We start from the raw sequence: 72089 nt of genomic DNA on the forward strand, positions 1-72089 counted from the left end.
AGGAGAGGGGATTTTTTTTTTCAAACCTGGAAAAAAAGCCTTTATACAGGGTGTTCTTTAAACCCTGTCACATCCGAAACCACGATGATCAGTATGGGTAAGAAGACATATTAGCATATCTAAAAAAATATTTAGAATAAAGAAAATTTTTAAAAATGAAAAATTTAAAAAAACAAATGGTTGCTTACTTCTGCAGGGGAGAAGTGAGGTGGGTACGGCCGCGCAGTCGATGGTGTATCAGACTCTCCCCCTCCTCATTTCTCCCCTGCAGAAGTAAGCAAACATTTATTTTTTAAATATTTAATTTTTGTAAATTTTATTATTTCTAAAAATTTATTTTAATGTGCCGTTGACAGTTACTCTTTTTACTACGCATTTTCCACAACAATGTTTACACGACAACGCTCATTTTTCGGAACATAATTTCAAAATATCGTTCTATGAAACATCATCTCTAATTAATTATACCTCAGTGGTTCTATAGATTGAACGCGACAATTTATTTTGATATGTTCCAAGAGATCAATGCAACTATTTGAGAACCTCTGCCTTCGGAGAAAAAATTACTATTAAAGGCGTTTCAAACATCTCTCACATGATTCGCCATGAATCTCCCGATGGAAAGTGTCGCCACAGTAGTGAACGTAATTCTCGATACTTATTTCAGGAATTTTTTGTGTTCGGTCGTTGTAACAGATTCAAATCTTCCAATCCACGTTGATGTTCCCATAATCACCTACAAAATTGATGAAAATGCCCCCGATTTCACATTTTTAACCAATGTAATGGAATCTGGTTGTCACGGCTATGTTATCAAACTAACCAATCCGAAGTTATTCTTTGAAACATTTGAAAATAACACAGTTTTGATAAACCATAGATTCGGAAAGAAACGGTTTATAATTTTACCTAACTCGTTTGAAAATCCCTTTGATGAATTTGATATGAAATGGATCAAGCACATACCTGATATCATATTCTTAAAAGCAGTACGTTTTCCAGCTAAAAATATCATCAAACATAATGATTATTTTATTATTGATGATTGTAATTTTGGTGTTGAAGTTTACTCGCCAACGTTTGTTGGAAAATTTAGCTCAGATATGATTGTATATGATGTTTGGTACGCCAAAAATAACACATTTAAAAATAACGTTGATCTCTTTCCCGATAAGATGTTTAATTTGGAAGGTAGGAATTTTCAAATATCATATTTTGTTTAAATTTGTTGCAACAGAGAGGGAAAACATTTTTGTGTAGGGAATATGGAAGTCTAGGCATTTACAGGGCTTACGACCTCTCGTTGGCAGGTTTAAGTGACCACTTTACACACTATGTAACATTCACTATTCTGCCCATGTTTAAACATCCACATTTCCTCAACTCTTCCATCTGTTAACTTTTGTGAAGTAAAAGAGCTGAAACCTTTATCACGTGGGTGAGATTCATCCGGCTGAATCGACTCACCTACTAGGCAGCGCCTGAGAACAATTTTCCAATTTTTTTTCCTCTTCTTTTACCAGGTAGTTAATTCAACAATGTTTTGATTATGTCCAAATGCTTGCAGACTGGCCGGATTTTGTCTCAAGGAAGTTATTCATATTTAAATTTGTTGCAACAAAGTGGGAAAACATTTTTGGACATACTCAAAATATTGTTGAATCATATTTTGTTACCGTAATGTGTGTCCAGGGCCATCTACGATGATGAAGAATACAGTTCTGTGTGAAATAGAACCAGAACCCTGGACGAATGTTTTCGACTCGATGGCTGCTCTCAGGTAAAAATTCTCTCAAAATCGAGTACCTAGAGATAAGCCCATCTCTTTGTTTAGAGGTCAGCGCGCTTGCCTGCTAATCTCGAGATCCTGGACATAAAATTTTGATTTTGAGCGTTCTTTAAACTGCAGTATTTCATTGTTCCTAAACAGGCACTTGAAACATAGAACTGATCATCTTAACTTCATTAGCGGCCTCCGTGGTGTAGTGGTCAAGACGCTTGACTCATTTTACATTTTTTTTGCACCACAACAGGCCAGGAGGCCTAATTACAGTGGTGAATTACATCACAGAGCACCCAGGCTTGAGAAAAATCACATTTTAATTTTTGTGTTCTCACCGGGAATCGAACCCGGAACCTTCCGTGCGTGAGTCAAGCGTCTTGACCACTACACCACGGAGGCCGTAGTTCAGCTCAGTAGTTCAGGCGTATCAAAGAGTGAGTTGAGAATTTTCAATCGGACTAGAAGGTCGGATTTATTTCGACGCTATATGAGGACATATGCATAAGGGCGGGCAATTAAATTTACACTAATTTGCAGGGCGAACTCTCAGAGTGTCAACATTTTACTATAAGCCTTCCAGTATCTGGTGGGAAGATGAGAAAGGTTTGCATCTTGATGGTACAGAGACCAGAATAGCATTAGAATATTGCAGGTAGGTATTTTCTTTTTTTTTTATTGCTTTCAAAACATTGACTTTTTTATAACTTGTTTAATATAAAACAACTTCAAGTAAAAGCTTTGTTACTATATGCATGTGAACATTATTCTCTACCTTCCATTACAAATACAAGAGTTACTAGATACTCCACCCTGATGCTGCGAAAAAATAAATACAAACTTCGGTCAAAGAGGATTGGCCTACTATTCGGTTAAAGTGTGCAATCTACTCCCATTATCCATAAGTACAATTAGTAAGTTCTCACAGCATAAAATTGCTATTAAGAAATGGATAGTGGAGGGTGGTTTCACACGGATCGATGAGTGGATCAAGCCAATTAGGTAAAATAACTCCTTTCTCTTCCTTAATCTCTCCTCCTTTCCTTTTTCCTCTTTCCTCTTTTTTTCCCTTTTCCCATTAAGTAATAGTTTTGATTTAAGGTAATTTATAAACAAATACGTTTATTTCTATTTTTGAATAGTTTTAGCTTTTTAATTTTTTTTTTTCTATTAAATATGTTCTGTAACTTGAATTATAAAAATAAAACTTTTGTTTTATTGGTTGGTTGGAAGAAATTGCCATTTGGCAATAAGCCCGCCAATGTACAAATAACATTATGTACAAAAGTTAAATTTAAATATGTGTACTGTTTATGAAATTAGTTCTATTGGTCTTTATAAATTGGTTATGTTTTTTATGATTATTTTAGTTTATATTGTTTATTACGTTAGTGATAATTAGGTTATTTGGATTAATATTTTATTTTTTATTGTTATTATGTTAACTTTGTTAAATCGCTAATTTAAGGCATGTTTCATATTTTGTAAAATGTTTCCCTCGGCACGGGACACCCCCAGTGAGGGAATATTATTCTGTATAAAAATTAAAAGTATAAATAAATAAATAAATAAATAATTCATTTTCCATCATTTATGAAAATAAACTATCTAAATCTGAAAGGAAAAATGAATATAAATCCAACTACCAAAATATAAATAAACTGTTGTCACAAGGATCTATCCAGCTTCATGACACTTACATTGATGAAAACTGGAAATTGTTCAAAAACTACATTCACTTAGTCCTTGACGCCAACACTCTCATTTCAAGAAGAGGTAGTAGAAGCAATAAACTTTGGATAAGTGCCGATATTTTCAAATTGATACGCGACAAAAGAAAATTTTGTGATAAATATAAAAAAGCGGAACATATTACATTACAGATTGCCTATCTTACCGGCACACAAGTAATGTAACAACAGCACAAATAAGAGAGTCCCGAATATGTTTTGAAAAAAACCTATAACTATAAACCTTTCTACAGTTATATAAACAAACAATTATCCCCAAAAACAACCATACCGCCATATTTAAAAAACTCAGCTGGCACAACCATATCAAATCAGAAAGATAAGGACAGTGCTTTCTCTGTGGAATTTAATAAAATGTATCTCAAGGACCCGATGGACCACTTCCAGGGATAGATTCAATGGAATGGGTGCCAAACCCCATTTGCGATATATATTTTACCGACTAAAGATTGAATCTGTTTTACACAACACCCGCCACAGAACAGCGTCTCTGTCTTCATTGTTATGAGTTATATCGTCGTGGTCTCTTATACAGATGTGTCGCTGAATTAGCGGACATTAATTCTTCGCGTAGCGAGGATGAACATTTTTTGTATTAACATCCAGCATAGTTATATGAATTTTACTTTCCAAATCCGGTGTGAAAATGTCCATTTAAAGATTATAAAAAATACGAGTTAATCGTTTAAAAAAATAAGATAGATATATCAAGTCTTGTATCGTACTTCAACTAGTGTGACATCACAGCCACACAAGAGTTAATGAAATATCTGATTTGTAATTGACTAATATCGTTTCAATACTGCTTTGTTTTTTTAACAGGTGGGTGAACTGTTCAATAGAACTAGTACACTTCGAAGAAGATTTGGAATGGGGAGAATTGTTTGAGAATAAAACAGGAGTCGGCATGTTGGGAAACGCCTACCACGACCGGGCCGATGTGTCTTACGGTATTTATTTACTTTTATTATTCTCAATAATACCTTCATGTCATGCCTTTCTCTGTGTTCCTTATTGTCTGCATCCATCGATATTCGCATCAGCCGTTCTATTCAATCGTGGGAAATGATCTACTCGTACTGTGTACAGAGGATCACAAATAAACGAACAGTGGCTTATCCTAGTACACAGTAAATAAATATGTATTATATATATAATAAATATGTGGGTAGCATAAGAAATACTTCTAATAGCTTAGGATTAGATTTACTGTGTACTACGGTATTTGATCCACTGTGCTCTATGCGGCCATTTTGATTTTCTAGTCAAATAAACACAAATTACCATCAAACATGACAATTTTGCCCAGCCATGACGATTTTGCCCACTGCCGAAATCCTTAACAAAATCAAGTTTTAAAGTAAGAAAAGTTACTGGTATCATGAAAATTGCATTTGGTAAGTATATTTTGATAGTTCCATAAAATAAACCGTAGACTACAATAATAAAAATAAAGCAGAATCAGAATAAACAAAATAACTCTAGAAATATTACATTAACAAATAATAAAAAATAAAAAATCGTAAAAGTTGGACACAAAAAACAAAAGGAGCTCGATACCACCATTGAATAACTTAGTCTGCTTGATCGTTCCTGTAATGAATCGAACAGTCTCTCTTCGTGTATCATTACAGTTCAGGAGCTCAGCTAGGTTATTAGTCGCAGCAATCCGAGTGTTTACTTTGCATTCAAGCTCCCACCTCGGCCTATCAAACATCGGACAGTATATAAGAAGATGTTCCACAGTCTGCTCAGTGATGCCATCACATGGACAGCAACTATCGTCTCGCAGCCCGAAGCGATGCAGATATTCCCTCATGCATCCATGTCCCGAGAGAGCCTGAGTTAATTCATATGTTGGCATCTCAAGCTTCCAAAATGTTTTGGCTTCGTCTGCTTCTCAAAAGTTGCTTGATCCACTTATTGGCAGTTTTTTCTTTATAAATTTTCCTCCACTCGTTTAATTTATCTTTTGAAAAGGACCACCTTACATGGCTTATTGGGACTTCATCAAAGTTCGGCCTCACTTTTTTTACTGTAGCAGAGTAATGGCCTTTGTTGTATACAAGGAACACAAAGAGATAGACCAGCAAAAACTAAAACTTTGAAATGAGTGTTCAGTCTTCCAGGCAGAGCTGATTGGGATTGAAAGTGCAATATTATGGATACAAAGAAAAATAACTAGTCCCGCAATTATCACAATTCACAGCGATAGTGTGTCTGGACTGCTCGTGCTCAAATCTGTTTACTCCACGAATGCCATTATAAGCAACATTCAAAAACTTCACTATGCTCTCAGCACACGAGGCATATATGTTCGATTCTGCTGGGTTAGAGCTCATGTTGGAGAAATCAGATGAGCTAGCACTTTTACTGATTGGGAATATTTAGTACAAATAAAATATGTAATATGTAATTGGCTTAAGCGGTATTTATCAAAATAAATCAAATTTAATTTAGGACTCGTTGAAAATGCCCCCCAAAATCAAAATACTTGGGTAAATCATAAGAACCTAAGTGCACATAACATAACCTCACATTTTGTCAACAGGGTCTTCATGTATGTGGTTTCACGAATTCACCTTTCTGGACCTTTCGGCTCCGTACATAAGGACTGGTATCACCGTACTGGCACCCCGCCCTATGTAAGAAAATATCTTTCGAATTGAGTACACTTTTGAAAATCCATATTACAAACACAGGTCTTGGCAATTATTATTGAGGGCATTTAAGAAAATATGAATCACATTGAAAAAATATATAATTTTACAACAGAATCTGTTGCATATCTGTGATGTGTTTGGTAAAATTACAGATGTTTAAAAACTTTTATATATTATTTAACAATGGGGAAGTTTGTTTTTTTTATATTTGTTTATAAACTGTTAAATTAAGCAAAAAAAAATATTTAAACAAATTTATGTATCGTATCAGCGCTTTGATTTTTGTATTTTTGAAATTATGTACTTCGCGGGTGACATCTCAAGTTATCTTTCATTTCTTCTCGTTGAGTTCTGCAGATTGGTCTGTTGATTTACCGTAAACTGGAAATCTATCATAACTCTCTTGTCATTGATTGATTTGGAAGAACTAGTGATGTCACGCAAAGTAGTTAGTTTATACTTAAATGTTTTTTTATGATTTTTTTCATTCGTTTTCAAGGAACTTCGCTTTAAATTTTAATTTTTACCGCGCATTGTATTTTTTGCATCCAATTTTTTTTATTTCTAAATTTGTTGCAACAGAGAGGGAAAACATTTTTGAGAAGGGAAAATGGAAGTCTAGGCATTTAGAGGACTTGTGTAGTGTCATTGGCCACTTTACACACTGTGTAACATTCACCATTCTCCCCATGTTTAAACATTCACATTTCCTCAACTCTACCATCTGTTGACTTTTGTGAAGTAAAGGAGCTGAAATCTTTATCATGCGGGTGAAATTCTTCTCTCATTCAGCCTCGTGGCTTACAATTAAACATGCTTACCATCAGGTAAGCGTGTTACATAGTTGTTTTACCAACAAAAATGATGAAAAATGATTCTATGTATAGATAGTATATTTATAAATATGTCCTTAAAATACCCATTGGTCGTATATATAAAAATAAATAAATGTATTTTTCAGATTAATAAAAGATTTTCTCTTTCCATACTTGCCATTCAAGCTGGATGTTTGGGTGGCCTTTATTGTCTCGACTTTTCTATGTACTACAATGCTTTACCTGTACACAGTATTAAATATAAATAACAGCAATGCTTTGCGAACAAACGCTGCAAACATTGGTAACGCAGATGTTTTGATAACTGAAGATAAAAGAGAAGAGGACACAGCTGGTGAAAGAGAAACTGTTTACATAGTCAAAGGAAAGAAACGCTTCAAAAGCGACGATTCTAACGCAGCCGAAGAATCACATTTGAGCTATTTCGCCAACTCGTTACTAAGCGTCATGGATATCCTATTATTGCAGGTAGGTATGTAATAATTTTGGTCTGTAATTTTACTGTATCCGCCTCGTGGTATAGTGGTCTGCTCGTTTGCCTACAATACAAGAGGTCTCGGATTCGATTCCCGGCATGGTTGACACGAAATCGGGTTGACATGCGAATCGGTTTGTGGTCCCGTGGCTAGTGTTGCGCCCTCACAGATTAGAGATCCGAGGTTCGAACCCCACTCTATCCTTTACCTTTAAAACTTTTTGAAAAAAATACACTTTTGTGAGTTCCCAGACATTTTTCGATCAGATCGAAACAGTTTGCAGTAGTTCGTTGAAGATGTTAGGACTCGTCTTGCGTACTGCCAGGGTTTTTGGTAATGATTCATATCATTAATTGTAGTGCTTTCACACTTATAGATTACGCAGACAGGGTATAGTCTAAGCTTATAACTGAGTTACACAGTTTAAACCCGCGCTGTGCCAGTGGGTACCCTGCAAGACATCGGACCTTCCCGCTCACTGTCCATTCACTCATGTCCAAACCAATATATGAGTTATGGTTTGGACATGAGTGAATGGACGGTGATTTTTTAAAATCTTGAATTCATTCTCTGTGCATGTTGGTACCAGTATCATCATCCCCATCTAACCACATCTTGAACCTCCCAGACCTCTCGGATTGTGGTGATCCTTATACAATCACGCAAAGTCTTCCTGGCAATTGCACGTAGAGTGCTCATTTCTATTGTCCTTAGCATGCTACGGTCTTCGTAGTGTTCGACTTTGCTCCAATGCCATATGTGAAGATAGGTTTTATAAATGCGTATCTTGCTATTTGTTCTCAGACATCTTTAGAAGCCCACCACAACTGAAGCTTGAGCTTGAACTTGACTTTGCAAAACCAGTAATTTTCAGATTAGTTTTGTTTTTTCAGGGCGGTGGCTATGGAGGTGGTAACAAAGGACTATACTTGAGGACTGGCCTGCTTTTCTATGCTCTGTTTATCACCAATGCATACACTAGTGGTTTGACATCTACTATGACTCTACCCAGGTATGAACGATGCTTCATACTCTCTTAAACGTTCAAAGAAACCTAATACCGGCATCTCAGTGGACAAATGACCCAAGCTGTTACTGTTAATTTTATAGATACTCTGACCCAATAGACTCTGTGGAACATTTGGCAAAAAGAAGCATAAAGTGGGGAGCAACTCACGATGCTTGGATTTTCTCTATTCGAGGTGCTAAAGAAGTAAGCTGAGTGTATTTTTAATTCATACTACTGCATTTTTTCTTCTTTTCCACATCCGCCCATAAGTAAAGCATGTGGATATCATCAGAAGTCTCCAGGAGACCATATCGCCAGTCAGCACTCTCGCCTCCTCCCACGTCAATTCCGCGTCTCTTAGCTCCACCGAAAAATCGTCATTGATAACCTTCCAGGATGGCAAGAGCCCGCAGGTGTAAAGAAAAGGCAACTTGGGTTTAGGTTATCCTGAGGCTCGCGCAGCACATGTCCAAGCCAGGTTCACCGCCACATCCTCAAGACTGCTGCGTCCGTTCTTGGACTTTCCACCACTTTATGCTTAATATTCTCTTCAAGAACTTACTCTCAAAACTCAGAAGATTAATTAATTAGAATGGACGACGACCACGTCATAAAACGCCAAACTCTCTCTGTGCCACAAGGACTATGAAGACCAGGAAAGCCCAAAATGCAATGGATGGACTGCAACAGTGCGGATACGACAACATTGGAAGTTAGGAACTGGAGAGAAAGGGAAGCAGACCGGCAAGAGTGGAAGAGACTCCTGGGTACAGTCAAGGCCCATCCAGGGCTGTCGAGCTTATGAGACGATGATGATTATTTTGATGCCACTTTTATAAAAAGTATGTTATTATGTCACCGTGTGCCACCATTTCTGTGTAATTGTTTGGGAAAAATCTGGATTTTCCCGCTTAGGATTTTTATATTTGCCACGACTGCCCGACCATTCACATCGAGTCCTTTAGGACCCCGCATCCCCAGATCTATTTAGAATATGTCCAAAATATTATTTTACTTGAAATAAAATTTCATGAACTATAGTCCTTAAAATATAGCTTGATTAGAATGACAGCTGTGAAACTAATGTCATTAGTGATGGAAATTACTGATCACTGATCAAATCGATTTTATCAGTTTTTAAAAATAATTATTAAACATTAAGACGAAAAAAAAAAAAATAATAGATTTCAAATAAAAAGAAAGGACTTAAATTAAATAATATAGAGATTTTACACATTAAAAAAGCCTTAAAAAATTATATTCCCTTAATAAACAATCAAATAAGTTTTCAGTACAGCCCTCTTTTTTAAATAAAAATTAACCAATCGGGTAACCCCACCTCTACCCCCCCCTCCCTCTCAACTCCTTACCAATTCTTCAATATAAGATTGAATATTTTTTGATTAAGCTTAGTGCATGTTTAAACATGGTGGAATTCGCATCTCTATAAATCTTTTTTGGAAACACTATAAAAAATGTTTGTCTTAAAACTAGTTGTATCTAGTTAGCCAGACTATCCAGACAAATATATTACCACAAAAATGAAATAGGTTACTGTACCATTATCTTTATTATTATTTTAGAAAAACCTCGTTACTGTGCGAAATAATTTTGTCCACCTGCCGGCTGAAAAGTTGTTGCAAAAAATAAATGATGATAAATTTGCCTACGCTGTCGAGCGTCTTCAATTTGGTATGTAGTTTTTTCAAATTTACATTTAATCAAAACATTTACAAAAAATAACATTAGTAAATATGTAGGATTTGATGCTTTCGGATGAAGCACGGGAGCTCCTACCCAGCTGGAGGTTGACAGAAGAGAGCGATGTTGAGGGTTGAAGTGTATTTATTTCATGATGAATAAATAGAGCAACAGAAAAGGTTACATTAAAAAAAAATGTTGAATCACTGATCTGGACTACATGTTGTAACTTACTGACTGTGTAACTAAAGGTGTGACTACTTATTTATTGTCCAGTGTTCACTTTACTTCCTAGTGGGAACTTGATTTCGTGAACTACATCCTTGGCTGTCAGCGATTTTATCGACATGGCTGATATCTGAGGGGCCCATACTAATGAAGCGAATTCGAGTTGACTACGCACATAAGCATAGTAAAGAAGTTTGAGTATATCTGGTGATGAGAATAGCTTGGAGATTTGTAAGATAAACCCTAGAAATCTATGCGCCTTGTCCGCTATTGTATTTATGTGATCTCTAAATAAAAGCTTATCATCCATCAGTACACCCAAATCTGCTGGCGGTTGGGCACACCGATGTGAGTTGCAATATTTCAGGCGAATTATTTTAAGCGGACAAAGGCAACCTCTTCTGGCTCTTTCTAGAGCATATAGGACATGCTCAACGGATGCACTCCCGGTTCTAACGGGCTTGTTTCCTTTAGATCTGGAGGTTCAGCGACGATCTGCAAATTTCCACCTAAAAAGAAGGCGTTCCTCTGTTATTGGTGGCGTCCGTCTATTCCCAACTGAACGAATGTCTCAATCAAATATTTAAAAAATGACTTTAAATGCTCTTCTTAATGCTTGGCAATCGCGATGGGAATCTTCTTCTTCAGGGAGGGTTACCTTTCTTTTTTTTCCTTCAATCCGTCAGCGCTTAGAATCTTCTTGGGTTATCCCCGATCACCGGACTACGCAGTTTTTATCAGGTCATGGTAAATTTAATCAAAAATGATTTGTTTTTAATATTGTTGACTCCCCTTTGTGCTGCTGCGGATATCCTAACCAATCTTCTGAACACATTCTGTGGTCTTGTCTCTTTCCCCTTCTCTATGATTACCGAACGGAGCTTCTCGCTACTATCCGTGGCCCTGTTATAGGTCCTGTCGGATATACAGATCTGGTGGCTTCTAAAAAGAATTTCAAGACTTTTCAAAAGTTTTGTAATCATTTCGGCGAATTGATCATGTCCAATCAATTTAATCCCAGTCAGTGAAGAATCCACTTCCTTCTCTTCTCAATCCAATGAAGTACATATTATGTACGTCTGGATTATTTTCTTTCAGTACAAAGATGCTAAGGCTACCAGATTTCAGAGAGCTCCTTCGGGCAACTTTTCTCGTTTGACGACGAGCAAATTTTCCGTGTATGTGGGCACCGCCAAGGAGACTTATGTCCTCAGATGCGGTGTGCGGTATGTGGTGGGTAAGTACACCCAAATCTCTCGCTTTCATTGAACGATTGACAATTTTTCCAGATAGTTTGTAGTCAAATAGTATAATTTTTTTCTTTCTAGTAAATGACATGACAAGTCATTTATTAGAATTCAATAATAACTGATTGTCCTTGCAATAGCGACAGATTCTATCTAAGTCAGCTTGAAGAACTTATTATAATTATTGTTGCATGTCTGCTATTTATGTTCTATGTTTATATAAATACAGTGTTATTTATTGTATTACATTATATTTATCATGTTCTAGAACATAAAATAAAGATAATGTAAATGAATGCCTCGACACGGGTAATGCCCAGTGAGGTGTTAATATAAAAAAGAAAAATACATAATGTTTTATGTAAGATAAATAATATTAGAATTATACATTCATGTTATTTATGTTAAGGTCACTTTGCCACGGCGGATTATATAACGATGGAGGCGGTAAATCAGCGCAGGCTGATGGAGAAAGACATATACTGGGATTGGTACGTCGCCATGTTCCGGAAAAGTTCGCCCTTCAAACCCAACTACGATAAGCTCATCGGGAGGCTTCATCAAAGCGGGATCATGAAGGCGTGGGAAGCCCAGGTAATAAGTAGTTTCAACTATTTTTCTTTTTACTTGCAACAAAATAGATTTTTTGATGACTCGATAAAAAAATGTTTCCTTTTACTGAGGAAGTATACAGTTTCATAATAATATTTATTTCGCCGTACTCAATAATGCTAAAACAATTTGTTAAAATGGGATTGTGTAATTTTGACACCACTCTGATTTAAAAAATATTTTTGTATTCAATTGAATAAATTTGTAAATAATTGGTTACTAGGTCGAGAAAAATCGGAAAATTTACTCAAACATTCTTAAATAATAAATGGCATAACTTAATATTGTATAACTGTATAGTAAATTAACTAGTAATGTTATTGTTTATTTTGCATAAAAATGTCTGCCTTAAAACAGGTTGTACCTAGTTAGGCAGACTATAGTCCTTAAAATATATCTTGATTAAAATGACAGCTGCCAAACTAATGCCAATAGTGATGGAAATTACTGATCACTGATTATGTACAGATCAAATCGATTTTATCAGTTTTTTCATGCAAACATGAAACTCTGTTTCTGAAAATTGATATAAAAACGCAAAAACAAGCCTATTGTAGTGTGTTTAATACAATTATTCACTAATAAATAAGACATTTATACTTTTTTCGTGAATATTATCGAATGAATTATTTGATCAATTTACATTGATCAATTTGTCCCATCTCTAAAGTTTTCGCAAAATAATGTAACCTTTAAGGACGTCGTTAATAATTAGGTTCATTTTAGTTTTAAAGCTGATTTTATATATTTATATGTCAAGCATTGTGTTCAAAAAATAAATGAACATGCCAGATACAAATGATTTTTCGTGTGACAATATAAATCACTCCTTAGACGTCACTACAAAGTTATGTCGTCACTTTTGCTGATAACTGACATTCTAATCAAGCTACATTTTAAGGACTTTATACTTGATCTAGAGAAATCTATTACCCAAGTGTGTATGTAGTAGACAAAGTAATTGTTATGTTTGTTAATAAATCATGATTATTATTATTATAATTGTTTAAATTTTTACTTCTACTTAACAAATTAAAACTATCACACCCTTTCTGTAGGTAGAGAGGATAAGACTCACTCAGTCTTTGCATACAGAGCTTGCTTCCTTTACATTCATGCATCCATCTTTTCATGCACATACACCGATTATTCTGACCTTCGACATGTCCTTATTCTTAACACTTTGTATCCCGGAGCCGTGTAAACACTTGATTATATAACCACGCGTTGTGTCCCGGTCCTGTGGTTTACCAGCTGGCCAAAAAAGTGCATTTTATTGACATCTAGTGACTTTTATTTGCTACAAAGCATAAAAAAATGATAAAAATCCTGTATATGGCGAACATTGTAATACGCAATGTAGCTCTTCATGAAGGCCAATGTTGGCAAAACTATTATACAAAAATGACTTATCAAATTGTTTCAAATAAATATGAGAAGATTCCATTGATTTAACTCAGTGTTTTCATAATTATGACACTTTTAAGAAACCCTTCCAAAACATGAAATTTCTCAAAAATGGACCGAGCACAGGGTAAATTCTACGTGTATTCGGCCGGTGCTCAGTGTTTGTTGGATTTAGTCATGCCATGTCTTTTTTTGCACCTCAACAGGCCAGGAGGCCCAATCACAGTGGCAATTCACATCGCAGAACACCTGGCTTAAGAAAAATCACATTTAGATTTTGTTTTCTCACCGGGAATCGAACCCGGAACCTTCCGTGTGTGACTCAAGCGACTTGATCACTACGCCAAAGAGGCCGCTCTTCTTCGATTGTCCCTCTTTTCCGCAACCATCAACATTTGAATCGTAAATCTTTTTGGTCGTCCATTCGCTCTACGTGTCCAAGCTAACACAGAACTCCTTTCTTGATTTTGTGGACAATGCTTATCTCTGCCTTGCACCTTGATATTTGTTGACCTATTGTACATAGTTTTAATCCTAATAAACGTAATTCCAAGAAACACAAAATTTCTTGACCTGTTTCGGGATATCTACAATGATCTCACATTTAGTCATATTTTTATCCCTTTTAAAAACCATTGCATTCAATTTATCAACACTCATCTTTTTTAACATTAATATATCCTCTTACGTACACCGTAGACTTTTGTTACCAAGAATTGCAGGTCCTCTTTGTTGATGGCAAGAAGCATGGCATCATCAGCATCCAAAAGACTTTGTTTTAAATAAATATTTACTTGTAACAGAAGTGAGAGGTTGCATAAATCTCTACACTGTCAAATTTTGACCCGTTTCACTTCCCTACGATAGTCAGGTTTGTGGTCATATCTTTTGAGACCAAATACACATACGAGTCTAATGCATCTATTTTGAAGTCTATTTTGAATTCAAGGGAAATGGGTCTCCAGAGGAATCAAGTCTCTCTTCCTTTTGTCTTCATAAAATTGATTTGATGTTTTCACTATGCAGGTGGTAAATAAGTTCTTGGATTACGGAGTCCAAAGATCCGTAGTGCAGTCCAGGGCTCCGCCTCCGAACCCACCCACAATGCTTGGCCTTCACCACATCCAGGGGGCCCTTCTGCTCTGGGGAGCCCTAATGATCCTCTCCACTTGTGCATTTATCATTGAATTAATCTACAAACCGAAGCAATAGGTCATAGGAAAATAACTGTACACATAAATAGTATAGCGAGAGATTTGTTTTATAAATAGAACTAGTTTATATGCACTTTTTTATGTAGTCAAACTCAGAGTAATGGAGCGAGCGAGCGCTGCCGATTGAAAGAAATGCAATGTTGAAACGGCGATGGGCTGGTCATGTCGCTCGCAGCTCAGACGATAGGTGGATTAAACACATCCTGTGCTGGCGCCCTCGGACTAAAACCCCGAACGATCCCAGCTTCAAGACGACATTCCTAAGCATGCGGGAACAGCGTGAATGCGAATAGCCTAAGATCGTTTGGCGCGGAAGAGAATGGAGGAGGCAGAAACTGTCGTGTTCTGAAACCGGTCGGCATGCTAAAGTTATAATTGTGATTTTACACAAACTAAATTGATTTATTATATATACGGCCTAAGCCAATTACAACAGTTACATGAAAAAACATAAATACAAGAAACTGAACATAAAGAACATAAAACTATGTAGCAAAGACAAACAAGGGTAATACAATAATGAGATACAATATATTCATAAAAACGAAAGACATAAGACTTCGAGCTAAACCATGCCAATCCAACTTCATTCCACACGGTTTTGGTCGCGAAGAAATCTACGAAAAGCCAGAAGATCTATTGCATAGAATTCCAAGTCGTGTGATGAATTGACCAATCTACACATTCTGGACATTGGGGCATAAAAACAAAAAGTGCTCTTGGAAGATTTAATAAATAGCAGATTTTGACTTCTCGTGACACGGTTGGGAACATGAAGAGAAATTAATTGCAACAGAAAAGGGACATCACTTATAGCATCAAGTATTTTGAAAATGCATATAAGGTCCATCTCAGTTCTACGTCTCTCCAATAAAGACAGATGAAGAGATTGCTCTATTTCAAAATAGGAATAATTACCCCTTTGTAATCCGAGCAACCATGCCACTTTTCTTAGAAAACGGTGTTGGACAGACTCGATATGGTCAATATGAGTCCTGTAGAATGGAGACCAAATAGGAGAAGCGTATTCTAGATGGGGTCGAACTAGTGTGCAATAAAGAGTTTTGGTGGTATTAATATTTTTGAAGTCCGCCGTCACTCTATTGATAAAACCGAGAAGTTTGAGAGATTTGTTTACAATATTATCAATGTGTTCACGATAGGAGAGTTTACTATCTAAAGTAATGCCAAGATCTTTTATTGACAAAACCATTGAAAGGGAAGTATTTAGATTTAAATAGGCACATAGTTTGATTATTTATTCAAAAATGAATTTTATTTCTTTTTTACAATGATAAAATAATGTGATATTGCATTTCTGCGTATTTATTCCTTTGAAACTTTGAAGATCGCCTTGGAGATGGTCCCCTTCTTGAGTTCTTCTAACGCCTCTTTATATTTGGACAGCGGGTACACAGCGATGCCCAATTTCTCGTAACTCAAATATCTGGAATGGAAATAATACATTATTGTTATGAATATATTTACAGGGCCTAGAGTAATCTAAGTTAAGAACATTGTACCAGCGGAGATTTTCAAATGGAGAAATAGTGAAGGCTTCCCGTGTAAGCCATTGAGCAAATAGCTTATACAGAAAGTAAACAATAAAAGTAGTATATGAAGTATTGTAAAAAATCAATAAGTGAACAAATGCACTAAAAATTTTCAACCGAAAATCTTATTTGATTCTATTTTTACAAAACTTGCCTTTAGACTCCATTGTAAGTAAAGGCATGAAAATATATTTAAAATAACATTGTTTTTATACGTAGCACTTTATTTTAGTAGTACTTATTGGTAGCATTTAAAATATTTTAAAATTTTTAATTTTGCATTCCTGCAAAAACGGTCAGAATTGGCCACGCCACAATATGTCACGATTCATGTTTATTTTCAATTTAGTTTCTGACCATTAAATTTTTTTAGATCATCGTCACAACAATCAATGCCAAACATGTCGCGTTGATCTAGTCTCATATATAACTTAAAAAATATATTTTTTAAAGTTATATATGAAAACATTTCTTCATAATATCCATATTGATTTTGAAAAGATAATTAATTATTCTAAATCCATTACATATATTTTTATTGGTATTCGTAGTTTGTGATATTTCGCTATTAGTATTTATTTTGTTAATGTATTTTTATGAGCACAGTAGAGTTATAAAAAATAGACATTATTTTTAATTTCTAATATAATATGAAATTTTATCGACTTCTCGTGGTTTAGAATCTTCTCCTTATATTGGCATGTTTTTATACTTTCAAACTACTCTTAATTACTTTTTTATATTAAATGTGTATATAAAATCAATATATTGCTACTCTTACTATAATGTGTCATGAATTTTGAAGATGTTTTTTAAATTGACTTAAACTTATTGTCTTATATTTCACTTAAAGATTCTTCTCATCGTTTATTTGAATCCCGTAAAATATGTATGTGTATATTTATGTTTTTCCTTTTTTTAAAAAAACGTTATTACTATTTTATTTTATTTTTACATCTGAGCATGTTTTTCATTCTTTATTTCAATTCTTAACTTTTAAATACTCTTAAAAAAAAAAATCATTTTTAATATTATTTCCATTTTACTACAAACGACAAACTTTAAAATATCTTTTTTTTACTTAAATTTTAATTTTTAAACAACTTTCATTTATCAAAAATATTTTGAGTTTGTCCAAATTTTTGTAGACAAGGACTGGATTCAACTCCCCGGGGAGCTGTTTATATCAACATATTACAACAGAGATGAAGAACATTTAAGAAAAGGTAATATAGAAGTCTAGGAATCTACAGGGCTTATGACCTGTCAATGGCTGGTTTAAGTGGCCACTTTACACACTGTGTAACATTCACCTTTCTGCCTATATTTGAACATCTATATTCCTTCAATTCCACAGGCGTTGCCTAGTATGTAGGTGAAATAATTCAATTAGATTAATCTCACCTGCATAAATAAAGGTTACAGCTCTTTAACTTCACAAACATCAACAGATGAAAGAATTGAAGGAATATAGATGTTCAAATATAGGCAGAATGGTGAATGTTACACAGTGTGTAAAGTGGCTACTTAAACCAGCCATTGACAGGTCATAAGCCCTGTAGATGCCTAGATTTCTATATTACCTTTTCTTAAATGTTCTTCATCTCTGTTGTAATATGTTAACTTTCATTTATGTTTTTTTTTCCTTCTCTTTTTTATACTTTCGTAATTAACCTTACATATAATTGCTTTATAATATGGAAACTTCACTGGTCCATTAGAGTTAAGTCTAATTGTGTAAAATATTAAACTTTATAACTGTACTGTATGTTTTTTTGGTTCGTGTACCTGCACACAAATCTGGATTTTCTCCCAAAACGGGAGTAGGTATATATTTTTATTTATATCCCTACAGAGATGAGGCAGAATTTTTTCAAATTCAAGATTCAGGATTATGGATATAGTACTTAATTTAACTCTGATGAGTCTTAACTACATAAAATAAAGTAATCTGCTAATTAAATACTTAACTTCAATATCAATGCATAGATGGCGCTTCCAACTCGCTTGTGGATGGGTTCCTGATTCGTAGCATATATACAAAAACCAAAAATGTTACCTGGTGTGGATATTCGCTAAAATAAGCGTAATGGGGAATGTTGTAGTACCTACATAAAGTGGCCACTTAACCCAGCCAATGACAGGTCATAAGCCGTGTAAACGCTCGAATATCCATAATCCTGAATCTTGAATTTGAAAAAATTCTACCTCATCTCTGTAGGGATATAAATAAAAATATGTACTGTATGTTTCCTAAATAAAAGAAAATTAAAATAAATAAATAATTACCAACGTGGCACTGGAAAAAAACGCATTTTTATAAACCATTAACCATCCGGGGCTTATGGATGAATTACATTTAAAATGAGTAATGTTTTGTTTATGATTTCCCTTACTTTTCTCCCATTGCTTCGATGAGTCCCATCGCCTTGGGGAATGTAAAGGGGTTGACCAGTACTCCGATAATCGTCGCTTCCTTCAAGTAGATTTGGAACGGATTAACTCTGAACAAATAAAAATATAATGACATGTAAATATATGTGGAGAGCATCGAACTCAGGTCAACGACACTCCATAGCACGCGTGAGTGAAACCGATACACGCAACGCTCGCCTCGATCCAAGCGGGTACAACTGACCTCAGTGCCGATAACGCAAATTCGATTGCTCGTCAGTGCATCGCCCTGGAGGACATTACCTTCCCTCCTTCGTAGTGGGAGACCAGGGAACAAAAGAACCCAGCGTATACAAGGAGGACCCGTTTGATGGACCACTACACATCTCTGTACTCTCTTACGAACGTTACTATGTCCACAATATTTTGAGTTTGTCCAAATTTTTGTAGACAAGGACTGGATTCAACTCCCTGGGGAGCTGTTTATACTAACATTTTACAACAGAGATGAAGAACTGCTGACATACACAAATATAACACCAGACAACAACACTATCATATTAAATAAGCAAAGACAAACACAGGACAGTCAAAAATACTACATAATGGACTTAAACACTAGAACGACCTACCTTACTACTTGAAAACTTTTACTGGAGACAAATTTAAAATCAATCTGAAAAAGCACATGATGACTGAACTAACTAGACTAGACGAGACATAAAATGACTTGACAATATTAAATTTCTAATGTAACCCTAACGGGTTTTTTAAAATCATTTCCCATAGGGGTAGGCAGAGATAATGGACCGCCACACACGTCTATCCTGGCATACATTCCTAGCTTCTTCCACGTTCATACATCTTGTCATACATGCCCTTTGGTTCTGTCTGCTTTTGACATGACCAGATTTTGGTTTATATGATCATGCCACGTCTTCTTTGGTCGTCCTCGTCAGTGCGAAAATCCTAAGAAAAGCGGTTTACTTAACTTAATTTTGACTGAAACGAAGCATCAGTAACACAGCATTTTTTCGTCGACATATTTAAGAAAATATTTATTTTTCTAAAACCGTCATAATGATGATGAGCAAAAATAATAAATTGAACTGACTTAGCTGTGGCCTTGGGATTGCAACAACCGAACAGGACATATCTCCCGCTGAGTCCCAGCAGGGGTAAGCTGTCTTCCATAGCGGCAGCAACTCCTGTACAGTCGACTATGACATCGAACTTGCGTCCAGAGCTCGCAATTTCTTGTGGAGTTTTGCATTCGTAATTAAGACCTAGAAATTCAAAGGAAACTTTATCGTCCCCAATTCCAAGATAAACTTCCTTTTCAGCAGGATTGTTTCAGACTGGAATAAATTGTCAAGCCTAGCTTCTTCTTCTTCTAGTGCCTTGCCGGGTCCCCCCGACGTTGGCAATCACTACAGCGAAAGTATATGTATCTGTCCTGCGCTAATTTTACATTTCGCAGCCAGGACGATTGCTTATTGATGTACTCGCCGTAGTGATTCCTGGGAAAATATGACCAGAGTGGTTTCCCGTTGCCTTCTCTGGTGGATTTTATGTCGGGGTTACCTTCCCTTAGCTGGTTGCCAAGCCTAGCTGTCTATTCTATTTCCGTCAACCAGTTCAATAGCTGTTTGGATAGTTTGAAGGAGGAAGAATGCAGACAACGCAATACTTGAGATACAGGCGTAACAGCAAAGGCTGCCAGCCTATAACAAATAATAATAACATTGGAATCCTGACATTCTATAACGTGAATAAATGAGTTACCAATTTTCGAAACCAGGCTTCGGCGATCCTTGTTGGGTTCAGAGATAATCACATTCTTGTGTCCTTGTAGGTGGAACAGCTCGGACCAGAGAAGTCCTAAATAACAAAAGAGTACTTTAAATTGCTGCCAATAATTCTAATTAATTGACTGATGATGGATCCATGAGGAAGTTCTGAGCTACGAGAAAATGGATACAAAAAATGATTTCTTACACCCGGTAAAAATTAGAGCATCTAATTGTACATCTAAGTTTCTCAAATATAAGTTGAGTCTAGTTAATAATAATAATAATAGTTGGATAATTTATTTAGCGTCATTTTTGTGAAAATCACCTCAAAGGCGCTGTACAATAAATAAACAACCCAGCACGTCTTGCAGCTACAGAGCGCACGGACGAGTGGAATTCGAGAAACTTAAAATCTGTGCCTCAGAGGTAGACGGATGTAAATCCAGAATTTGATGAAATGACATTTCCATTTTGGTGTCCAGTTTATAATCATGTTCATGATTTTGAAGAAATTTAAGTCTTATAATATTGATCGGGTTGTGGTCCCGTGGCTAGTGTCTCGGACTCACGGACCAAAGGTCCGTGGTTCGAATCCCACTCTACCCCAACTTGATTCCATTTTCTAATAGTGAGTTATTTACAACTCGTTGAAAATGGCCCTCAAAATTAAATATTTGGGTAAATCATAAGAACGCAAATATTTCTTTTTTTATTAAAAAAAAAATTTAAAAAATAATGAAAGAACCAATGTATTAAGATACTGAAAATACAAATTAATGTTCTTATTTATTAGAAATCACTTAGAGAAACTAGATTGTTTAGGCTTTTTTAGAGCATTTGATGTTTGGATTTGCATCCATCTGGCTCTGAGGTACAGAAATTATGTCAACAAGAGCAGAGTGGATAATTTGTCAAGTGTTTATGCTGAAAATGGAGATAATTTAAAAGAAATAAGTAAATAAAACAAAAAATGGATTCATAGTTTTCAATTACCAATGATTCCAGCTCCCATGATGAGAATATTTTCACCAACAGAGATTCGGCCAGCGCGATCCCATCCACGAGCGAGACAGGACAGAGGCTCTGTCAATGCGCCTACAATAAATACGAAACAATATTATTTATTCAATTATTATATATACGGCCTAAGTCGATTACATCAGTCATATGAAAGAACACATGGGCAAGAAACTGAACAAAAAGAACATGAAAGTATGGATAAATTAATGGATGTCAAAAGTCAACAAAATATGAACACTCTCTCTTCAATCCGTGCCTCATGTCTGAGGATGGTGATCACGCCTGACTCCAGGCACGGCTCATCTGTGGACAGTCTCCCTCCATCTGGAATGGAATTGTGATCTGCTGTAGGCATTCGTCAGTGATAATTCTGATAATTCAGTGACCAAGCCGCCCCCTCCATCTTGTGAGTTGACGTCCATGCAACCTTGTCTCTACAATTTAACTAATATAATGTAATTGCTTCAAAAATACTCTATGATTTAATGCCAAATATAAAGGACTCAAACTGTAAAAAAATTACTGCACATATAAATAGTGTAACAAGATATTTTTTAAAGATAGAAGTAAGAAGACTAATAACCGTATTGCTTTATATAATTGGTACACATATCATTGATTGATTTGGTGTTTATTTTGTAGAACTCCATATTTAAACTTTTAATTAGAAATCAAACACTGGTTTGAGTCTACTGAACACTTTATTTTATTTTTACAAATATAAACATATGAAAATAAAAACTTCGAGACAATTGTTTCGCCTTATTAGGGCATTTTCAAACGAATGTGAAGATTATTTGGATTGAATGTCCTTATATAGTTATATAATTCAAGGTACTTAAGTACCAAAAATAATACCAAATTCAACACATTTTTATAAATCGTTTTCCTACATAAGTACACCCCTCTGTTGGTGAGAAGACTGGTGGTTGGCGTTTGCGAAAAGAATACCATATTTGAAAAAATATTAAATTTATGTTTTGGACTTCAACCATAAACAAGTACCTAGGTACCTACTTAAATTAAATATTTGAATATTAACAATTTTCAGTTTTGGAATTTAATCACAAACAAATACCTAGGTACCTACTTATCAATGTAAAGTCTTTTTACAAGCCAATAGCAGGCAATCCAACGTTCCGGCAGGACAACGTCTGTCGGGTCCACTAGTATTAGTATAAAACTACTTATACTTTAAAACATAAAAAATCCCCATTTTAGAACAGGCTGAGCTATGTTAGATGGGGATTATCCTAACCAGAGGATGCTCCATATTCATGATCTAATTCACTAGTTATATATAGATTTCCTGTGGTGGTATTCTGAATCTTCTTTATCCCCTAGAGAGTGGTTAATTTGAAGATTTTTATTTTTTTGAAGCACTTAAACTTTGCTTCGTTTATGGCCACACTGATGATTAAATGTCAAACAAATATGAACATTTTCATTAAGATTATTATTACGACCTTAAGCATTGCCCAAAACACTTAATTTGTTTTTAATTGACCAAACCATATTTGTTTTTATACATCATTGGACATTTAATCATCAGCGTGGCCATTTTATGAAGTAAAGTGTCGTTGCATTCAAAAAATAAAAATCATGTATAACACATTATTCATTCATTCATTATTCCATGCCCGCTCCTTATTTGGAGCATATGGTGTCCATAAAGATCCTCCAAGCATCTCTGTCGGCTGCCAGTTCCTGTGCATCCTCCCAAGTCAAGTTCGCGTCCCGTAGTTCTGACACGAACTGCCGACGAACCGTCAGCAGTGGACGTCCAGGACGTCGAGAACCTGATGCCTTGTAAAGTGGTAAGCGTGGTTAAGTCTCTCAGGAGACATCCGCAGCACATGGCCAAGCCAACCGTATTGCCTCCGCTTGATGACAGTGGTCACCGGAGTTTGCTGCGTCCGTTCTCTTATTACTTAATTCCTCACAAAGTCAAACCACCGCACACCCAAGATTCTTCTGAGACACCTATTCTCAAAACTCAGGATTTTGCTGCTTTGGGCTCTAGTGAGGTGCCACGATTTGCATCCGTAGAGGAGAATACGTGTAATGCAGGCATTATTAGGCGGCATTTGGTTTTCACTAAGTAAATATCCAACACAATATGTTACACATACAATAATCTTTTTCTAATAAACCCCCATGTAAGATGTTGTATGTCATTCTTATGATATTTAACTTGATATCTTTTACAGAGCCTACATTCAAACACTCAGAGTTCTAGTTTTATTTCACACATAGAACTGAAATCCGTCTGGATATAGAATAGTGTTTTCCATTCAAGTGATACCTTGGGTCCAGGAGATGGCATCAGGCATGAGGAAGATCTGGTTGTCAGGAACGCAGCAATACTTGGCCCACCCGCCGTTCCTCCATATTCCCAGAGTGTAGTTGATTCCTCCTTCCGCACACATGTGGTACTTGCCCGTGTGACAAGGGAGACATATCCCGCAGCCACTGAATCAACCAAATTAGCGGATTAAAAAATATATATCAACTGTTTAAAGGGTATGTGACCAATGCTCCACTATAGCTGAATCTGAGTGATACATCCTGGAGATGAAACAGATATTCAATAACTAGCCTATCCAATCTAATTTTACTATCCAGCCGGATACTGGATAGTAACTTAACACGTTCGCTGCTTTTAATATATCGCAAATTTCAGATTTAGTGCTGTTTTTCAAGTTATTGAATAATGTTCTTGACAGTCCCGAACTTTTAAATTGTGTAAATTTTTATGTGAGACAGCGTGGGACGAGACAAAATACTTCTTTTGCTGTTGATTTGCATAGTTCAAACTACGCTAAATACTCACCTTTCCACGGCTCCACATGTTAGAGAACAAACATGGAAACTTTGATTTATTTCATTTATCTTTGTACAAATTAAAATCATTACTTTTCAATCACTTCTTTTCTAAATTATAAAATGGTACTAAGTGTTATACTTGTTTTACTGTTTATGCTATGATACATCGCCTCTGTTACTTCAATACTTTTTCATTTAAACCCTTTATTTATTGTTAATTTGCTGCATACCTATGTTATAATTTCTTATTTAATTTTTCTTTATTATTTCCTTATTTTCTGTTGATTTTATTTCATGTATCTATATTTTTTATACTGTGTACAGGTGTTATGTTTCATTATAATTGTTTCTCAATATTATTTTATACTTTGTTAAAGGCGTAAGCCGTCGAAATAAATAAATAAATAATGCTGACAAAATAGAATTGTTCAAAACGCTAAAACTATATTAAAAATATGAAATTTCTTTTTGTAGATAGAAGTACAGATTTTTTACAGGGCTAAGATTAAAATATACAAAAAATACTCAGATTGTGTGCAACAAATCCTGTCCTGACCCTGATCAGCCTCTCTATAATAACGGAGAGAGGATTGAGAAAGATGACAGCTTTAAATACTTTGGAGTTCACATAACTGAGGATGGAAGCATGCACAGCACAAAGAGCTCGCAACCCGCCAGGAATTCCTGGAGCAACTTTTAACATGATGCGTGTTGTCTGAAACTCTAGTCGGAACTCGGTCAAAACAAAATGCCGATTGTCCAACTCTTGTATAATGCCAGTACTCTTATATGGGTGCGAATCTTGGCAACTGACCAAAGCTCAAAACACCAAACTTCTGAGTTTTGGGAGTAAGTGCTTGAGAAAAATATTAGGTATAAGGTGGTTCGAATGATGTGAAGTAATACATAGAAAACTATAATTGGCCTATAATTTTGGTTTATTTGTAAATATTGTATTTATTTTTGTAATAATGGCTGTTTTTTTCTTTTAATAAATATCCTTAAATGTGGCAGGTGAATTTTATAGAGCTATGATGTTTTTAACACTTGTGCAGGTTCAATATAAGGAAAGCTTTTCCTTAAAAAAATGCAGCTCACCAAAAATATGGCTCGATTTATGTAAAGAATTATATGTTGCAATGTAGATGTATAATTTTTTTTTTTTATAAAACTTTTGCCCCCATCCCGAAATCCTTGGGGCTGGCCGTTGACTCGTCACGAGATTCTGAACTTGTTCTACTAACCTGGGGTAATCTAATTTTCAAATTCAAGTTCATTTTGTTTTGTTTGGAGGTTTTTGGCATTGAAACACTACGCTTGCCAGACTGACTAGAAACCATGTTTGTAACACAGAAAATATCCAGAAACTGAAACGCACGCAACGATCCATGGAAAGACAAATGATCGGTATATGTCTAAGAAATGAAGAAATAAGGCGCCAAGCCGGAGTCGTGGATATCATGGATCGTGCAGCAAAATTAAAATGGCAGTGGTTAGGACACTCGGCGAGGCAAAATTAAAAATTATTTATGTTTTCTCTGGATATTCATTGTTTACCTTTAAGACTGAAAAAGCACACATTATGATAAAACTGTAAATACTTTTAAATATCATTATAAAATACATAATTTACTGCCTTAGAACGGGGAAGCTATCCCTAGTTAGGCAGTTTAGATGAACTAACAGCAAAAATAAAAAATATGTAGGTATGCTTACTGTTACTACTGAATTAATTTGTTGTATAAATAATTACTTGTATATTGCTGTAATAAATATGTAAAATAATAATAAAAAAATATAAAAAAAATTAAAAAAATGATGGCAGGTGGACACCCAGAATAATAAAGTGGAGACCATGGGCAAACAAAAGAAGTCTTGGAAAGCAACAGAAAAGATGGGTCGATGACATCGCCTCTATTGCCGGTAAAACATGGATGATAAAAGCAGGTGATAGGAAGGAATGGAGAAGTTTGGAAGAGGCCTTTATCCAGCAGCAGAGAATAAGGCTGAAGATGAATTAGAAGAAGAAGTAAAGATTTAATATCTACGTGTAATTCTATGTAGTTTGTAAAATGTATATTTCTAAATAAACAAAACATAACATTACCTGTTCGGGTCCACCGCAACCCTCTGACCAACTTTGAAGCGGGACTTGCTACCAGTCTTCACGATGGTTCCCACAAACTCATGTCCCATAATGAAAGGACCTTGATCGTTGCATGGAAATGCGCCCTAAAATTAATATTTATTTTCATAGGTATTCAACCTGAACTAATTGCAATAATCTTTTCCCATTTCTCACATAAATGATGAGGTCGATGATATTCTTACACATTATAAATATTAAATAAAGTCGGTTGCACAATTTATTCAATTTCGGGCTGTTAATGAACTATTGTTTCGCGGCATATTCATTTTATCTATGCTTTATTAAGTTAGTTCATAACATCTTAAGAACTCATATAAAATTTTAATAACATTAAAATTTTTCGACAATATTTTGAGGTTGTCCAAATGTTTGCAGACTGGCTGGATTTCCTCCCTAAGGAGTTATTTAGATCAAAATTTGTTGCAACAGAGAGGGAAAACGTTTTTGAGAAGGGAATATGAAAGTCTAGGCATTTACAGCGCTTATGACCTGTCCAATTTACACACTGTGTAACATTCACCATTCTGTCCATATTTTAACATCTATATTCAAAGGAGTTAAAGAACTCTTTCATCTGTTCATGTTTGTGAAGAAAAGAGCTGAAACCTTTATTTATGCGGGTGAGATTCATCTCATTGAATTATTTCACCTACATACTAGGCAACCTTTGAAAATTTAGTTTTTTCAATTTCTATACTTCTTCATGGACCAGGAGGATTTGTCGACAGTATTTTGCGTCTGTCCAAAAATTGACCAGTTTTCGAAATAAAATCTCTTTTATAAAATCGTGTACGGAAAATAGGATGTCATGCAGAAAAAATGTTTCGAGAAAAAGTTGGTATTTTCAAAAGAGAGTTTTTTCGCATAATTGGTAGATCAATAAAACATAAACACTTAAAAGCGGTATAAGAACTCTGATAATGCCCTAGCTTGTTGTACCTTGTTGGATAGCTGATAAAACGTAGATATTTTTTAATCCATCTGCAGTATAACTGTCATAGACTTTTTAAAAAATATTTCGGAAAGAAAAAAATCTTTTTTAAGAATTAATTTTAATTTATAACTATAAATCGTCTACTATGACCCAGTCGGTTCAGTAAACTGCAGTTTTAGGGTTGAGAATAATTAAACGACATATCTAATACACAAAAATCGCAAACACAAATAAATTAGAGGCAAAAAAGCCAAAAAAATCAGACCAATAGACAAAAATCCGATTTTTAAAATAAAAATCTTCAATATGCAATATCTTGAAAACGGTTAAGTTTGAGGTACGGTGTTTATTAGTCAAATCAGTCAGGAATGATGGAAACCACAACGTCTTAAAGGATCTAGGTCAACTTAACCAGTAATCCTGTATATATGCTATATATATCCAACTATAATACAAGATACTCTGATAGAGATCTGATACTAAGTTAAGGGGCCAACACTGTTCTGGCATCGAGACAACACTATTACGTAGGCAAAAAGGTCCATAACCTTTTGCCAGAATCGTGGAAAGACGGGAGTGTTGTCAAGTTGCGGAAGGTGTTGACCTCGGTCTTTTGTGACATTGGTCGTAGGGAGTCAGAAAAGTTGATGCATGCCACGGATTGGAGATTCTTACTGGATGTCGAAAATAAAATATAAAAAATAAGGAATAATTTAAAAAAATATATATTTATAGATGACATGAAGTTTCGCATAAATAAATTGTCTGCGCATGGGTGTATGTACGTGTGTGTGTATGTACATGTGTATATATATATATGTGTGTATATATGTGTATGTCTGTATGTATATGTATCAAAATGTGTATACGAATAAAATTATATTTTGTTTGTCTGTGCTCTATATTAATTTGTTAACTTTTATAATATATTAAAATGTAATTGCCTAGCTTGGAACGGGGTATGTACGCTTGTTAGCTGGGCAAACTGAACGTGGAATTGTATTTTGATAAAGAGTGTAAATAAATAAATATGAATAAAATAAATTAAAATTGAAATTAATTTCTCTCCATCTTGTGCTTGGACACAGATCTCGGTTGTACGGTTGTTTTTGCTAAACATATTATGTTTTCTTTGTTCAGATTCTTGTGTATATTTTTCTATATGAACTTGTTGTAAAGCTGTAAATGTTATAAATAAATACGTATGCATAGCATATCATATATTTATCATTGTAGTATGTTCTATGAATAGCGCTTGTCACTTATAATGTTAAGGGTTATCATTATGATTGCCTAACATTGAGATAACTTATTTTAAAATTAACTTTTGATAAATAAAACTTCATAATATGAGATAATATACCTGCATAAATGTGTACGGTGTAATATTTATTATTGTTAATAAGAAGCAGTTTATTTTTTATTCATAATTATATTGATACATAAAATGAAAGATGTTTTTTTTTCTGTTTCAATCTTCTTTTAAATATTTAGTTGATCTTAAAACAGTAACTTTCTAAACAATAGCTCTTCTGCTTGGAAGAGGTCTTACACCGTTATAATTATTTAGTAATTTGACGTGTGTGGCGGTCCATTCTCTCTGCCTACCCCTACGTAGAAATGGCGTGATAATAGTAGTAGCAGTAGTAATAATTTGAAGATATGTAATTTCGAATATACATTAGATTTAAAAAAACGCGTCCGACAAAATAGCAGCTGTGGGGGGTAAAAATTGTGTGCAAGCAGCAACCGAATGAAAAAATGGAAGGATATGTAAATAAAAGGCCTATATCTAGCAGTGGAGGACAGAAGGCTGAAGAAGAATAAGAAACATAGGCAAAATGATGAATGTTACACAGTGTGTAATTTTGCCACTTAAACCAGCCAATAACAGGTCATAAGCAATGTAAATGCCTAGATTCTATATTCCTTCTATAAAATATTCTTCATCTCTGTTGTAACTAATTAACTTTGTTTTTTGTGTTTATAAAATAAAACATGTTTTTATTTACTTTGTAAATAAAGATTATTTGATGCCAGTTATCGAGATTTTTATTTTAAATTTGTAGTTAACTTAAGAGTAATAACACGCCACTGGCTAGAGTCGCCCATATGGACGAAAACCATTCTCTGATTATTAACTACGAAGTTAGCTACATATTACGGCAATACAACGGGCTGTTGGTACTCGTGTCGAGAATTGCAAGAGCAAACCGAAACCGCCTGTTAAACTAAAAACACACCAAAATTTGGAACACTTTCGTTCTATGCAATAGAGCTAAAAGGCTTCTATAGTGAATTATTACTCTGAGGTAGATACTTACTCATGCCAGAAACCCAATGATATTATACAGAAAAACATATATATTGTATAAAATAAGTACCTCGATTATGTGCAAATCAGTTCCACAAATCCCGGAATATTCCACTTCTACAATTACTTGATCTTCTTTTGCTATGACTGGTATTTCCTTGTTAGTCATATACTTTAGACTTAGCGATGCCTTGTCAAATATTATAGCCTCCATTTTTTATTTCGTTTTACTAAAAAACAGTATTTAGAATATATTTGTAATGACGGGCGTCTATTCTAAATGTGTCTCTACCTTCACTACTGAAGGAAGAATGATATGCTGTCGAGTGTGTTGTTTACTCTTAGTGAGATAATTGTAATAATGAAATGTAATAATTAGTGCTGTGTTCATGTATTAGATGGTTCATGTACATACTTAACAATAAAGATAAGTCAAATGTATTGCATGTGCACAGTGGCGGATTGAGGAAAGTAATAGATAATGAAGATACCAAATCATCATTATTCTCCTATCTGCATGCGATGGCGTGTAGGGCACTGCATTGGTAAACCAAATGGGCTGGGTTAGGTTGAGAAATGGGAGACTCCCAGGGGTGACCAGGCATATTGCCTTCTCTTATGCAATATATATATATTTTACTAGCTTTTACTTGCGGCTTCGCTCTCATGGTATTAGGGAAAAAATCTTTTTTTAATAAATTTATTGCATAAAATAAGTATACATATTTAAAAACGGGGAATCTATTTAAAACTAGTGAATAGAAAATGAAAACGGAGTGTTCTCTGTTTAAGATAGTCTCCATCTAACATGGCTCAGCCTGTTCTAATGTGGAGTTTTTTTATAGGGTATTGTTCCCATAGAACAAACCTTTTGAACTTTTTCAAAGATGGTGAATGGTAATTATATTTATTTATTCATGCATTTCATATACAATTTTTTGTTCACTTTGCCTAGCTGTGTGAAACAGTACTTATGATTTTCTTGTTGTTTTACTGTAGAATGTTTTATTATTTGAACTTTCTACTGAATATGCTGTATAATTTTTAGGTTATTTTTTAAATATAAATCTTGTATAGTTTTTGGTGTGATTTTTTAATTTTTTTTTTATTAATCTTGTGTTTAATATTCATGTTTTGGAAAAAATATATATTAAGCCAAATATGTAAATATTATAGATATTTGTAAAAGGCAGATTTGCCGTTTATGTTAATAAAATAAAATAAGTAGCTACTAGTATATATAACATACTAATATAACAATAACAAAAAACTACTGAATATTATAAATGCCTAGCTAATCAAATGTAAGAAATTTATAATCGTTATTATACAAATATAAAGTACATATATATATGTGCCAAGAATACATGTTACTTAAACATAAATAATGTAGTATAATATATGATAAAAAACAAGTATAAAGTAATGAAGTACATAAAAATATATATAATATGTCTACCAATTATATAAAGTACTACGTTTTTTAATCTACATATATTTTTCAAAAAAATCTCTCGCTACACTATTAACATGTGCAGTTATTTTTATTTTAAAATTTGATTTACATTTTGAGTCTTTTATATTTGCCATTTTACCAAAGGTGGTTGATACAAATGGGACAATACAGTTAATTTGTGTTGCTGAACGAGTGTTTATATTTTGTTGGGTTCTTTTGACCTCACTAAATTTAAAAACAGATAAAAAATGCGCTTTCTTTGATAAACAAAATTTTAATTTAATCAAACTTTAACAAACCTTCACATCGCACGAGACCGACAACAAAGGGAGCCTTTAAAAAAAAGAAAAACGCAAAGATCTTTCTCTTTTCCACGCTGACTGTAATTGTAAATTATTTTTGACATCTTTAATAAATCTAGCGAAAATAAATCTCATGTAAGTTATTCTAATCGCATATCATTTAATATCATGTATTATTATTATTATCTTATCTCTTTCTGATATTAATTTATCAAATATTTTTGTGTACCGTATATTATATTATTTTTACATATATACTTACTGTTAACTAATTTTCATTATTTGTTTTTAACAATAATTTGTTGATACCGTTTTTTTTTATACTTATAAGTATATGAAAATGTATTTATTTTTTTGTTTGAATTCTTTACAAGTTATTTACAATTTGCTTTTTAATTCAATTACTTTTATTATATCCATTTATTTATTTTTTCTTTTTTACTATGTAAAGTTTCACTTTTTATTTTGCATGGCAGTATGCTTCTTATTGTTTCTAAATGTACACAAAAAAGCATTGTTTATCTTTTAAATTTTTACGCACTATGTTTGTACTTACCTGTATATTTTTTGTAAATGCCCCTTGGGCGTATTGTAAAATTAATATTAAATAAATAAAATAAATAAAACAAAAATGTTATTTATCAATCGAATCAAATCTAAGTATAAGGAACTACATTTAAATAATACTAAAGCGTGATAGTCTAATACCGGTTCATATCCTGACATTCCTTTGTTTTTCCTGGGACCTCTCCCTGTCTATTTCCAAATTCCTTACCTGATTATACATTCTCTGCATTCTTTACTACCTCTTTATGTAAAATGTTAAATATTCCAAAATATCTTAAATGTAATGTGATATTTTTATTAAAACAGATGTACAAGATGAAATTTATCAACTAGGTACTTAGTTATTTCGTAACTTATAAAAAGGAGGTTAAAATAAATAATATTTTCGCTACTGGTTATACCAGCACGAGTTGCTCATTGATCAATAATGTTTTCACTGCTGATTTTGTTGGTTCCCCAAAAACAATAAACGTGGAAAGTTTTGTTTTTGTATAGATTTTAGATTTGTAAGATCTTTATTCTTTTTATATGTACAAACAGATGTAAATTATTTTACACAAGTCTTGTTTTAGTTAGTTGGAAGATATTATTTAAAGCAATAAACCCGCATCCTCTATTTCTATCATTTTACTTTTTCTCTCCGATAGGATAATTTATAAACTACTAGAAACGAATGGTTTTTTTTGGGGACAAACAATGAGCGTTATATTTCAATACGCATTTTTCCCCATAAATACATTAGCTTTGTAAAAAATAATAGAAAAATTCACCCTCGACTAACTTTCGTCGATTTATTTTTTTTGATCAACGTACCCCAATAAATTAATTTTTAGAAAGTATTTTTAGTGGTGGTATTATTATGATTAATTTCTTCGCTGTCCTTTGGCAACACAACAGTCAGGTTTCAAGATGGCGCGTGTTGTGTGCGCTTGACAATTCGTGCTAGAAAAATATTTGTGTTGAAGTGAATTATGAGTGATTATTGTCTTTGGATTAGCAGCCACGTTCTTCTATAACTCTGGTAAGTCAGCGAAAATATTTAAAAAGTTTTTTCACAGTCAACAATTATATAATTATGCATTTCTACCAAGTGTCAAAATTGTATAAAATTTTAGATGTGTTTATTTGTCTTAAGCTGTCATGCAGGTTTCTCGCGGAAGCTGGTCTGTATTTGCGAAGAATATCGGTATTTTACTGTTACGCGCCGCGATTCGGTCATCAAATAAGTTAATTAGGTTTAAATAGATCGTATTTCTATCTCATTACATCCCATTTCACCGTTCGCGTGTTCGGTTGCAAATGTTCCGTTATTCTTTCTTAATTCTATCGTCGGCTGTTTTCACTGGGCCTGAAATCATTTTGTGACCATTAAGAATTCAAAGCTCATCCCGTAATTATTATTAATATGTAGGAGATGTTCGGGATGGCGTGGGACGAATAACCAATTCAACATTACTTCCTTTTGTGTCAAATCTGACCATATTAGTTCAAAATATCTGACGCGTATTTTTTGTATTGCCGTTCTCTGAATAACATGAATTGATATCAATAGATTGATAATTTGCCATCGCAATCATTAAACAATAATCTGCTGATTAGATTTTATTATTTTATTTGCGCAAATCATCTAAAATTTTCACAATAACATGGCTTTCGCGTCTTTGACAATTTTCTATTTTGACAATAAGAAAATGTAACCTCAATCTGAATTGTGTTCCAAATTGTATTGTCAGCCTTAAAATAAATGAAAAATTACCTACCTATTATAATTATACAGTACACAAAAGTAGGTTAGTTTTCAGATACACAATGATTTTGCCTAATTTGTCATTTTTAAAATATATAATTAAAAAAAATATAAATGGGGTCTAGAATTCCATCAGTCCATGCGCTCTATAGCTGCAAGACGTGTTGTAATCTAGGTCATATTTTTAAAAGGTTCATAGTCAATTAAAAAAAAATACACGAAGATAAGGTGATCAGTTTTACGCTTCAGGTGCTAGTTCACACTGAAATATAGTAAAAGTACCTCCTCCACATACCCGTTAAACCGTTTTAAAGACCGTGGGTCTCCCTGTCGGTTTTCGAAGCAATGTTTTATTTTTGCCAATAAACTAGTTTCTCTTTCAAAATTTTCAATTTTTCAGTTTCATAAATTGCGATTTCAATTGATTTAACTCTATGTATTTCGCTGCCCCTTTCACTATGCGTTTGCCAAATTTATTAGGGGCCCGCTGTCGGATATTGTCATTCATTTGTGAATTTTTTTCCACTTAGTAAACAATGATTAATAATTAAAATAATGTGACCTCACTGGGGTTACCTGTGCCGAGGACACTTGACAGTATACTTTTTATTTTAATATTTTTACTTTAAAATATAACCATGAAAGTACTTCCTCTGCGTACCTGAAAACCGTTTTAAAGACTGAAATTAAAATGTTGCATTGTAAATCCACCCCACACGAATACACGAACCGGAATCGAACCCGGGATATCAAGCATGTTGCCTGGGAAACGTGCCAACTACTGACTGCACTACGAGACGGACTAATCTCCGCCCGATTTCTCTTCCGCCCCATATTACTTTTGGTGAGTTTTGCCTTTGAGGTGATTTTCACAAAAATGGCGCTATATAAATTATCCAACTATATTACAATGGGAAACAAATGAGAATTATCTTCAATTGTCTGTAACAATAAATTTGAATTTGCTATATGAAAAATAAAATATTTATATTACAAAGCATGTCTGTGCCTCGATTATGAACGCTATCTTCATCCGTATATATCGAGACGGTATACTTATCTTCTGTACTATCTATATCTTACCTCGGTATGTTCCACCTACTTGTCATATCGACATCATATGATCGAAACAAGCCAATGGAATGACCGCAAACAATTAGTCCGCGTTCCTTACGTCATTAACATTTAAAATAGTTCTCATTTATATTTTAAATAGGCTTCTGTAATCAAAAGTGCTCACTTCAAAGCGATTAAAAACTCCAATAAATCCCAATTCAAGCAAAAAATGCTCGCTTGAACGTGAATTTTGCATGACTTTTGGAAATGTACGCTTAACGATCGTCTGTATGTATCTACCGATCGACTACAAAGCCGGCTCCTATAACGTCTCGATACATACACTCTAAAATATAGTAAAACAGATAAAATAACTAAATTATTTTTTTAGAGTGGTAACTTTCTGACGTACCGTGACGTACGCTTCCCCTTGATTCATATCGATGTACCTACCCAAAACTTAAAGGTAAAAGGTGGTTGGTGGGATATCTTTATAATCGCTAGAGGGAATTTATCTTCAACTATACTGTCGAGGTGAAGGTATGACGTCTTTATCTTTCCGTCATAATCGAGGCCCAGGAGACACGTTAAGTTACGGATTTACGATGGTGAAAATTTATAATAATAATAAAATAAAAAAATAAAAAAATTATATATGTAGAAAATGGAAATAATATTAGCATTCTTTTAATTTACCCAAATAGTTCATTTTAAGGGCCATTTTCAACGAGATGTTAATAACTCACTATTAGAAAACGGGAATCAAGTTGAGGTAGAGTGGGGTTCGAACAACGGACCTTTGTTCCGTGAAACTGAGACTTAGAATCAAATTATTTATCAACCATTATTATTTATCATGTAGAAGTATACAATTTGATAAATACAAAAAATAAAACAAATGTTAAACATGGTCAAATGTGTACCATTGTTTGAAGATTTAAAGTATTTTCGTCGGTAATCTGTAATTGAACACGTTTAGAAAAAAAAATGGACGCATATTTTATTTTACACGCAGAAAACTTAATTTAACTTTGTAGATAAAATTGACGATAAACGTTATCTTCCCGTTGTAATACGGGCCCAGGGCCCCGATAAGTTAACCTTTATTTTCAATTTTATCTAGAAAGTAAAATTAAGTTTTCTGTATGAAAAGCAGAATAGGCATACATTTTTTTCTTTTAAATGTGTTCAATTATAGGTTACCGACGAAGATACCTTAAATGTTCATGCAAATATACTCATTTTTGTACACAATTAAATACAGCTCTTTAACTTCACAAACATCAACAGATGAAAGAATTGAAGGAATATAGATGTGCAAATATAGGCAGAATGGTGAATGTTACACAGTGTGTAAAGTGGCCACTTAAACCAGCCATTGACAGGTCATAAGCCCTGGACTTCTATATTACCTTCTCTCAAATGTTCTTCATCTCTGTTGTAATATGTTAATATAAACAGCTCCCCAGGGAGTTGAATCCAGTTCTTGTCTACAAAAATTTGGACAAACTCAAAATATTGTGTTATTTGAGTGTTATTGAGTAGAGGTCGATTTTGATATAAAATCAAACTTCTGACAACAATTACTATGGTATAATATTGGATTTTCCCATTTTTTGTAAAACTAAACATTTAATCATGTTTCCACAAAAAATGTTTTTTTACCAATTTTGGATTTAATTTTATAATTAGAAATCAAACACTGATTGGAGTCTACTGAACACTTTATTTTATTTTTACAAATATAAACATATAAAAATAAAAACTTCGTGACATCATTCGTTTGAAAATGCCCTAATAAGGCGAAACAATTGTCACGATTTTTTTATTTTTATATGTTTATATTTGTAAAAATAAAATAATGTGCTCAATAGACTCAAATCAGTGTTTGATTTCTAATTATAAGTTTAAATATGGAGTTCTACAAAATAAACACCAAATCAATCAATAATTTTGGATTTAACCAATTTTGATATCCACCGACACATTTGTATTCTTCATCCGCTCCGACACGGAAACTTACACAGAAAATTTCTAAATAGTAAAGTAATTAGATTATTTCATATGGTAATCAATGTCAAGATCAAATATGTGTAATTTGAATTTGTAATGCGATTAAAATATGATTATTTATTAGCGTAATCTATTAGAAACCAAATAACAGCCGTTAAATCGGCTAAATCAATGGAATTACTGGTTTGTATTTAACGGAAAGTGAATGTTTTTTGAAAGTATAAAACGAAACAACCTAACTGTAAACAAAACACACTATACTGTTATTTTTTTAAGATAAATATTTGCTTTCATAACATTTACCCAAATTACGGTGAGCCGATATTTTTTTTCCGAATTTTGAAATGAAAGGGGTCTAAAAAGTTGCCCCATGGATTATTCGTAATGCAAAAAATATTTTTTTAAATATTCGATACTACTTTTGACCCTCAACCGGAGCTTGAAGTTTTCTAAAACGTCGATTTTTTGCACTGGCTTTTGAACCGGCTGTCATTTCGTATTTAAGTAAGAAAATCAGTCCAATTAAATTTTATAATGTGCATGAAACCTTCTTAAATTAGCATCTTAGGGCGCGAGTTGCACTTTGTTTTGTAATAAATGGGAAGCATTGTTTTAATGAGCCATTGTTTTCGTCAATATTAGCCAGGCGCTCGACGGAATCAGCTCCGCGGAGTGTAAACTTTTTTCATTTCGGTAGTTTTAAAAAGTGTTCGAATTAGTAATGTGATTAAGTTTTATCTTTATCAACAAAAAAATATATTTTTCAATATAGAAAATTAACAAAATGTCCAGAGAGTGATAAACTTCAAACCTCGGTTGAGGGTCAAAAGTAGTATGGAGTATTTTAAAATAAAATAAAATACGTTTAATGTGATCCAAAATGCAACTTTTTAGACCCCTTTCACTTTTATGTCTAAAAAAAATAATTAATACGTCATCGGCCCATTCTAGTGTACCGTCATAATAAAAAAGGCAATAAAGTGTAATTATTTAATATTTAAAACACCAAATTTGTGGTCATTCATTATGATAAAAAAAAAAATCTTTGATTTTAACCACTTTTTTTTTCTACCTACTGGCTTCAAAGCTATACAAGCTTCTTTATCAAGGTATACTTAACTGAACAATGTTTTGAGTATACCCAAATGTTTCCAGACTGGCTGAATTTCATCTCTATAGAGTTAATTAGATCTAAATTTGTTGCAACAGAGAGGGAAAACATTTTTGAGAAGGGTATGTGGAAGTCTAGGCATTTACAGGGCTTATGACCGGTTATTGGCTGGTTTAAGTGGCCACTTTACACACTGTGTAACAATTCTTCGTAATGAACCCTGTTTTTTTCTCTGTTGCAACAAATTTAGATGAACAACTTCCTAGTGAGGAAATCCAGCCAGTCTGCAAACATTTGGACATACTCAAAACATTGTTGAAATAACTAACTGGTAAAATGGGAAGTATGAAAATTGGAAAACTGTTTTCAGGCGTTGCCCAGTAGGTGCATTGGTTCAGCCGGATGAATCTCACCCACGTGATAAAAGTTTAAACTCTTTTACTTCACAACAGTTAACAGATGGACGAGTTAAGGAAATGTGGATGTTTGAACATAGGCAGAATGGTGATTAAAGTCGCCACTTAAACCAACCAATGACAGGTCAATTTTAACTTTTAAAATTTAAATCTACTTTGGCAAACAAATGTTTATCGCAGGAGGCTAAACTAGCAGTCCACAACGGAGTTCTAGTTCCAACTCTAATGTATGGGAGCGAAGTATGGAATTGGAAAAATAATGATGAAAGTAGGTTGAATGCTGTCGAAATGCGATCCCTCGGGCGAATGTGTGGTAAAACGATGTATGATAGGTGCACAAATGTCGAGATCCGTGAAGTGTGTAAGGCTGAGACATGCATTATTGACCGAATCAAGAAAGGGGTGCTGCGTTGGTTTGGACATGTAGAGCGAATGGACAGCGAAAGAACGACTAAAAGGATCTACGATGCAAATGTTGATGGATGCAGAAAGCGAGGAAGACCGAGAAAGACATGGCACGATCAAGTCCATCAAATACTTGAAGATGGACATGTCAAAAGTAGGAATAATCGGCGTGCGTGCATAAGAAGATGTATGAATGTAGAGGAAGCGAGGTCTGTATGCCAAGATAGAGTGTTATGGCGTTCTATCCTCTCTGCCTACCCCTACGGGAAAACGGCGTGATGGTTTGTTGTTGTTGTTAAATTTAAATTTTAACTTTAAATTAAAAGTTTTAATTTAAACTCTTAACTTTTACTTATTCATACGTACATCTACTACCTGCATCTAATTAATTATTGTTGGTCGTGTTTTTTTTTTTTAGAAATATAAATGTTCATGGAAGCAGAGAGAGAGAGAGAGAGGCATGAAAGTAGAGTTGGAGCTATATAATGTCTTCTCCCTTTTATGCACTTTTTATTTCATATTTATCCTTTCATATATTTGTTTTTTTAGAATTTAATTATTTTCTCCCCTCTCCTCTTGCATTCATAATAAATTAATGTGAAATCTGTAATTGGTCTTACTCTTTTGAATTGTTATTTTGTACCTTGTATTTATAAATAAAGACTGTTCAGTTTTCCAGGCTGAACTACTCGCAATACGAGAAGCTCTCGAATGGTTATTAAAGAAACCACCAGAGAGATGGGTTATTGCAAAAATATTATCAGATTGTCGTTCGGGCGTTCAAGCCATAGCAGATACTCGGTCGGTAAATCCATTCATTGTAGATATTCAGAGTAAAATTAAGCATCTAAAAATAAGAGGGATGAACATTCAAATATGCTGGATAAGAGGACACGCTGGTATCGTAGGAAATGAGAGAGCGGATGAACGAGCAAGAGCCGCAACTTGTAAAAGAACGGCACCTTTCTTCTCAGAATTTCCCCTTAGCTTTGCTAAACGCTGTATAAAACAAAATACGCAGCAGCGTTGGGAGGATCATTACCGCGCTTCTTCTACAGGTAAAACCACTAAACCCAACGCTGGCTGATGCGGCAAACTTCCGTCATCATCACCAAAGTACTTTCGAAACGACCCAAATTTTTACCGGACACGGAGCTATGAGAAGTTACCTATATAGGTTTAAATTAAGGAATGATGACTATTGTCCATGCGATGATATTTCTTCACAGAGTATAGAACATCTGTTATTTCAGTGCCCATTTCTCAGTTTGCAACGCCATAATCTTGAAGCAGAATGCAGGAAAGATGGAATATCCTTACCAGATATCCACACTGTAGTAAAAAGTAGTTATCACGCGCCATTGTTCTTGAACTTTGCAACAATGGTGATTGGACTCATAAAGGTAATAAACCAAAATCAGTGATCGAACATCCCATTTCCAAGACAAACAAAAACTTTTTTTTCCGAGTACCTTAGCCTTGTACATGACACGTAAGGCTACATACAGGGGTCCAAATATATATATAAAAAAAATATATATATAAAGACTGTATGATTTCCTTAATAAATAAATAAATAAGCCCTGTAAACGCCTAGACTTTCATATTTCCTTCTCAAAAATGTTTTCCCTCTCTGTTGCTACAAATTAAGACCTAAATAACTCCCTAGGGAGGAAATTCGGCCTGTCTACAGGCATTTGCACGCACTCAAAACATTTTTGGTCGAGATACACTGCATTTGTTGTTAAAATGCACCACTGGGTATAGAAAAAAGATGATGGTGATGATTATTTATTTACAAAGATACTTCCATATTTATTTATATACAATGGGCAATTATCATGGATTTTTTTTATTAGCTAATAAATTAATCTTAAAAATCACAAGCCGATCGCTACTATTCTTATTAAAATCTGTTAAGAAATAAGGGAGATATAAAGGATTCAATTCTAGTAATTTGAATGGTGCCAAAAACAAACAATTCGTGGCGTCATCGGATTTTTTTTCATCATTGTCTATGGATTTTATAGAGTATTGTAGATAGCTTCCGTTTTCTATGTGTCGTTTGTTTACATTTACGACGTCCTGTCACTTATCAAACGCTACGAGTTGTGATTCATAATTTTCACGATAAATTGAATTAATTTAGAAGAGGTTGAAAACCATAAAATTAAAAAAGAAATTCGAGATGTAAGATGTAATCCGTTTTCACTTTCGTCTGTCAGTGCCTGGAACTGGAGTGTGGAGTGGGTAAGGGGTGGGGGGCTTAAGATAACATGCATAGACAACTCTCCTTAAATTTCTATCTGTGGCCTGTGGCATTACCGGCATTAAAATCAATGCATTACTTGTGAACTTCTGTGACAAAATTTATTACCAACTTACGAAACGATCGTTTTCGAAAGACCTTATTTTCCAAACGAAAATAATGAATGAAAATATTCATTATAATGGCTTATATAAACACTAGAAGAGTCTTTAAAAAATCTTTCATTTGTAGAGTAGGTTAAATCCGATATTCCTCCCGAGTGATAATATCCCATTCTCTCCTCTGTTGAATTTTCTCGGTCTGTGCTTTTAACGTATTCGGTAAAAGGTGCGGGTACATTCTTTATGGGACCTAATTGATTTACAAAGAGAAATGATGACTGCACCGAGTAGCTTCGTAGATTTATTTACAAACGCGTAAAGCTCGTAAATCATGGGTCAGAAAATGACGCAAGATCTTGTGCAAGATTCGACCCAATGAATACACACATACATACAAGATTACAGAATTACTTGCCAATTAATGTTAAGCAAACATTCTTCTTCTTTTCCACATCCATTCCTAAGTGGAGCATGTGGACATCAGCAGTTGTCTCCAGGAGACCCTATCGCCAGCCAGCATTTTTGCCTCTTCCCACAATCCAGCGCCCTTTAATTCCGACGAATAATATCTAAAGATCGTCATTGACGGCCTGCCAGGACGGCGTGAGCCCGCAGGTTTAAAGAAGAGGCGACTTTGGTTTCGGTTCTCCTGAGGCATGCGCAGCACGTGTCCAAGCCAGGTACACCGCCGCATCCTCAAGACGCTCGTTATAGAAGGCTGCTGCGTCCGTTCTCGGACTTCAATGTTGGTTATAAAATCGAACCACCTTATACCTAATATCCTTCTCAAGCACTTACTCTCAAAACTCAGAAGGTGTTTTGAGCTTTGGTAATGTGCCAAGATTTGCACCCATGTAGAAGTACTGGCATTATACAAGAGTTAAATAATCGGCATTTCGTTTTGACCGAGTATAGACTTGAGTTCCAGACAACACGCATCATGTTTAAAGTTTCTCCAGCAATTCCTAGGCGGATTGCGAGCTCTTTGTGCATGCTTCCATCCTTAGTTATGTGAACTCCCAAGTATTTAAAGCTGTCAACTTTCTCAATCCTCTGACCATTATTGTAGAGAGGTTGATCAGGGTCAGGACAGGATGTTGAATACAATTATTCACCAAAAATAAGACATTTATACTTTTTTCGTGAACATTATCGAACGAATTATTTTTTATTCGATCAATTTACATTGATCAATTTGTCCCATCTCTAACGTTTTTGCAAAATGATATAACCTTGTAAGAACGTCGATTGTACTAAAAAAATAAATTTACTTACCAAATACGAATGATTTTTCGTGTGTCAATATAAATCACTCCTTAGAAGTTACTACAAAGTTATGTCGTCAGTTTTTCTGACAACTGTCATTCTAATAATCTTACATTTTAAGGACTATAAGAGAATCTTGTACCATTTTTTGACCCGCGTAATACAAGCCTTAGTCCACACTCCGAATGCATACTGTGTATGACTTGACTCACCGTCTGGGACCTTAATCATTACACGTTCGACGTTATCTCAAATTGAGCATTCCAAAACTAAAGATTCGAGCATGAATATAAATAAAATGGAGTCACTTTTGTAACAAAGTTATTGAGCTGTTTGAGAAATTACGAGGATCTGAGGGGTTCATAGTCCATTGATCGAGGACACAGACACGTGATAAATAATTTCACTAGTTTGACGACCGATGAAGCAACTCAGCGTTTTCTGTATAATTCAATACAACATATTATTCATTTATATATACGCCCAATGGGCATTTTTAATTACATATTTATACATAGAAAATTATTATAAAAAAGTAGAAAGACTCAATGGTATACAATAGACTTTGTGGGAGTGGAATCTGGAGAGAGGTGTTTATAATTGAATTTGATTCAGCGGTCGTTTGAAAGAAGACAACTTGTTATCGAAGAAATCAAGACTGGTATGTTTGTTAGCAGACCTGAGAATTCTGAGCATAGGGGAATGATAACCATAGTTAGTTCTATGGTTATCGGTATGAATTAATAAGTTTTGTCTGAGGTTTCTAGTTGGGATATTTAATTTTATTGAGCTCAGTAGTTCAGGCGCACTAAAGAGTGAGTTGAGAATTTTAAATAGGACGAGAAGGTCGGATTTATTTCGACGGTCTTGAAGAGAAGATATATTTAAGGTAGTTTCTAACTCATTATACGTATATTGGTCTCTGTCCAACCTTTCTTTCTCGAAAATCGATGTTGAACTTGATGTGAACATCATAATATGGAGACCAGATAACAGAGGAATACTCTAGGTGCGGGCGAACTAGGGAACAGAAGAGAGTTTTAAGGGTATTGGTATTTTTGAAGTCAGTTGTGCTTCTGTTAATAAATCCAAGATGTTTAAATATTATGCAAGTCTAACAGTGTTACACAGAAAAAATCCATCTAGATAAGAGCAACGTTCTGCAGTACATTCACCCCATGGAGATATGAAGAACAAAGGAACGTGGCCCGTAAAGAAACCACAGGGCGCAGTCAATGCCCAGTCAGTCAGCTCAGCCAGTCCGAAGACTCAGCTCAACGCAGTCACTCAGTTCCAGCATGTAGTTCAAGTGCAGCCAGTTCAACTCCTCATCGCCATAACACTCGCGCGACACAATTCACTACTCATTCGCCATGTAATAAATCTGCATTCAAACCGCAACCTCGTGTCTTCTGTCAATCTCTAACTGGGGTAGGGGCTCCAACCTTCAGCAACGTAAATCCTACAGATCTTTTACTTAAATCTGTAGGCTGTTTGTTGGAATTGGAGCTCCTACCCTAGTCGAAGATTGACAGAAGAAACTATATTGATTTTTGATGCGTATTTGTTACATGGCGAAAAAGATCAACGTTTTGTTATGTATTGCGACGATGGTGAGTTGCCGCACGACTGGGTTGAGCTGACTTTGTTGGGCTGGCGTTACCACGCCCTGTGGTCTCTTTATGGGCCGCGTTCCTTCGTTCTTCGTGTCTCCATGGTGAGAATGAAGTTAATGTACTCCAGGACGGATGTCTTGTGTGCAAAACTGTTGCTCTTGCAGAATATGATGTATCGTATTCAATATAAAGTGCTGAGTTGCTTCTTCGATCGTTGCTCTACATTTCAGGTAAAATCGTTTAGCACGTGTGTGTGTCATCGATCATTGGACTTGGATCCCCACAAATTTACTAGCTTGAATTCTAAACAAATTGCAACACTGTCATTGGCTGGTTTATTAAGTGGCCACTTTACACACCGTGTAACATTCACTATTTTGCCTATGTTTGAACATTTACATTTCTTCAATTCTTCCGTCTGCTGATTTAAGTGAAGTTAAAGAGCTGAAACCTTTATTGTTGTGAAAAGATTCATCGATCGTATTATTTCACACATTAGGAAACGCCTGAATATAATTTTACAATTTAAATTTATTGCAACAGAGAGGGAAAACATTTTTGAGAGGAGAATATGGGAGTCTCGGCATTTACAGGGCTTATATAATGTCATTGGCCACATCACACACTGTGTTACATTCACCATTCTGCCTATGTTTGAACATCCACATTTCCTCAACTACTCCATCTGTTGACTTTTGTGAAGTAAAAGAGTTGAAACCTTCTACTGTGGGTGAAATTCATCTGGCTGAACCAATTCACCTACTAGGCAACGCCTGAAAACAATTTTCCAATTTTTTATACTTCTTCTTTTACCAGGTAGTTTGTTCAGCAATGTTTTGAGTATGTCCAAATGCTTGCAGACCAACTGGATTTTCTCCCTAGAGAGTTGTTCATATTTAAATTTATTGCAACAGAGAGGGAAAACACTTTAGTTTTTTATTTTACAATTTTACAATTTTTAAACTTCTTCTTGGACCAGTTGGTTTTATTACAACATTTTTAGTTTGTCCAAATGTTCGCAGACAAATAACTGGATTTCACTCCCTAGGGAGTCATTAAGATTAACAATTACAACCAATTACAGGTCACTTAGCCCCAAATTATAAAAATTAATGGCCACTGTAAATGCCTAGACTTTCATATTAACTTCTCTAAGATGTTCTCCATACCTGCTGTAATGTGTTAATATTAGCATTTACATTAATTTATTGTATCATCGATGCGTACGCGTACTTTTTGTGACGACGATGCGAGTGTGTTTTTATTTACATGATAATATATGCATAATATAAAGATTACATTCTTCACGTCCACTTGAATTCATACATATTAATTTATTAAAATACTATGACATCATAATGAATATTAGTAAGATGAGGTGTTTTGCAATGACAAGTCGACCCAGAAGAACGACAGCGAAAATCAACATGAATCGTGACGCGTTAGGAGCGTGGCCAATATAATGACCGTTTTTGCGGAAATTCAACATTACTACTACTACTACTACCATCACGCCGTTTCCCCGTAGGGGTAGGCAGAGAGAATGGACCGCCACACACGTCAATCCTGACATACAAGCCCTTCGGTTCTGTCTGCTTTTGACATGACCAGATTTTGGTTTATCTGATCATGCCACGTCTTCCTCGGTCGTCCTCGTCTCACGTTAACGTTCATTTTCGCCATCTATACTTGTTTTACCATTCTTTCGTCATCCATTCGTTCTACATGACCAAACCATTTCAGAGACCCTTTCTTAATCTTATCAATTATACTTGACTCAGATTTACACTCTCGCTTGATTTCATAATTCGTAACCCTGTCATACATTGATTTCCCATACATTCGTCTGAGAGATCGCATTTCAACCGCGTTCACTCGGCTTTCATCCTTTCTCTGCCAGTTTTGACACCCTTTTATCACACATTCGCCTGAGGAATGATAAATTTTAGTGTGTGGTCACTTAAACCAGCCAATGAAAGACGGGTCATAAGCCCTGTAAATGCCTAGACTTCCATATTCCCTTCTCAAAAATGTTTTCCCTCTCTGTTGCAACAAATTTTCAATCGGCTTTCATCCTTCCTCTGCCAGTTCCATGTTTCACTTCCACACATAAGTGTCGGGACTAAAACTCCGTTGTGCACTGCCAGTTTAGCTTCGATTGACAAATTTTTATTAGCAATTAATGCGCTCAGTGCGCCGTTCATTTTGTTGCCCGCATTCACTCTCCTTTCAACATATTTTTCTACTTGTTCGAGACATTCGTCGTTTACATTTATTATGCAGTCAGTAACCTCACTTCCCCTTTCAAACGCCATCACCTTTGACTTACTTTCGTCCATCGCCAATTCGCTCTCCAGGCATTCATCATACATCCTAGAGACTATTTGATGCAAATCCTCCTTGCTGCTTGCTAACAGAACTGCATCATCAGCATACAACAAGCAGCTTACTGAAAAATTATCCATTTTTGTTTCAATACCCATACATTTATTTATTTGACACTTTTTAATTCAATTTCAATTCAATTTATTTATTTTAAATATAACATATACATTACAAAAATATATTCAATACGTACATATTATAAAAAAGAAAAAAAAATACACGAAAGAGACTCATGTCAAAGTAGTCGAAGAATCCTGCTCCGGAAAACCCCTTCGGATACATGGAACAGATCAATATCCAGAGCGATGTTGTTCAGCATAGCGGTAGCCCTTCCAACAGGCATAACCATAGGCAGGTTGGTCCTGAATATCGGAATATGAAACAATCTCTGCTGACGCTGTCTTAGGTAATTATCAGGAACATACAAACCAATGCTCATCATAATTTCAGAATTATCGATCATACCGCGCAACAATCGATAAAAAATGTGTGGTCAAATACACATTCCTTCTAGTCTCTAAACTGTTGTAGCCGAGCACACCCTGGAGAAACTCGGCCGGGTAGAGCCGAGGATAATACCCGCACTCTCTCATGTAGAGATATCTCAGAAACTTCTTTTGGATTTTCTCTATCATAAGAGAGTACTTTAGTTCATGTGGCCCCCAAATCATCGAGCCACTCTCGAGTCTACTTCGCACCAAGGAGTTGTAAAGAGTTCTCAGTTTATATACATATACAATATATATACATATAAGGGCGGGCATATTGCCTTAAGGCAATTTCTTCCTACCTACCCAAACCGTTCAGTTTGAGAAAATTATAAATACATGGACATATTGAATCTTACAGTTTTATACAAAAATTAAAAGCAAAGATTAACAAAAATAAAAATATTAAAAAAATAAATTAACACCACATTCAATTACACACTACACTACACTAAATTAACACTACATTCAATTACACACTACACTACACTAAATTAACACTACATTCAATTACACACTACACTACACTAAATTAACACTACATTCAATTACACACTACACTACACTAAATTAACACTACATTCAATTACACACTACACTACACTAAATTAACATTACATTCAATTACACACTACACTACACTAAATTAACACTACATTCAATTACACACTACACTACACTAAATTAACACTACATTCAATTACACACTACACTACACTAAATTAACACTACATTCTATCTATTTCATACAAAATTACAAATTAAAAAAAATATATTTTCCTATTCGCAAATATCTCAGTAACTCCTTCAATGGAAATTTCTAAGTTTCCTTCTAATACCCTCAAATCTATTACCAAAAACACGAAGCAGTTTAAAGATATATTTATACACGGTGTTTCAGGGTCAGACCGCTAAACTTCAGAGGAACATTCCTCGCGGTAAGCTTTAAAAAAAATCCTAATAAATTTTTTCCAAAAAGACATTTAAAAAAAAATATTTAAAAAAATTGTACCCTCAAAATGTAGTAAATCCTTAATTTCTCGGACAAGCAGTCCCTCCACAAACCTCTATCCGTCTCCTACCCAGCCGCTTTCCTTGTCCGCGTCTGGTGCGTATCGCTTCGTTGGTCAAATACTTTTTATCCCATTTTTTGTCGGGGAGGTGTAGGGGTTTGCGGAAGGGATGCTCGTCCGAGAAATGAAAGATTTACTGCGTTTTGAGGTCATAATTTTTATTTTATTTTTTTAATGACTTTTTGGAGATTTTTTTATTTATTTTTCTAAAGCTTACCATGAGCAATGTTCCTCTGAAGTTTCGCAGGCTGTCTTGAAAAACCGTGTATTTGTTTCCGAAAATTGATATAAAAACAAGCCTATTATAGTGTGTTGAATACAGTTATTCACCAAAAAATAAGACATTTATACTTTTTTCATGAACAACATCAAATGATATATTTTTTTATTCGATCAATTTACATTGATTTAATTGTCCCATCTCTAACGTTTTTGCAAAATGATGTAACTTTGTAAGAACGTCGTTAGTAATTTGGTTTATTTTAGTTTTAAAGCTGATTTTATTTAATTATGTTGATTTATATGTCAAGCATTGTATTAAAAAAATAAACTAACATGCCAGATACGAATTATTTTTCGTTTATCAATATTGTAGTAAATGGAGATAGTTTGAAACAGGTCGAAGAATTTGTATATCTGGGTAGTATGTTTACTAGAGATGGAAATATGGACAAGGATATTGAAAGGAGGGTTAGTGCCGGTAACAGAGTTAATGGTGCCTTAAAGTCTGTCGTAGCAAATAAGTGTCTATCGCAAGAGGCTAAATTAGCAGTTCATAATGGAGTTCTGGTACCAACCCTAATGTATGGAAGCGAAACATGGAGTTGGAAAAAAAGGGACGAAAGTAGACTGAATGCTGTTGAAATGCGATCCCTCAGGCGAATGTGCGGAAAAACAATGTATGATAGGTGCCCTAATGTCGAAATTAGAGCAGAATGCAAGGCTGAGTTAAGCATTATCGACAAAATTAAGAAAGGTCTTTTGCGATGGTTCGGTCATGTGGAGCGAATGAATGATGAAAGAACGGCTAAAAAGATTTATGATGCGAATGTGTCTGGTTGTAGAAGTCGAGGAAGGCCGAGAAAGACATGGCATGATCAAGTACAACAAATTCTTGAAAGTGGTCATGTGAACAGTGGGAATAATCGACGTGCGTGCATGAGAAGATGTATGAATGTGAAGGAAGCAAAGGAAGTGTGCCAGGACAGAGTGGTGTGGCGTTCTATCCTCTCTGCCTACCCCTCCGGGGAAATGGCGTGATGGTTAGTTAGTTAGTTAGTTATCAATATAAATTACTCTTTAGACGTTACTACAAAGTTATGTCGTCACTTTTTCTGACAAATGTCATTCTAATCAAGCTATATTTTAAGGACTAGACTAGACTAACCAGAGAAGTCTATTACTTAAGTGTGTATGTAGTAGATAAAGTAACTGTTATTTTTGTTAATAAACCATGATTATTATTGTAATTATTACGAGTATTTTATACGTCTGTACTATGGATGTAAAATTACGTAATTTTACCAAAAGTCGCGGTAAAATACTGTAATTTACGGTATTTTACGGTAATTTTCGGTAAGAAACGAATTTGACATACTAATTTTAATTTTTCAAAGATATTACAAATACGAGTAGCTTTGTTTTAGGACACTTTACATGACTGCGAAAACCAGGTTTAGATCCATTGGGTTATTGTCGAGATTTATTATAAGTATGGGACGTTCATGATCATTCGGTATGTACTTTTTTAAACTTTTTTTTTATAAAATAGGTTATTATGTTTTGAAACTTAACAGGATCAGTGGACATGAGGTCACCTTAAGTTTGTGACCTTGAACGAACACCGCTCATGCCGCGATTTCGAAAAAATGGTGCTCATAATCAGTTTTTGTGTATAATTACGTCCCTGAAGGTTTTATAGAAAAAAAAAATGTACGAAAGTCTGAGATAATAAAATTTACTTAAAAATCGTAATATGATTTTTTCTTTGGACCAAAATAAAAAAAAAATACACGTTTGAACATCAAATACATTTTATCAAAATAGCGGAAAAGCGGAATTTTCACTTTTTTTTTACTAATTATTTGATACCTACGAAAAGTCATTATCATCATCATCATCATTTTATGTCCGCTACCTAGTTGGAGCATATGGTGTTCACAAAGATCCTCCTCCTCTATCACTTTTATTCGATAAGGAAAGCATGGCGGCCTCCGTGGTGTAGTGGTCAAGACGCTTGACTCACGCACGGAAGGTTCCGGGTTCGATTCCCGGTGAGAACACAAAAATTAAAAATGTGATTTTTCTCAAGCCTGGTTGTTCTGTCATGTAATTCACCACCGTAATTGGGCCTCCTGGCCTGTTGTGGTGCAAAAAAAAAAAAAATGAAATGTGAAAGGGAACAAATTGAACGTCCCATACTCGTAATAAATCTCGACAACTACCCGATGGATTTAAACCTGGTTTTCGCAGTCATGTAAAGTGTCCAAAAAAAAGTTACTCGTATTTGTAATATCTGCGAAAATTAAAAATTAGTACGTCAAATTCGTTTCTGACCGAAAAATATCGCGGTAATTTTACCGCCTTGCATCTCTAGTCGGTACATGTTGTAATTTATTTTCAATTTATAGTTTGACTCATTCTATCGTACTATAATGTGTAAGTAGAAACGACGCGGCCACGGCGTAGTAAATTCAGCCATATTGTCGGTACTTTATTGTGGTATGAAAAATGCCCATTACGGACGCCTCATTGGCTATGTGTCACACAGCCAGTAGGCCACGGAGGTTTTACCGAACAAAAATAGGTATTTATTCACTGAAAACCAAATGCCGCCTGTATTTCGCCTGCGCCTACACTTCGGAATCACACTGGCTACATTTTCCACGGAGGGTGGAATACAAACTCTGTTGGCTTATGTATAAATCATTGCACAACTCTGCTCCGGAATATCTAAGGGAGCTCTGCATTCCAGATGAACTAGCTGACAGACGTATTACGCTTAGATCAGCTACGTCTACGAGAGAAAAAGCAAACAGCGCACTAAATTCGGTGAACGCGCATTTGCGTCGCAGGCCCTATGGCATAAAATGCTCTCCCAGCCGTGGTGCGAGGCTGTGAGAGTGAAGTGATGTTTCTTAATTTTTTAATCTTTTGAGAAGGGAATATGGAAGTCTGGGCATTTACAGTGCTTGTGACCTGTCATTGCCTGGTTTAAGTGACGACTTCTCAATTTGTAACATTCACCATTCTGCCTATGTTTGAACATCCACATTTCCTCATTCTTTCATCTGTTGACTTTTGTGAAGTAAAAGAGCTGAAACCTTTATCAAAATTTAAATATGAACAACTCCCTAGGGAGAAAATCCAGCCATTCTGCAAGCATTTGGACATATTCAAAACATTGGAAAATTCGTTATTGATGCAAAAATTAAAACATTCGTAAAAACTTACCCACGTAAATAATAGCGTAATTCAAAACCGTCTCTAAATCTTGCAAAAACAAATTTCAATTATACTACTTGACACCGCAAACTTAGCATTCTCATCGAGTTAGTGAAGCATAATTAGAAATCTCCCAATTATTTTTTCAAAGTTTTTCGCAAATATCTCAGTAATTACTTCAAAAATAAAATAGTGTAAGCCACTCTCAAGCACAAAAACAAGCCTGTTTTTTGGAAAGTAACAGCTTTAACATAAAAAAATGTAAAAAGTAGATTGTCTAGTAAAAAAAAACATGTATCAATTATGTAATCATATTAATCAATAAATAAAAAAACTCCTTTAATGGAGATTTTTAAGTTTTTTTTAATATTTTTTTTTTAGTAGTATTTATTTATTAATTTATTTATGACAAAATACAAGGTTATTAAACTTTACATATTACATTTTATTACATATTTTATTTGTACGAAATATTCCCAATCATCAAAAGTGCTGGTATGGGGGATATTATATATAGTAACTCAAGAGTTTAAATAAAAATTCAATAAAATAACATCACATATCACTCGTCCCACGGGCTGTAAGAACTGTTTTATTTAGGTGTTTTTTAAGTACGCACATGTTTTGTATATTTTTAGATCATTAGAAAGTTCATTGTAAAAATTTATTGCTGTATACAAAAAACTGTTTCTTTTTCTGTTAGTCCTAGGTTGTTCGCGAGTTAAATTATTTGATGCTCTTGTATTTATTTTATGTATGTTGTAGTTAAAATTAAATTTTATATTTGTTTTTAGTTTATTCTTTTTCATCTTAAATATCATTTCTATTTTTTCTGCGTAGATCAATTCCTCTAGATTGAGCATTTTTGTTATTCCATATAAATCTGTGGTTCTAGTATATTTATTAAAATTAAATGTTACTTTAAGTGCTTTATTCATTGTTCTTTGTATTGATTCTTGTATATGTTTACTACAAGTTTGCTTCTAATATCCTCATATATATGTTTGCACTCCGGGCTTTTCTATTCCCGTCTCCAGAGAGTTTGATCATCCCTGTGAAAATATTTTCACTGCGTCGTTCTTGTATAGGGGGTACCACGTTTGTACGAAATGATATTTATGTGTCAGCCGGCGTCGCGGCGCTGGGGACGCCTTTACTAATGTACCCCCCCCCCCGCACGGCCCCCCCCAACGGCCGAAGCCTGCCGCACTTCCGCCCGGAACTTGCCAGAACAAGGTCACAAGGATAGCGGCTACCGGCTAGGGGGAGCTTTGCTTTACGCAATCTGACTAACGCGAAGGCACGATTATAAGGAGACAAGTCTAGTCTTCATCTACCTGGTAGGTGCACTAGAAGTAAAGAATTTTGCAACAATTCACGGACCAACTTTGAAATGCACTCTCCTATATCCAGTACCCAGGATACATAGGATATCTTCAATACAAATTCTGTTCATGAATTAAAACGAATTCTCACTCGTTATTTTTTAGAAAAATAATGGATTTATTTTAAAATATATTATTAAATTTAACTTTGCTTCCTGGAATACGTGATTTTTTTATTTCTTAATTTAACATTTTAGACATAATTTTAATTGTACATTGGTGGATTTATTGCCAAATGGCAACTTCTTCCAACCAAATGATGATGATTTCACTAAATAGAAGTATTATTTAGTATTTTTTTATTTATTTTTGTTTTATTGCTCAAAAAACTTTTTTTTTAAAAGTACTAATGTTGTATTATTTTTTTTTGATATTTTTATCTAGTTATTCTCAACTTTACTGTGTTATATTTATATTTAATACATAAGATTTTCTCATGGTTATTGCTATCTTTTATTTAGAAATGTTATGTTTCTTTTTAACTTTTTGTTTTTTGTATTATATGTTAACTACTACTACTACCATCACGCCATTTCCCCGTAGGGGTAGGCAGAGAGAATGGACTGCCACACACGTCTATTCTGGCATACAATCCTAGCCTCTTCCACATTCATACATCTTGTCATACATGCCCTTCGGTTCTGTCTGCTTTTGACATGACCAGACTTAAGATTTTGGTTTATCTGATTATGCCACGCCTTCCTCGGTCGTCCTCGTCTCACGTTGCCGTTCATTTTCGCCATATATACTTGTTTTACCATTCTTTCGTCGTCCATTCGTTCTACGTGACCAAACCATCTCAGAGACCCTTTCTTAATCTTATCAATTATACTTGACTCAGATTTACACTCTCGCCTGATTTCATCATTATATGTTAACTAAATTGTTTAGTTTTAATTATTCTATTATTTCATAATACGTACTACATGATTATTGTGCAGTGCTGTGATTATTTTTGTAAATTGTTATTTTTTTGTAAAAGGTTCTTTGAACCGTTGATGTATTAATAAATAAATAAATATATCTTTAGTTAGCTTATATTACATCGTATACACGGTTTTTCAGGGCCAGACCGCAAAACTTCAGAGAAACATTCCCCATTGTAAGCTTTAAAAAAAATCCTAACAACATTTTTACAAAAAGACATTAAAAAAAAGTATAATCTAAGGCTAAAAGGATCTACGATGCGAATTTTGATGGATGCAGAAAACTAGGAAGACCGAGAAAGACATGGGACGATCGAGTCCATCAAATACTTGAAGATGGACAGGTCAAGATTAGGAATAATCGGCGTGCGTGAATGAGAAGATGTATAAATGTAGAGGAAGCAAAGTCTGTATACAAAGATGTACACAAGAATTGTTTATTTCTTTTACGTAATGGGAAACGTTAATGTAAATATATGTATTTGATTATTGTAAAAAAAATATTTTTTATTTTTTTATTTATTATCATTATATTACATACACAAAATTATAATTTATGTAAAGTTGCTTTGACTGTCTAACAAGGGTTATTTACCCCGTTCTAAAACAGTCAAAAAATATAAAAAACAGTAATCAATTTATAGAAACAGTTATAAAGATACAGGACAAAGTGAAAAACAAAGTAAAAAATGGAGTAAAAACATGGTAAAAAATATAGTAAAAACATAGTAAAATGTAATAAAAACATAGTAAAATTGTAGTAAAAACATAGTAAAAATGTAGTAAAAACATAGTAAAAATGTAGTAAAAACATAGTAAAAATGTAGTAAAAAAAACGTAGCCAAAAAAATAAATTGTAAAAACAAAGTAATAAATGCAGTGAAAAGATAGTAAAAAAAAACATGAAAATACATAAATATGTCTATAAAAATATTTTGAAACTCAGTAAAATGCGAAATAAAAACAGAATACATAGTAAGAAACATATTTAAAGTCATAATAAAAAAAAATGTATGTTGTATAGCAAAAAGCATATTTAAAGAGTTTAGTTGTAATATTGTATTTTAATTTGTTTATTAATAAATAATAAAAAAAGATAGAGTGATATGGCATTCTATCGTCTTTGCCTTCCTCTACCAGGAAACGGCGCGATGGTTTGTTTGTTTTTTGTTTTATTAGTTTGAATGGACCAAACCACATTAGTTTTTTTTCCGTTTTTTAAATATCATTTGACGTTTTATCATTAGTGTGGCCAAGTGGCCATTATATGAAGTGTCGTAAAAAAAACTCAAATTAATCGATCTCTTGGAGGTAGAGAAGATTCGGGATACTACCCCAGATGTGCCTCTGAATATTCATGGTTTGGTTTCCGTTTAAATTTTGGAACGCTTCTTTCTTAAATTTTTCACTGTTTCATTCTCATTCTACAGATGACTTCGCCGCTATAATCCCGGGCTCGTTTCGATTTGCGGGCAGACCTTTGGGTACGGAACCGAGCCCTGACATTTATGTCCGCAGCCAAACCCTCCTTCGCTATTCTCTCGGGTCTCGTAAATACGCGTGTATTTATATACGCGCTACCGCTACTCCGCAGAGTGTAGTCCTCTCGCTACAGAGGCCGCCATGAGCCGCGATTTAGAACAATCGAACAAAGCATTGTTATTAAAGAAATCAAGACTGGTATTTTTATTAGCAGACCTGAGAATTCTGAGCATAGGGGAATGATAACCAAAGTTAGTTCTATGGTTATCGGTATGAAAGAGTCAGTATTGTCCGAGGTTTCTAGTTGGGATATTTAATTTTATCGAGCTCAGTAGTTCAGGCGCATCAAAGAGTGAGTTGAGAATTTTAAATAGGAGTAGAAAGTCGGATTTATTTCGACGGTCTTGAAGAGAAGATATATTTAAGCTAGTTTCTAGCTCATTATACGTATATTGGTTTCTGGATAAGCCCAACCTCCAGCCTATCTTTCTAAAAAATCGATGCTGAACTAATTTAATATTTTTGATGTGAACATCATAATATGGACATATTACAACAGATATGAAGGCATTGACATTAGTTTGGCAGCTGTCATTTTAATCAAGCTATTTTAAAGGGATTACAAGTTTAACGTATTACAACAGAGATGAAGAACATTTCAGAGAAGGTAATATAGAAGGCTAGGCATCTACAGGGATTCTGACCTGTCAATGGCTGGTTTAAGTGCCCACTTTACACACTGTGTAACATTCACCATTCTGACCATATTTGAACATTTATATTCCTTCAATTCATTCGTCTGTTGATGTTTGTGGAGTGAAAGAGCTGAAACCTTTATTTATGCGGGTGAGATTCGTGTAATTGAATTATTTTACCTACATACTAGGCAACGCCTGAAAATGTTATTTTTTCAATTTCTATGCTTCTTCATGGACCGGGTAATTTATCAACAATATTTTGAGTTTGTCCAAATTTTTGTAGACAAGGACTGGATTCAACTCCCTGGGGAGCTGTTTATATTAACATATTACAACAGAGATGAAGAACATTTAAGAAAATACTTAAACCAGCCATTGACAGGTCATAAGCCCTGTAGATGCCTAGACTTCTATATTACCTTTTCTTAAATGTTCTACATCTCTGTTGTAATATGTTAATATTAACAGCTCCCCGGGGAGTTGAATCTAGTCCTTGTCTACAAAAATTTGGACAAACTCAAAATATTGTCTTATTTTTTTGGTGAAGATTTGTGTAATAGGCTGTGAAGATTTGTGTAATAGGCTCGTTTTCGTATCCATTTTTGGAAACAGTGTTTCATGTTTGCATGAAAAAACTGATAAAATCGATTTGATCAGTGATCAGTGATCAGTAATTTTCCATCACTAATGACATTTTAAGGACTATAATTAGGTGGAATTGACCAAACCGTATTAGTTTTTTTTTTCCGTTTTTGAAGCAGTTTTATACAGCACTTGACGTTTAATCATCATTGGGGCCGTTATATGAAGCAACGAAAAAAATCTTCAAATTAATCACTCTCTAGGGGGTAGAGAAGATCCAAAATACCACCCCAGATGAGACATTACATGACTCGACCTTTTAGTATGTTTGTCATGTATACCAATAAACTGGTAATATTGTTCCACTCCACCTTACTTATAGTTTGTAGTCACTCCCCTCCCGGCTACACACTGTATAAATTATTCATTAAAATAATATTATATTTGGTAAACAGGTGTTGGGAACGCGCACTCATAACGAGCATGATAAGAATTATAATGACACAATCTCATTTTGGCCTTCCATGCGCAGTATCATAACAAAATCTAAAATCCAGCAGGGCCTCGATAGTCCGAACGACCCCCTACTTGTGTTCTGTGAAGCCTCTGTGGACCTCGTCGTGAAATTTCCGGCCAAGATGCGGAAGATTTTGACACTGAAGATTACTTACCATTGACATAATATACTTAGTCTTGAGGGTCGTCGGTTGGTATTAGATATAAGGATTTTACATGACATCCTTAATGGACGTCTTGATAGTCCTGTTCTGGTTTCTGAGTTGGCCCTTAACGTACCTGGCTACCGCACCCGTCACACGAATCTTTCTCTGTTCCATGTACCTACAGTTCGCACCAACTATGCACAGAACTCTCCTCTGATTCGCTTAGCGCGATTATAAAATGTATTTTTTAATAGCATAGATATATTTAACTGCAGTAAACCCACTTTTAAAATAGGAATAAAAAAATTATTATATGAAAGAAAAAAAAATGTGTCTTTATAAAAAAAAATATTTTATATTATAAATTTAACATATTACAACAGAGATGAAGAACATTTAAGAAAAGGTAATACAGAAGTCTAGGCATCTACAGGGCTTATGACCTGTCAATGGCTGGTTTAAATGGCAACTTTACACACTGTGTAACATTCACCATTCTATCTATATTCCTTCAATTCTTTCATCTGTTGATGTTTGTGAAGTTAAAGAGCTGAAACCTTTATTTATGCAGGTGAGATTCATCTAATTGAATTATTTCACCTACATACTAGGCAACGCCTAAAAATGTTATTTTTTCAATTTCTATACTTCTTCATCGACCAGGTAATTTATGAACAATATTTTGATTTTGTCCAAATTTTTGTAGACAAGGACTGGATTCATCTCCCTGGGGAGCTGTTTATATTAACATATTACAACAGAGATGAAGAACATTTAAGAAAAGGTAATATAGAAGTCTAGGCATCTACAGGGCTTATGACCTGTCAATGGCTGGTTTAAGTGGCCACTTTACAAAATGTTCTTCCATCTCTGTTGTCATATAAACAGCTCCCCAGGGAGTTGAATCCAGTCCTTGTCTACAAAAATTTGGACAAACTCAAAATATTGTTTATAAATTTAAGATGTTTCTATTCACTCATATCAAACACACACTCACCCCGTCTATAAACCCACCCATACACACTTACACACATTTATTTATTTATATGTACGCCCAATGGGCATTTTTATGGACACATTTATACATAGAAAATTATAATTTAAAAATTAGAAAGACTCACTGGAATCGTATCGCAGCCGGAAAGAATGCGCCTTAATTTATTTTTAAATAAATTAAGGGGCATGTTTAATATATCAATAGATGATAAAAAATCATTATAGTTAGAGCAAGAACGATAGAATAGATGATCAGTCTTACGCTTCAGGTACCAGTCCAGGGACTGTGAAATATTCTAGTATGAAAACACCCTTTAAATAAATATCTTCATATCAACCATGTCGGGAATGAAGAGCCAATTCAGGTTTTCGTTTTTTTATTTGTAAAAAAATCTCATACAAACGTATTATTTTGACATAATTCTTGTTTATTTACTTATTATATATACAGCCTAAGCCAATTACAACAGTTACATGAAGAAACATAAATACAAGAAACTGAACAAAACGCATATAAAACTATGTAGCGAAGATAAATATTTTCATATCAACCATGTCGGGAATGAAGAGCCAATTCAGGTTTTCGTTTTTTTTATTTGTAAAAAAATCTCATACAAACGTATTATTTTGACATAATTCTTGTTTATTTATTTATTATATATACAGCCTAAGCCAATTACAACAGTTACATGAAGAAACATAAATACAAGAAACTGAACAAAACGCATATAAAACTTTGTAGCGAAGACAAACAAGGGCAATACAATAATGGTATACAATATATTCATAAAAACGAAAGACATAAGACTTCGAGCTAAACCATGCCAATCCAACTTCATCCCACACTGTTTAGTCGCGAAGAGATCTACGAAAATCAAATATTTAGGTGTAATGTTGGATTCAAAACTTACATTTCACCAAAACGCTAAGATGGTAATAAATAAGATTGCAAAAAAAATATCAATTTTGGGAAGGATCAGAAGATTTATTGATAAGGACTCCTGCAAAACTATTTACAAAGCAATTATTGAACCACACGTTAACTACTGCAGTAGCATTTTATTTTTATCAAACAAAGAAAACAAAGATAAACTAACTGTATTACAAAATAAAGCCTTTAGAATCATTTTGAAAAAAAAACAGATATACGAGGGTAAAGTCGATGGTAAATGAAATGAAATTATTAACATATAAACAAAGAATATTTTACAATACAATGATATTTGTTCATAAAATTATAAACTCTAATAAAAAAACAGAATTTTGGAAAAAAAAATGATCGGAACCAGCATGAACACGATCACAATACTAGAGAAAAGAACAAAATTAGACTTCCATTTAGGAAAAAGGCAAAGTCACAAAATTCAATTTTATTTAAAGCAATTAAAAAGTATTACGAAATGGTAAAAAATATTTATGAAGAAAAAAACATCAAAATTTAAAATAATGGTCAAGACATATGTGATAAACAATTTATAAATTAAATATATTTGCAATGTTATTATTAGAACACACATAACAATATGTATGATATGTGTGCCCTACTTTAAGATTTAAATAAAAATTTTAAAAAAGCCGGAAGATCTATCCCTAAGAATTCCTAATCGTGCGATGAAATGACTAATCTACACATTCTGGACATTGGGGCATAAAAACCAAAGTTGCTCTTGGAAGATTTGATTAATAGCAGATTTTGTCTTCTGGTGACACGGTTGGGAACAAAAAAAAGAAATTGATCGCAACAGAGATGGGAAATTACTTATAGCATTAAGTATTTTGAAAATGCAAATAAGGTCCATCTCAGTTCTACGTCTCTCCAATGAAGACAGATTAAGAGATTGCTCTATTTCAAAATAGGAATAATTACCCCTTTGTAATCCGAGCAACCATGCCACTTTTCTTAGAAAACGGTGTTGGACAGACTCGATATGGTCAATATGAGTCCTGTAGAATGGAGTCCAAATAGGAGAAGCGTATTCTAGATGGGGTCGATATTTAACGATATTTAAACATGTCACACATAAAAACGCAAATATTTACAGTGGAAATAATATTCGTAGATCACCGTTGAGATAATGGATAACGAAGTGGCGCTTTGTAAATTATCTATCCATACTAATGCACATTCTGAAAAATTATCATGCGCACAGGGTCTGCGCAAGTTCAACCACATGTTGTTCGTAAATTACACAACGATAATCAACAGAGCCGCAGTCGGGTTTTGTTTAGAGTCCATATATGATCATCGAACTCACGTAACGCAAAGTTCGTTGAATTCCTTCGTAAGGTATTTTTTTATTCGCCATATGTCACACAAAACCATATGGGAGATTCGTTTTTTTTGTAACACACGGTACATTCGGTTCGTTGATTTGTAACTTTCAACGTCCTATCAGCGGTACGCCTGTTTTATATGGACCGGAAAAATGATCGGAAAAAAATGACGCAACGAGAAAAACATGACTCACAATGAAAATAAAAAAAAACGTTGGACGTTGTTTTTCTTCTCCTTCGTTTGCTATTCTTATTCATTTATTATATTATAGAAATAAAAGACGAGTGATACTTTAAATGTATAAAGCCTATGTAAAAACTAAAATATGTTATATGGTCACAAGAGGCAAAATTGGCAGTTCACAACGGAGTCCTGGTCCCATCCCTGATGTATGGGAGCGAAGTATGGACTTGGAAAAACAGGGATGAAAGTAAGCTGAATGCTGTCGAAATGCGATCTCTCAGGCGAACGTGTGGTAAAACTATGTACGATAGATGCACAAATGTTGAGATCCGTACATTATGTAAGGCTGAGACAAGCATTATCGACAAAATCAAGAAAGGAGCTCTGCGCTGGTTTGGACATGTAGAACGAATGGACAGCGAGAGAACGGCTAAGAATATTTACAATGCGAATGTTGATGGATGCAGAAATAGAGGAAGACCGAGAAAGACATGGCATGACCAAATCCAACAGATACTTAAAGATTGACATGTCAAAAGTCGGAATAATCGGCGCGCGTGCATGAGAAGATGTATGAATGTAGAGGAAGCGAGATCTGTATGCAAAGATAGAGTGTTGTGGCGTTCTATCCTCTCTGCCTACCCTTACGGGGAAACGGCGTGATGGTTTGTTTGTTTTGTTTGTTTTTAACTACTATGGGGAACAGGAAATCAAAATGACATTAACAGACTACAAAAACAGCAAAATAAAATATTAAAGTTAGTAAATGACCTTCCCTATCTAACAGCAACTAAAGAACTATTTAAACAAACTAAACAATTAAATGTATGTGAACTCTTTAAACTAGAATCCTTCAAATTTATTCATAAATTAGCCACTAATGTAATTGTAGACGAAGAACTACAACTTGAAAAAAAACTGTACTAAACATGAACACAATACGAGAATATCACAAAAATATCATATACAACCTTTTAAAACGAGAAAAGGACCACCGAGACTCATAAACCATGGACTGAAATTATACAATAAACTACCAGACAAAACCAAACAAAAGCCTCAGACAACCTTTACAAAAGATGTTAAAAATATTATTTTTAACAGTAGAATGTGAATTTTAAAAGTAAAAATATTTTGTTTATTGTATGTAACCTGCAAGGGTTTATCAATGAAATTTAAATAAAAAATAAATTTTAAAAAAACACAAATTTTGATATCCAGTGACCGGATTCGTCGCTTTCGCGAAATATTTGAGACTGGTATCTTTATTAAGGAGTCAATGTTTTTATACAAAACAGAGGTAAGGATAGAGAATTCAAAATTATATGAAAGTAAATTAAATAAAATGATTCTTATCTTTTAAGGATCATTAACAATTTTTATTCTGGTTAACTAATGAGTTGATATAATGCTATTTTAATGAGTTTAAGTATTGTTTAAGTTTAAGTACGTCACAATTATCAGGCCAAACATGTCGCGTTTTTGTAGGGACATATTTTTTTTATCGTTTCTTTTTTAAAGTAATGTATAAGAACATTTCTCTACAATATCCATATTGATTTTGAAAACACAATTAATTTTTCTAAATTCATTTCATATATAATATTCCTAGTATGTGATATTAATACATCTATTATAATTTTGAACTATTGTTCGGGTTTCAGGTCCATACAAAACGTGATTCAATCTTAGTTTTACGGTTAACCCCCCCCCGTCAGAATATTTAACAGTACCGGATGATGCGAGAAAAAGCGACTCAACATTCTGTGCATAAAATTTTATTTGTCGGCCTCGTGGCGTAGTGGTTAGCGCGTTTGCCTTCCAGGCAAGAAGTCTCGGGTTCGATTCCCGACGTGGTTGACATGAAATATTTATTTTAAAATGTGTTTTTACACTAGAATATCATTTATCATCATTTTATACTGACGTCTAGAACCCCTCGATACGTTTATCTACGCATTATAAGTGTCAACAATTTCATTCCACCGAGCAATTTTTCCTTTAATTGTGATTTATTGAAAAAAATTCGTTTTGAGGTTTGCACTTTTTTTCTTAAAAGCCTATTAAAAATATGAGAGGGAAATAAGTAAGTTTTGAAGTCGAATTAAATTTCGACATAACTGTCACTTTAATAAAACGAACGCCTAGATGTGAAAAAAATGTCGCTAGGTTCTCTCCTATTAACAAATAAGAGTATCTAGGCGTCAGACACAGATTATATGCGTCAGAAAGTTACCACTCTAAAAAAATAATTTAGTTATTATATTTTTTCCATCTGTTTTACTATCTTTTCGAGTGCATGTATCGAGACGTTTTAGGAGCCGGCTGTGTAGTCGATCGGTACAGATCGGTAGATACATACAGACGATCGCTAAGCGCACCGTCTAGGTGATTTCCAAAAGTCATGCAAAATTCGTGTTCAAGTGAGCATTTTTGCTTGAATTGGGATTTATGGAGATTATAATCGCTTTGAAGTGAGCACTTTTTATTACAGAAGCCTATTTAAAATATAAATGAGAACTATTTTAAATGTTAATGACGTAAGGAACGCGGAGTAATTGTTTGCGGTCATTCCATTGGCTTGTTTCGATCATATGATGTCAATATGGCAAGTGGGTAGAACATACCGAGGTAAGATACAGATAGTACAGAATTTAAGTGTACCGTCTCGATCCATACAGATAAAGATAGCGTTCATAATCGAGGCACTGGAACTATTAATTTCTTTGTCTATTACTTCGCCGAGATGATTAAGGGCCGGATCCGGCCCGCGGGCCGGTGGTTGCCCAAATATGGCTTCGTTTAATGGTCTTTTAACAAATGGAAAAACTTCCTCATCGCTATTACTGCTATTACGACATGACGACTAAGCATTTTGCCATCTCAGTTCACAAATCTATTTTCCATTAACGGCGCTCCCCACAAATCCCTTTAGCTCGTCCGCACCTTCGCATTAACTTACTATTGATTTCATATTAAATCTGAACTAATCGCTCGTCCGAACTGAATGAAGAATACAGTCTTGTTTATGTGTCTGAAATAGAACTGGAACACTTTTCCACTCATAATGACCGTTTACACGCGGACAATACAGTAGTGTTTTGTCCCAGGATTCGACCATTGGGCCACGTGTAAACAGCATTAGGGAAATATCACATACTACGAATACCGATTAAAATATATAAAAAGAATTTAGAAAAAAAAAATTGTATGTTAAAAATCAATATGGATATTGTGCAGAAATGTTATCGTACATAACTTTTAAAAATAAATTATAAAAAAATATTTCCCCACTAAAACGCGACATGTTTGACCTTGATAATTGTGACGTGAAAGTTTTTTATAAAGTAAAAAGAAATGTTCATCATCATTTCCTTTCCGCACCTAATGGTGCATAGGGCACTGCATTAGTACACCAATCGTGGCGTATCTTGATCATTTTGTTGCACGAAGGTAAGATGATTAGTCTCACGCTTCAGGTACCAGTCCAGGGACTATGAATTATTCTAGTGTGAAAACACCCTTTTAAATAAATATTTCATATCAACCATGTCGGAAATTGAACCCGAGACCTCTCGCATGGCGGCAAACGCGCTGACCATTACACCACGAGGCCGACAATAGTATATTGATGATTAAAAAATATTTAAAAACCGCTTAATTTGGATGCATTTGGTCAATGTCAATGTCAAATCATTTGAATAAATCCGTAGCACGTGACAACAAAATAAATTATTTTAATTAAATTACAAATTTAAAAGCTTCAATTAAATTAACTTAACAATAGAATCACCATGTAAAGCGCCCTTGAGGTATTTTATTACGAAAATGGCGCTATATAAGTTATCCACAATAAATAAATGTATCGATCGTTCGAATAAAAAAAATAATTCATTAGATGTTGTTCATAAAAAAAGTATTTGTCTTATTTTTAGGTGAATAATTGTCTTAAATACTTACTTCAATTTTTATTATTGTCGGTATGTTTTCCATTTTATATTCTTGTTTAATTTCTTTATTCCTAATGTTATATTTTATAATGTGTATTTGTGGTTCAATTTTTATTATTATCGGTATGTTTTCTAATTTATTATAATTATGTCTCATTTATTTACTATTAATGGAATATTTTCTAATTTATTTCTATGATTCAATTTTTATTATTATTACTTGCATGTTTTTTAATTTATATTTATATTGATTTTTTCTAATGTTTTTATTATTCTTTGAATTTATTAAGCATCATTTAATGAAATTTAAAAAAAAACACATGAAAAAAATAAAGTCCTTCCTAAACACAGGAATTTCCTAGCTAGTCGGGACCTGAAACAAATAAACTCTGTACATTTTAAAACTGTGAAATACATAAATAAATAAACACACCATAATAGGCTTGTTTTGCGTTTTTATATCAAACAAACAAACCATCACGCCGTTTCCCCGTAAGGGTAGGCAGAGAGGATAGAACGCCACAACACTCTATCTTTGCATACAGATCTCGCTTCCTCTACATTCATACATCTTCTCATGTACGCGCGCCGATTATTCCGACTTTTGACATGTCCGTCTTTAAGTATTTGTTGGATTTGGTCATGCCATGTCTTTCTCGGTCTTCCTCTATTTCTGCATCCATCAACATTCGCATTGTAAATATTCTAAGCCGTTCTCTCGCTGTCCATTCGTTCTACATGTCCAAACCAGCGCAGAGCTCCTTTCTTGATTTTGTCGATAATGCTTGTCTCAGCCTTTTTATATCAATTTTCGGAAACAGAGTTTCATGTTTGCATTTAAAAAAAATTAAATAAAATCGATTTGATATGGTCAGTGATCAGTACTTTCTTTACCCACCACTAGTCACATTAGCCCGTGCAGCTGTCATTTTAATGAAGCTTTATTTTAAGGACTAAAGTATATATTTTATATATTTATGATAATTAGATATAAGTTAATATTAGGACATGCATGTATTATGTTTATACTATTTAACTTATTATTAAACATGGAAACTTAGATTTATTTAATTTATTTTTATACCAATTTGAATCATGACTTTTTAATCACTTCTTTTTTAAATTATAAAAATGTACCTAGTGTTATACTTGTTTGACTGTTTATGCTATGATACATCGCCTCTGTTACTTCAATACTTTTTTTATTTAAACCCTTTATTTATTGTTAATTTGCTGCACACCTATGTTTTAATTTCTTATTTAATTTTTTATTTTTAATTTCCTCATTTTCTGCCGATTTTATTTAATGTATCTATATTTTTTTATACTGTCTTCAGGTGTTTTGTTTTATAATAATTGTTTATTAATATTATTTTATACTTTGTTAAAGGCGTAAGCCGTCGAAATAAATAAATACATTAAGACTGCGTGAAAAATTTAAACGCTTATCAGTTCATGGTTTACCTCTTCTTTCTAATTCTCATGGCACTCTCGTAATACCCATCTAAAATGCCTCTTTCTTCTCTAACTCATATAGTGTCCATGCGGATTGACTGCGGAATAATCTCCCATCCACCATCAAAGATGTTACTACATTATCTCTGTTTAAATCACGTCTGAAGAAACATCTCCTTTCACTTTCTTAATCTTTCCTTTTTCCTCTTTTTTCCTTTTCTCATTGAGTAATAGTTTTGATTTAAGGTAATTTATAAACAAATACGTTTATTTCTATTTTTATATCTTTAGCTTTTTAATCTTTTTTTTCTATTGAATATGTTCTGTAACTTGAATTATAAAAATAAAGCTTTTATTTTATTGGTTGGTTGAAAGAAATTGCCATTTGGCAATAAGCCCGCCAATGTACAAATAACATTATGTACAAAAAGTTAAATAAATAAAAATAAGACTACATAAAAAAATTGGTGTCATAAATGACACATCGTCTATTTATTTGGTAACTTTTTATGACTAATTTTAGGTTGTATCTTTGTTGAAAATTGCCTTAAATTTCGCGGCCCGCTGGAAACTGCCACTGAGCATAACAGCCCGAGATTTGGCGAGTGTAATGACGCGCGAGGCGCTGAAATTCCGCGTCCGCCAGTGTGGAGTCGTAAAAATACCGTAGTCTACCAAATCGCTCAGTAGTAGACCGGTAATCTACCGTTTTCTACCGTAGTTTTGGTAGTTTATTTTTTAGGTTAAAATTGATTTTCACTATGATTTTATTATTCTTGTTTTATTTTGAGCCCCTTGCCGTCTGTTAAGTAGTTTATGAATGAATAATTTCATGTTTCGTGACAGTACGGAAAAGCTTCTTTACGGAAAATTTACTTGAGACGGGCGAAAAAATAAAAATATTAAACAGTGCCCTATGGACTGAAATGAGCCAGTGCGCTATGGACGAAAATAATGAAATATTGCTCATGAAGTGATTAAACGGCAATTAAAAAAAATACCGTATTTTAACCAGTGTCTTACACATATATAGTTCTACTACTACTACCATCATGCCATTTCCCCGTAGGGGTAGGCAGAGAGAATGGACCGCCACACACGTCTATCCTGGCATACATTCCTAGCTTCTTCCACATTCATACATGCCCTTCGGTTCTGTCTGCTTTTGACATGATCAGACTTAAGATTTTGGTTTATCTGATCATGCCACGTCTTCCTCGATCGTCCTCGTCTCACGTTACCGTTTATTTTAGCCATATATACTTGTTTTACAATTCTTTCGTCGTCCAATCGTTCTACGTGATCAAACCATCCCAGAGACCCTTTCCTAATCTTATCAATTATACTTGACTCAGATTTACACTCTCGCCTGATTTCATCATTCGTAACCCTGTCATACATTGATTTCCCACACATTCGTCTATAAGATCGCATTTCCACCGCGTTCACTCGGCTTTCATCCTTCCTCTGGCAGTTTCGCACATAAGTGTCAGGACTAAAACTCCGTTGTGCACTGCCAGTTTAGCTTCGATTGACATATGTTCATTAGCAATTACTGTGCTTAGTGCTCCGTTCATTTTGTTGCCCGCATTTACTCTCCTTTCAACATATTTTTCTACTCTTCCATCTCTTGAAAACATGCTTCCCAGATACACAAATTCTTTTACAGGCCTTACAACCAAATACAGTCGAACTTGGTTATAACGAGGAAGATGGGACCACTTGAATTTGCTCGTTATTTACTCGTTATACCAGAGAAAGGTTTTATTATACAATCGCTATTGCACATTGTCACTCAAGTAAACATGTAAATACATTATCAAATTACAACAGGGATGGAGAATACCTTAAATAAGGGAATATGGAAGTCTAGGCATTTACAGGGCTTATGACCTGTCATTGGCTGGTTTAAGTGGCCACTTTACACAGTGTGTAACATTCACCATTTTGCCTATGTTTGAACATCCATATTTCTTCAATTCTTCCACTTAAACCAGCCAATGACAGGTCATTAGCCCTGTAAATGCCTAGACTTCCATATTCCCTTATTTAAGGTATTCTCCATCCCTGTTGTAATTTGTTAATCTTAATGACTTCCGAGAGGTGAAATCCAGCCTTTTGTCTACGAAAATTTTGACAAACTCAAATATTGTAAGTAAATTCATATTTGTACAATATAATTCAAACATATTTTTTTACAGGGGTTAGGTTTTGACTGATCTGTTCTAGAACTCATTTGATATCACCCACTTGTAATGTTTATTGCGTTTTGAAATAAACCTAGAACATTAAAAAATCTTTAAAAAACCCGTAACAACTCTTAAACCAGCATGTCATTCATAAATTACAAAAGCAGCTCTAAATTGTAACAAGCCGAGCCGGCACTTACTAAGTTCACAAAGCCTGGATTTTTAAAAAATGTGTGTTCATTTTTCAATATTGTCGGTGAAAAATCCAGACACATACATAGCTATTATAAACATAATCCGATCCCAACGCCCGGCGGTATTTATCCTTTCCGTTAGCCAACCGTTTGTATTTTATTACTTGGGTTCTTATTACGAGAATGATGTTTTTAACAATTGAAGATTTTTTGTGTAATTTTTGACAATATTTTTGTTCGGTACGTCCGAGAAGTAGCTCGTTATATAACAGTGAATTGGAGAAAACCATGAACTAAAATGTCAACTAATGTTTTCCCGTTACATCCGAGATCTCGCTATTACCGTGATCGTTATAACCGAGTTCGACTGTATTACTAATCAAGTGATAATTTTTATTTATTTTATTTTATTAATTTTTTACGCCCATAAGGCTTTTACGCACATGAAAGTTTTATAAAATATGAGTATATAAACAATATTAAATTTAAAATATTCAATATAAAGTAACAAAAGATAGAACAGTGTTCAGAAGTAAAGTTGGTATAAAAAAAAGAAGATGAGTGTATAAACAGCATAAATTAAAAAAAAAAAACAATATAAAGAAATAAAAGATAGGAACAGTGTTAAGAAGTATAGTTGGTATAAAAATAAAAATATGAGTGCATTAACAACATGAATTTAAAAAAATACAATATAAAGTAATAAAATATAGAACTGTGTTTTGAAGTTAAGTTGGTTTAAAAAAATAAAATATATATATAAATATATATATACAGGGTGTTCTTTAAACCCTGTCACATCCGAAACCACGATGATCAGTATTAGCAATTAGACATATTGGCACATTAAAATATTTTTTTAGAACAAATATTTAAAAATATATATATATATAAAATCAAATGGTTACTTACTTCTGCATGGTAAAAACGAGAAGGGGGAGGGGGAGTCTGATACTGTGCCGCGCTCCCCTCACTTCACCCCTGCAGAAGTAAGCAACCATCTGTTTTTTTGAATATTTCATTTTTAAAAATTTTCTTTGTTGTAAATATTTTTTTAAATATGCTAATATGTCTTCTTGCCCATACTGATCATCGTGGTGTTGGATGTGACAGGGTTTAAAGAACACCCCGTATATATATATATATATATTTTTCTTATTAAAATACAGCCATTTTATTAAGAAAAACGTTTTCTACCAAAACTGCCGAAAACTACCGTATTCTACCGTAGTATACCGTAGACTACGTTTCTTACAATAAACTACCAATGTTATACTGCCAGCCTTGCATCTCTACGCTAGTGGCTAGTGACGTAGTGCCAGACCTGCCGGAGAAAGTTTGCACTGCCCGTGTTCGTCCGATCGTCCGCGGTCTGCCGTCGGATTGTCCGCTAATTACCCGACACAACTTCGGTGCTGTTCTGAACGGCTTTCGCGGCCGTAGAAAACACTTTTATCTCGCGTATTTTGTATGGCTTTCTCTACGGCTGGAATATTGTTACTGTTTGTGACACCTGATTTTTATAATCCGAATCATTTCTATTAAACTTGTATGTTATTCTTATTTATATATTATGTAGGTGCATATAATATGCATTTGTGTGTTCGTTTTGAATCAACTTTCGCGTATCGTCAAACCTTATTTTATTGTTGTCATTATTTCGTATTTACTGCATTTTGTGGTTACCTACCGTCCTCGTATTGTATAGGACTCGTCGCACATTATTCATTCGATGTGTATCAGTTAAATTTTAAAATAAAATGCTTTTTTTTTTCTTTCAGAATACGGTTTTGAAATTTAACATACTTTAAAAGAAGAAAAAATACAATTTATATAATTTCGTCATTTGAATTTTAACAAAAAGGTTTCTAACTTTTTACTAAGCTCTTTATTGTACCATTTTTAATACAATTTACAATTTTAATACAATTATTTTTTTATACTTACGCACCCACACACACGCACCCTCTCCCTCATTCATTCCCACACGCTCATGAATCCTCTCCCTCATTCATTCACGCATACACTCATTCACATACACACATTCACATACACATGAATACAAACGTCACACAAATACAATTACTAAACTTCTTTTCTTATATATTATGTGTCATTATTACCGTATATTATATTATTTTCACATATATACTTACTGTTAACTAATTTTCATTATTTGTTTTTAACAATAATTTTTTGATACCTTTTTTTTATACTTATAAGTACATGAAAATGTATTTATTTTTTTGTTTTAATTCTGTACAAGTTATTTACAATTTGCTTTTTAATTCAATTACTTTTATTACTTTGGTTAAAGAGGATAGTCATCATCCAGCACTTCTTGTTGAATTGAATATTTTAAACGCCCGGACACTACCTGAAGTGGAGCGTGTTGCGTTTAATTTTAAGCGCGCGGAATTTGAATGTATTAATTCCTTTCTTTCGACTATTGATTGGGAAACAAAATTTTCTAATTGTGATTGTGTGAATTCTGCAACACGGGAATTTTATTTAGAGTTAAAAAATGTTCTCAGTGAGTTTGTACCTCTAAAAACACTGAAAAATAACTCATATCCTCGCTGGTACAGCTCATCTCTCATAAAAATTATTAAGGAGAAATCCAAATATCATAAAAAATGGAAGAAATACAATAATCCACGTGATTATGATACATTTGTTTTGCTCCGGGCCAGGCAAAAAAAAATACAAAAAGAATGTTTTAAAAAATTCATACTCGAAAGTGAGAAAGCTATTGTGAACGATCCTAAATATTTTTGGTCTTTTATTAAAAGTAAACGTAACTCTAATAACATTCCCTTGAATATGCAGCATAAAAACCAAGTGTCTAATAATGCCCAAGAAGTAGTCGACCACTTCTCTAATTATTTTAATTCGGTCTATACTCAAAGCAATTTGATCGATGAAGCCTGCATAACCTTCCCACTCCATCAAAGCACACGCAATGTTGCTACATCTTCAATTAACTTTTCTTACGACGATGTCCGTAAAATTCTTACTAAATTAGATTCTAGCAAAGGTGCTGGAAGCGATGACATTCCTCCATTATTCGCAATCAAATGTGCAAATCAACTTGCCAAACCTCTAACAATTATATTCAATCGCTCATTAAAAGATGGAGTCTTTCCGAGTCACTGGAAAAGAGCACTTATCATTCCCATTCATAAAAGTGGCCTCAAAAATAAAGTTGAGAATTATCGACCGGTCTCAATCTTACCAGTGTTTAGCAAAATATTTGAAATGTTAGTTTATAATCACCTTTTATCTGAAGTTGCTTTACACATTCCAAATGAACAGCACGGTTTTATGCGGAAACGATCAGTAGTTTCTAATTTAACGCTCTTCACAACCGATATTGCTGAGTATATGGCCAAGGGATTACAATCTGACGTTATTTACACTGATTATTCAAAGGCGTTTGATCGTGTTGATCATTCAATCCTCTTAAAAAAGTTAATAGCAATCGGAATTA

At 34.1% G+C, this 72089-nt stretch overlaps 2 protein-coding genes and 1 non-coding gene across 3 annotated transcripts; 2 read left to right on the plus strand and 1 right to left on the minus strand.

Moving 5' to 3' along the window:
- Nucleotides 1–1103: 1103 nt before the first annotated feature.
- Nucleotides 1104–12393, plus strand: LOC148275007 (uncharacterized). The gene is made up of 9 exons (XM_088236279.1): nucleotides 1104–1191; nucleotides 2321–2435; nucleotides 4354–4481; nucleotides 6083–6176; nucleotides 7282–7498; nucleotides 8400–8518; nucleotides 8617–8719; nucleotides 10099–10207; nucleotides 12101–12393. The coding sequence occupies exons 1-9, from the start codon at nucleotides 1104–1106 to the stop codon at nucleotides 12391–12393; spliced, it is 1266 nt and encodes a 421-aa protein (XP_088092405.1).
- Nucleotides 12394–16170: 3777 nt separating this feature from the next.
- Nucleotides 16171–30235, minus strand: LOC148275008 (uncharacterized). The gene is made up of 8 exons (XM_088236282.1): nucleotides 29978–30235; nucleotides 26618–26742; nucleotides 23990–24156; nucleotides 21658–21759; nucleotides 20657–20752; nucleotides 19986–20157; nucleotides 18874–18981; nucleotides 16171–16371 (listed from the first exon to the last, which is right to left on the minus strand). Exons 1-8 carry the CDS (start codon nucleotides 30119–30121, stop codon nucleotides 16251–16253), a joined length of 1035 nt encoding a protein of 344 aa, XP_088092408.1. The 5' UTR covers nucleotides 30122–30235; the 3' UTR covers nucleotides 16171–16250.
- A 32363-nt stretch (nucleotides 30236–62598) lies between these two features.
- TRNAG-UCC (transfer RNA glycine (anticodon UCC)) lies at nucleotides 62599–62671 on the plus strand. The gene has a single exon. It is a non-coding gene; the product is annotated as a tRNA-Gly (tRNA).
- Nucleotides 62672–72089: the final 9418 nt, after the last annotated feature.

Source organism: Micrasema longulum, unplaced genomic scaffold (genome assembly GCF_059751315.1).
Source record: "Micrasema longulum isolate JH-2025_06_02 unplaced genomic scaffold, ASM5975131v1 h1tg001531l, whole genome shotgun sequence".
Lineage (NCBI taxonomy): Eukaryota > Metazoa > Arthropoda > Insecta > Trichoptera > Brachycentridae > Micrasema > Micrasema longulum.

What these genes read in the sequence shown, in the direction of transcription:
- LOC148275007 (XM_088236279.1), top strand. Translation starts at nt 1,104, where the DNA reads ATGATTGTATATGATGTTTGGTACGCCAAAAATAACACATTTAAAAAT. An exon ending in GTACTGGCACCCCGCCCTAT is followed by an intron (nt 6,177 to 7,281) that starts GTAAGAAAATAT and finishes TATAAATAACAG; the next exon opens with CAATGCTTTGCGAACAAACG. An exon ending in TGTCGAGCGTCTTCAATTTG is followed by an intron (nt 10,208 to 12,100) that starts GTATGTAGTTTT and finishes ATTTATGTTAAG; the next exon opens with GTCACTTTGCCACGGCGGAT.
- LOC148275008 (XM_088236282.1), bottom strand. Translation starts at nt 30,121, where the DNA reads ATGGAGGCTATAATATTTGACAAGGCATCGCTAAGTCTAAAGTATATG. An exon ending in AAGCCTGGTTTCGAAAATTG is followed by an intron (nt 20,158 to 20,656) that starts GTAACTCATTTA and finishes TTGAATTTCTAG; the next exon opens with GTCTTAATTACGAATGCAAA. An exon ending in ATCGAAGCAATGGGAGAAAA is followed by an intron (nt 16,372 to 18,873) that starts GTAAGGGAAATC and finishes TTTCCATTCCAG; the next exon opens with ATATTTGAGTTACGAGAAAT.